This window comes from Ambystoma mexicanum, chromosome 10 (genome assembly GCF_040938575.1).
Source record: "Ambystoma mexicanum isolate Mex_15411 chromosome 10, UKY_AmexF1_1, whole genome shotgun sequence".
NCBI lineage: Eukaryota > Metazoa > Chordata > Amphibia > Caudata > Ambystomatidae > Ambystoma > Ambystoma mexicanum.
In genome coordinates this window covers 1,406,845,495-1,406,917,583 of record NC_090932.1, presented here as the reverse complement: position 1 = coordinate 1,406,917,583, position 72,089 = coordinate 1,406,845,495, and positions in this window count along the sequence as shown.

Below are 72,089 nucleotides of genomic sequence, written 5' to 3'. Positions count from 1 at the left end.
ATCCTACCTAAATATACATCGAGAGAGTTGGGCCTAATTTCCTTGAAGGGAGCGATGGAGTGGAAAGCTCAGACTTTTTTCAGAAAGTGCTCTGAAGTCTGCCCTCCAACGATCTTTAAAATCATAAAAGCTGAAGTAGATTCTGGATCAAGTGTGATGGGGACCTCGTGGAACCCGTGCATGTACATCTTTGTTGGAAGAACTGGGGCAGAGCACACAGAGATACTCCAGTCTATATAAAGAAATTCCCAGACCCTTACTACAGAACCCAGTTCATGAGGATCAGATTCAACCTCTACCCGACAATGGAGATTATTTCGTCAAGAGAGGACCCGTGCTCAGCAACACTATCTTGTAGATTCTGTAAGGGCCTGGGAGGCCAGGAAAATCTCCCACACCCCTTTACTTGATGTCCAGCACTAACAGAACAAAGAACACTTCGCTTTGCAAAATGTGTGGAAAGTGCCCCCTCTTTCTCTCAGCTGAGGACTGGTGGGCAATATTATGTAGAGGAGAAACAACTGTGCTGACCATCACAGCAGTAAAATGTATAAAAGACTGCCTGGGTCCTTTGGTTTTTGAGGAATCGGCTTCAAATAATAAGGATTAGATGATTAGACGTACGAATTGTTGAGGACGGTTCTCTTTTAGGTTTTGTTAAAGGTTTTGTATGAAACTAATTAAGCAATAAAAAGAAATCTCAAATCACACTGGCGTTGCAGGTTTCCCAAGGGTTGCTTTTTCAGACTTCCTTCTCGGGTGCAAAAAGTATTTCAGCCATCTGGATTGTCTCTTAGAACAGTTGTTGGTATAGTAGCAGTTTCTGCATTGGGATGAGGAGGGACCAGGGATCAACACTGAGACCTCACCTTTACTGAGCTCTGGTGCTCTCCCCCCCGTTATGTCCTGCTCCTGGGGCACCAGAGCAGGACATTTGGTTGCTGGGATCACCTGGAGTACAAGGCATGCTGCGATCACGCAGCGGACCATAGGGGCACCCTATGGTATCCGGATCACTGGATAGAAGACAACGCTCCGGGGCACCCTGTCAGTCCATGGCCACACGGACTCCTTCATGGCTTGGGGGCACCCAGGCCGACACGGGACAGGGCCAGTGTTGCCCTGCAGGGGCACCAGCCTCTTCCAGCAGAGTTGCCCAGCAGGGGCGCCGTCTTGAGATAGGGCCTGACATGGTAGGCCATCTGCCTGCCACGCAGCGCACCGCGCTGCAAATGATGACACGGCAGGCAGGAGTCTGTTACTTCGCAAGACTAATGAGCGGAAGGACACCCATTCTTTTTATTCCCTCCAGTCATGTGGTCACAGCCACGAGACAGGAGCACAAGCCTGGGAGATACCATACTCCCATGAGGGGTAACTGTTAGGCAGAAACCTGTGCAGTTCCCTTAGGGACCACTGCAAAAGATTTAAGACTACAGGTGTTGGCAGTAAACCCACTTGGTAGCAGTCTGTACCACCCAGATTTACCTGGTACCTGTGGCTGAGCAGTCAGACTACCCTCAAGAAGAGTTAGGCAGTATGCAAAGTATACTCAATAGGCACTCAGATACAATAGTACAAGCAAACACTGACCAGAGCTTTGGTATCAAGGTATATAATTATTTATTTAAAAAACACACTTATTGAAACACTCCAGCACTATTATTGTAATTCACTCTAAAACACAGTTACTATTATTATATATACACTCCTTATTCCTTATCAGACAAGTCTTAGTTAACACCACTTATTTCCAGACAGAGGTGAGCTTTTAACTATAGATGGCACTCCAATAAGTTAACGAACAAGGGAGGGAAAAAGGCAGAATGTAGGAAAATACACCACACTAATACTTTGGAACTCTTAAGCAAGGCAGGAAAGTCAAAAGTTACTTGTGAGCCAAAGTCCATAGGCCGGGCCCACTCTTGGAGAGAGCAGGGCACCAATGCACCCAAGATCACACAATGACAACAGGCTTAAAAAGTCTTGCAGGGAGTTCAGAAAGGTTTTAGTTAGGCTCAGAAAAGTTTAGCCAGGGTGTCCCAGGCTAACCCAGGGTCGAAAGCCGGGGGGCTAAATCTACCCCATACAGTCGGTTGCAAGGGAAGCCAGGCGGAACACTGTACCTTATGTGGAAAGGATCCTCCAGCAGGGGCAGTTGTTCCTGGCAGCGAGTGCAAGTCGCGGCGTCGTCCAGAGGAAGAGAAGATCTCGACGTGGAGGAAAGATGAAGGTCGGTGCACTGCCAGGGAAGAAACCAGCCGCGGAGTTTTCCGGTTAAAGGTACTACCCTTTGATTCGTGGTAGTGGTAAAACGTGGTATCCCGGTTGCCGGGGTGCTTGGCACAGGCAAGGCGGCCACGAGATGCTCCAGGAAGCGAAAAAGGAAGCAGACTGGTTATCCCCACCAGTCGAAGGAAGAAGACTCTCCGGGCTGGAGATCTCCTCTGTCGTTGGGAAAAGTGGTGAGACGGTTCAGCAGGGCTCCACCGGTGGTGTCGTCGTAGCAGGTCGGCTCAGCTTCTCCCTCGTTGGATTCTTAGGTCCTGTGGTGACTTCTGAAGTTCCAGTCCCCAAAGCCCTGCTTTTATGCAGAAAACCCCCGTTCACTCAGCCTAGCTGTCACTCAAACATGCTAAGTGGTGAGCCGGCCGGCTCACCACTTGGGCCAATCAGGACGGAGTGCGACTTGAGTTGCCTAGGCAACTCAGTCCAGGGTGCCCAAATCCCCCTCCACCACTCCTAAGTACCCCAGACAGAGTGGCACCACTCTGGAGGGCTTCTGTGGAGAAGCCCACCAAAATAGTGGAACAAAGGGCTCAACTTGGGTTGGAGTCACAGAAGCAAACACAAATGCCATTTTAGAACCGAGTTCTGGCAAAAAATACCAACCGGAGAATTAATATTAAATAAATAAACCGGCGGTATGTTCGAGGCTATAGGAATTGAATAATTAAAGTTGGTAGCCTCGAACAATAGGAAATCCCATAGGGATATATTCGCGGTCGAATATAAACAGTAGTATCCACTGCCACCAGCCAAAACTCGATCAGGGGGGACGGAGACGTGCCCCCTCGACTAACAGACCCCAGGGCAATCGAATTGCCCCGGCCAGTACGTCCACAATATGATGGTTTGTACTGGTTCTGGTCAGAATTTGAGACTAGTAAAGTCAATGGTGACTTTACATGCCCTGGGAGACAGTAGTCAGTCCCAGGGTATGGAGTCTATACTGGGGGTCACTATGACACCCCTGTGTTACTGCACCGTGGGTGCTGTGGAACACACATCACAAAAACACATGAAGCCCTATGGAGTAAAAGACCCCATAGCCCATTAAAAACATCTAGAATCAAAGAGACACACTCAAATCATGTCCAAGAGTGAGGGTAAAAGAGTCTCACTCTTGGCAGGAGAAAAAAATAAACCCCAAAAATCCAGCAAAGCTGCTGGGGGACTCACTAGGTTAGGAAATTCAGCCTAAACAGAGAATTCTCCCTAACATGCCCCATCCCTCCCCCAGACCCACACCAATGTGCACCATCCCTCCCACCAAACCCACACCAATGTGCCCCCAGCCCCTCCGTCTAGACCCACACCAAGATGTCCCGTCCCACCCTCCAACCCACACCTAGATGTCCCATGCCACCCTCCAGACCCACTGTGCCCCATCTCTCCTCCCAGAAACACACCCAGGTGCCCCTTCACCCCCTAGACCCACACCAATGTGCCCCCACCACCTTCCTCCAGAGCCACACCAGGAGGCCCCATCCCACCCTCCCAACCCACACCTAGATGACCCATGCCACCCTCCAAACCCACACCAATGTACCCCAACCCTCCCCCAAAACCCACACCTGTCCCTATCCCTCCCCCAGACCCACACCACTATGTTCCTATCCCTCCCTCCAGACCCACACCAATGTGCCTCATCCCACCAGACCCACACCAGCATGCACCTATCCAACCATTCAGACCCCACCAAGGTGCCCCACCCCTCCCTCTAGACCAATACCATAATGCCCCATCCTCCCTCCACATAGCAAGATGCCCCTTCCCTTTGCAAAAGATGCCCATGTGCCGCTCCCGAATCACATGCAGATAGCCCCAGCCGACCCCCTCTAAAACAACCCATCTTTATATGTCCCCATGCCCCCACCAATGTACCCCATCCCCTCCTTCCAGACCCACACCAATATGCTGCCATCCCTCCCCAGACCAATGTCCCCGTCCATCCCATAAAACCCATGCCAATGTGCCCCTATCCACTGCAGACCCCACCAAGATGCCACCATCCCTCCATCCACACAGCAAGATGCCCCATCCCACCCTTCCGACCCACACCTAGAAAAATCCCTCCCCCAGACACACCAATGTGCCCCCACCCCCTCCAGAGCCACACCAAGATGCCCCATGCCACCCTCCAGACCCACTGTGCCCCATCTCTCCCTCCGGAAACACACCCATGTGCCCCATCCCTCCCATCAAACCCACACCAATGTGCCCCCACCACCTCCCTCCAGAGCCACACCCGGAGGCCCCATCCCACACCTAGATGACCCATGCCACCCTCCAGACCCACTGTGCCCCATCTCTCTCCCCAGACCCATGTTCCATCACTCCCCCAGACCCACACCACTGTCCCGATCCCTCCCCCCAGACCCACACAACTGTTCCTATCCCTCCCTCCAGACCCAAACCAAAGTACCCCAGCCCTCCCCCCAAAGCCACACCATTGTCCCTATCCCCCATACCGACACCACTGTTCCTATCCCTCCCTCCAGACCCAAACCAATGTACCCCAACCCTCCCCCCAAACCACACCATTGTCCCTATGCCCCAGACCCACACCACTGTTCCTATCCCTCCCGACCCAAACCAATGTACCCCAACCCTCCCCCCAAACCCACACCATTGTCCCTATCCCCCAGACCCCATCAAGATGCCCCATCCCTTCCTCTATAGTCTAGACCAATAGCACAATGCCCCATCCTCCCTTCACATAGCAAGATGCCTCTTCCCTCTTGCAACAGGTGCCTGTGTGCCGATCCCGAATCACACACAGATAGTCCCAGCCGACTCCCTCGAAAACCACCCATTCCTAAGCACACCCTCATGAAACATTAAATTACTTGATTAGCCCCCTTTGATCAGTTAAACACCACCATACACTGTCTCCCTGTCCCTTAGCCCTCCATACCTTTCATATTGAATAGCTGAACATGATTTTAAGGTAAATGTAATTTCCCGCACCCCTGTCTAAATCGGGTGTCTTGCAGGAACTTCACGGTATCACGAAGAAAATGCTAATTGTATTGCTGCTGTCCCTGCAGCCTGGCAGTCAGAGCCTTGCCGCTCAGATAAGACGAAGTTGGACGCTCCAGGGTCTGTAGAAACGTTCCAGGTATTCCAAAGAAAATGCCCGCCCCAACCGCTGCAAGCCAAAGGCAGTCAGAGTTCGGTTGCACTTGCACCTGCAGCCACAGCCTTCCCGCAGTCCCGATTCACCCTCTCTGAAATTGATCCGGAACCGCTTCATTGCTCCGGAATGAACACTGATGACATAAAGGTCACGTGAAGAAGAATGGGCGGGCCGTTGCTATGGCCCGTTTCTCGGATGGGAACTAGTCGGTATCGTGCCCTCTGAGGGCTTGGGCGGAGCTGAGCTATGGGGCATGTCCGCAGGTTAGAATTCCAGGGGCTAGTCGAGCGCCCCCAGAGGCAGTAGAGTGGGTGGTGGTTATCTCAAGACGAACATTTGCAGGTAAGGAACGTGTACTCATTACGCATAGCTTCTACAACTAGAAGACTCGGCTATGAGTTCGGCTAATTATACAAGCTTTTGGAGACTTTTTCAGTTATACATAGCAACTTTTGTGAAAGGGCTTTGTGGCAGGTTGTTGTTAGAAATGTCTGCCAACTGACTTGCGTAGAAGTTAGAGATATTTTGAAGGAACACATCAAATCTTAAAAAACGAAGATGAAAAGGAGTCGCCTTCTGCAGTGGAAAATAGCAACCTGTTCGTTTTTACTCATCAATTGGAAGCAGTGGTGCCCAGTGCTTTAAGTGGGGTAAGAAATTGAGTGGGGAAGGGGCTCATTTGGGGGTGTGGCTTGCCTGATGGGCGTGGCCTAAAGAAGAACAGGTAACAATTAAAAGGGGTGGTCCACTTTTTTTCAGACTCCAAATATGTTAAATGTTACAGAAGATGTGCTATTTGGAACCAGGCGACCAATCCGGCTTCCCTGCACCAACAACACTGTGTGATCTTGGGAACATCATCTTATCTCTCTCTGTGCCACAGTTCACTTATCTGACAACACTTGGAACCCGCACAGCGCTGACCACTGTCATGCTTTATTACCTTGCGCATTCTGGGATTCGTTTGTTTGCAGATGTATTTATAGGCAGTAGGATTTGCGTTCAGAGCGCGGAGCTACTGGATGTGCGAGAGGTCTGGCTCTGAGCAGAAGGAAGGGCGGTGTCCTTCTGCCCACACTGAGAGCCCATGTGTATACCTGGAATTGTCCCCATTCCTGTTGTCACTTCCCTGGACTTGAGGCTGCTGGAGGAAGCGTGCCGCCTCACAGGCACGCATACATATAACTCCAGCTCCCTTTTCACATTGCTTACTCTATCAATTGCATTTAAGTGGTGAATGCGTTTCCTCTAAAATTAGGGCCAGACCTATTATGATCGGCTTCTCGAATAGACAACATGTTGTGGTTCTGGCACCACTCATCTTTTCCCTGCGTTGCCGAAAACTGGGAACGCTTTGAAACAAGCAAACACATGTTAAATGATATATACAAATTGGACATTGTCATTGGTATTCTTTCTCTTTTTTCTTCATTCATACTTGCAATATACTGCTGAAGTTGGTGGCAAAGCCAGAGAATTGGTGAGAATGCGGCAGCAGGGGGTGGTAATTCTTTTGCTTGGACGACAGGTTGAGTTTCTGTACAGCTCTTATGAAGTTAGTGGATCAAACATTAACACCCTTTTGTCTTCACTCCTGTTGTGTACTTTACTCCCAGCCCTAGTCTGTAAAAGGCACAGTAGGGAGTGGAGACAAAAGGGTGTTAATGGTGGGAAGCTGTGCGTTTCATGAGCTGTGACTAACACAAGTGCCAGCCAGCCACAGCCCATCCCTCACTTTTTGGCCCCGGCTCAGCCTCACTTTCTGGCCCGGCCCACTTAAAGCACTGGTGGTGCCTCTAGAAATCACTACCGGGAAACGGTACGGGGGCACAGCAAGGAGCAGTGCTGGAAATGGAAAAAAATTGGTGGGTATCCCACAAGGGCTGGGGTGGGGGCGGACTTTGGTTTGGAGGGCAGTGCCTGAGGAGGCGGGGTTTAGGGTGGGGCACTGGCAGTTGACCTCCGATCAAAGGAAATGTCCAAAATAATAGTTTAAAATGGTGCAATTTCTTTCATGGTGCATCTTTTCCAAACTATATAATCAATTCCACTTTAAACCACTTCCATGACACTGGTGATGAGTTACTTCACTATGCGGATAATAGTTTTGACCAGTGTTGCTGAGTAAATATTCTTAAAAATGCACAATTTACATCCCATTTTATTAAACAAAACTCCCCCTTGAGTACTATACAAACAGGGTCAGAAAAGGAATGAATTGCCATTTACAACTATGGGCCACTTTTTCATTGGTGCCTGAGACAATTTTATGGCCCAGCCCGACCCTGCTCAGTACATGCATACACAGGATGATATGCACATGTACACGGGAGCAAACCGTACCAGCCATCTGCACCTAAACTACAAACAGCAATGTTAGTGTGCACTGTGATCTGAGCTCATGCAGAGGAGTAGTTTATGCAGACTGTGAAAGAATCATTAAGAAAAGCAAATGACTGTAGCTAATGGTGAAAGAGCAGATAATATGTGGCCAAATCCTGGTTTAAACTGAGGGATTGTCCTGCAACCTCATTCTTAAAACCTGCTGATTTTTGTTCGCCATAAGCAATGTTTTTTTCTTTTACTTGAACCACATCCGGCAAAGCTCCTGCAGCTCCCCTCTGAAAGCAGTTGGATGGTTGCTCGTGTGGGATAGTTTCAATGTTAATAGCGGTATTTATTTTTTAATGTAATTTTTGTCGGATACCCCTATATTTATTCATTCATGCAATGTTTGTCAAATACAAGTATCCGACAAACATTGCGTAAATAGATAAATGATCCGGGTCCATGTATCCGACAAACATTGCATAAATAATTAAATAAACCGGGTCATAGAAATGGAGAAGGAACTCATGCATGTCCTCAAAAAGTCCTCGAGAGGCACGTAAGAGGAAGAAGAGAATGCCTGCATCCTCTAAAAGAAGAAAGAGACAAGCATTTTAACAAGGAGGCTACTGCCAGAGCCATCACACAGATTGACAATTATATTGGATTCTAGGAAGACAAAGAACCTGCGCCTGAGGGAGGATGTATCCCCTGAAAGGAGACAATAAGGTCCTCCTGCAGTAATAGCAATTTGATAACATTTTCCCAAGCATGGTGGGCCATGCCTCTATGAGCCTGGAAGAAACAGTCAAAGACTGGGTTAAGAAGAAAGACGACTCTATGATGAAAAAGGCTTACTTGGGAGCTCAACTCATCATGTGGACATGCAAGTATGCATCCAATGTGTCAGGGACAGGACTTGGAGGTGTTGCACTGCTGTCCAGGGCAATGGATAAATGTCTGGACTATGCATCTATCCTGGAGACCCTGCAGTCCTAACTTGCCCTTTTTTCAGATTTGACATATGGTGCAAAGGTGTCTACACTCACCATGGTGGCAGTAGTAGCCGATAGGTGTCATCTGCATCTTGGTGATTGGTGTACAGACACAAATCTGAAGTCAGCAGCCCTGAGGATTCTTTTTGAGGCCTTCTGCAGTTTGGTAATCCACTGGAGTATAAGGTACACTGAATATTTAAGACAGAGAAGCTGCAGAGGATACTAGAATCCAGGAGATCAGGCAGGCATGCTGAAAACATGTGGGCTATAGATTTGGGGAAACCCCCGGTTTTTGCCGTTAATCCTGGCAAAACGGTTCTTATCAGTTAGTGCTTGACCAGAACAGGCTGAATGTCTTCACCACCTACAAGAGCTTCAAAATGATATTGTTCGACAAATAATTAATTTGATTGAAGAGCATGGTCTCGATCAGTCTTCAGGATTTTCATATACTATGCCACAGAAGGCACAGATCCCATTCCTAGTCATAGAACAGTTCAAGGGTCTTAATTGATTGATTTTCTTTTGGGTTCTAGGGCCGCACTCTCTCTCCCCTCGGGTTCCCGCCATAACCCAGGCATCTGTAAACCCTATTGCCTACATCCTTTCTCTAATACAATGAAGGTCAGCTCCCTCTGGGACGTCCAAACTGTCCCTGCTCTTACCCACAACTTTCTGTATCTGATCCACTCTTAAATATCCCTCCCTTCTTAGGGATTGGTTCTCCCTCCCTAACCACCCTGGTTCGCTTTCCCCACCAGGACGTGTACGTGCAGAGGGAATCTTTCAAAAGAGACTTAAGACCTGCCCACTGGCTCTGTGTCCTTTGCCACGTAATAATTGTGTATCACGTTTTTGGCATTTGTTTGTATCGTGGGGGAACAGGTTCCCACTATTGCAGGTAAGTGGTGTCCATGGTGGTTTCGTGGATGTGCATGGGAACTGGTGGCTGTGTCTCCAAAAGAGACTCTGCTGTTGCTAGGACTGCCGCATATGCTCCTGCGTTCTTGTTGCTGCTCTCTCTCCGTCTGTTTCACTGGGCTGCTCTGCTCTAATGCAAATGGGCTTAAAGGTTGCTCTGTAGGACTCTGGCATTTTTCCTGGTGTGGATGATGTTATGGCTGCACCTTGCTCAGTTCGGTTCGCCTGATAGCATTGTGCTGCGTTGGATCTGAAACAAGAAGAGAAACACTGGAAAGCATCTTTGGTAAGATGCATGGCAGCTGACATGGTTCTGCACAGATGCACATGTGGGGATGCTCATTGGCACAAGGGGGAGTGGGACAGGAATTGAGGCCCTCTCTGCTGTCATGGTCCACCTTAGGGGCAGGACGGGCCCTGTATGGCTCCCTGGTAGGTCTCCCACCCTTGGCTGAGAGGGGTTCCCGTTCCTTCTGAAAAGGTCAGGGTACTGGCCTTGTCACAACTGAAGGCCCTTCCTATCTGCCTGAAAACTTCACCTCGGATATTTGCGTGGTGGTGGCTAATCTACAGAAGGAACGATTGTTTGTATTTGTTTGTATTTCCAAACCTGCCTGTTTGCTGCTCAGGGCCCATTAACTAAGCTGGTGACGGAACCTCTCAGGAACGTGTGCAACTCATTGGAGAAGTTGGGGCTATTGGTTAATTGGAACAAGTCAAACACTACACCATCTCAAGATCTTCAGTTCATTGAAGCAATTTTGGACTGCCATGGGGCAGGCAGTTGATGTTGCCGGAGGATCGAGCAGCCAGACTCCTGTAATTATCTATATTGAAAGAAGACTGTACAACAGCAAGACAGCTTCTGTGATTACAGGGCCTTATGACCTTCAGTGTTTGTTATTTTTTGGGCGAGGTTTCATATGAAGCCTTTAGTGGATTATCTTCAAAGGAACTCCAGAGTCCAAATACTTTTGAAGCCAGATTACCGATATCCCAGAACCGGAGAATCAATCTCCAGTGTTGGCAGCACATGGGTAAGCTATTAAATGGTTTCCTTTGTCATGGCCCTCAGAGATCATAATGACAAAATATGCCAGCAGTCTAGGGTCCAGGGTCAAGCCTAGGGGATCTTCAGACATAGGACAGACATCCCAAGAGCCCCCTGTGGTCATCCAATTGTTAAATTGCTGTTCATAAAATGATCTCTCCCGGTGTTTACGCAACACATCCAGGTAAAGCAGGTCCATGAAGATGGACAACAGTACAGCCATGGCATATGTGAATAACCATGGGCGGCACACATCCAGTTACCAGATTCATTTAGCACAGGATATAGGGACATGGGTAGAGCACAACCTGTTAACTCTGAGGGCTGCCGAAATCAGTAGAGTGGACAACAGCAGTACAGACTGGCTGCGCCGAGTATTTCCATCCTCACCCTGCGAATGAGGTGCGTGGACATTTAGTCAGATACGCCAAAGATTTGATTGTCTAATAGTGGACCTGTTTGCCTCTCCTCTGAAACCTTGCAGTTTATTCTCCAGGTTTCCAACCAAAGAGACACGGGGAGTGGATGCAATGACAATTCAGTGGCCGACAGGCCTCTTATATGCGTTCGACCTCTGGCTCTCCTTTCCAAAGAATTCATATCATTTAGGGACTTGGTAGCCTAATGGCACCAGTTTGTCCAAGGAGGTCTTGGTTAACACTATTGCTGGATCTTGCCATAGGAGCCTATATTCCTGTTACCAATGGGTGCGATTCCCATTCTCTTAGGGCTGGGGTATTGAGTTAGGATTGTCTGTATCATTTAGAGCCCAGTGGGCAACTATCAATGTGATTAGAGAACCCTTGGCTGTGCGTCTAGGGACTCTGCAACAAGTTCCAGAAGATCTGCGCTCATTCAAAACCATCTTCTCCATTGAGGGTTCCAGCCTGATCCTGTCTTTGGGGCCCTTGGACTTGAGTGACTTGAAGTATTTAACTATGAAAGTAGTGTTTCTGGTTTACATAACCTTGGCTCGTAGGTTGGGGAAGATTGGAGCCTTCCTGTGTAGGTCCCCATTTCTTCCAGTTCTCTCAGAGCCCCTAGTCTTGGACTATGAATGAAAATGTGTTCCCAAAATATTATCCAAACTTCATTGGTCTCAAGAGGTGTGGTCATGCTGGGCTTCTTTCCAAGTCCATCCTCCTCGGAGGAGCGTGGGTGGCATTTACCTTATGTAAAAAGAGCTGTGTTCATATATTTGGAAAGGACCCTGGAGTTTTGAAATTGACAGTCTCTCCATCACCTTCAGAGGGTGGTTTCATGCAGGAAAGCATTGATCACTTCTATAAGCAGATGGATAAGGGGAGCCATTGCAGAAGCATATGGGCTAACAGTAACTCCTTCCGAAGTCCATATAAGGACGGCCTACTGGAGGAATGGCAGCCATTTGGGCAGAAGCACAAGGGTTTCCCGTCCTAAACATTTGTCAGACGGCCACATGTGCTGACCCGAATACATGTATATTTCATTATTGCCTGAAATTAATAGGTAATAGGTCTCCCGCATTTGGCATGGTGGTGTGCTATGTCCGAACAGTGAGATGTTCTGCCTTCCAAGTTGTGACTGAGTTTACCAGTATCCAGGGGTCTCAGCTGTTCTTGACCCAACCATTTTACGCTTTGGCATTCCTCATAGAGTAAGTACTGGGGCGAGTAGGATAGATGTGGAGGTAATTCTCAGATTACCTACAGGTAAACTTTATTACGCCTAGTCCTACTCGTCATCGTCACAGTACTTGAAACCTGCTTCTTCCACCCAAATGGGATGTCTGGGTCCAGAACGGAGGGTGATGTTGAACTGGGGAAGGGGGAATGATGGGGAGTGTTGGGGCTTTATGTCGTACACAGTAAGGGGCGGAGCCCAAGGAAAGTAGAAAGAAATGACTTGGAAGTGTTCCTGTGGTAGAGGTCGGAGGCCTCATACAGTAATTACTGTAACGAGGAAAAGTAGGATTAGAAGTAGTGCCATAGTTTCGAAGGCTACCATTTTGGGTGTGGTTGCTATGTCACCGTGACCGTCCACCAATTATTCTGTACTGCTGTTCTCTCTGATCGAGCAGGACAAATCTGGGTCAGGCAAATGTGAAAGCTCAGTGCATAGGGATTTACACGTGTTTGTTTATTCGAATGGAGTCTATTTCTGTTTCTTTGGAGAAAGTCGGCATTACGACCATTCTGCACTTTAGAGGTGATATTTGGTAAACACACAGACGGTCGTTTTGTGCCACACACAACGTGTAAATCACGTTCGGAAAGAAGTGACCTTTGTCCCACATTTGGTTCAGCCGTTCTGCCATGCTGCCGCCTCCTGTGTCACAGCAACACATGTTTGTATTGAAATACATACCCTTTTCAGCGAGCCTTCTGGACTTCTTCCCAGAGAGAAAATCATTTCCAAAACAAGTCAGGATGTTGACTGTGGCTTCCTTGCCTAAACCTACCTGTAAGCAGGAGATATTGAGCAAGACACGAATTCAAAACTTGGTATTGCCTCCAGTTGTACGAAGTGGTGCCGGGTTACGTGAACTGAGGGTGGTGCAGTATCATCATCTTATTTTAATGTTTACGTTTGGACTTTTCTGCTACAATTGTACTTCATTTCACGGGTTCTGCTACAATTGTATGACATTTCACGGGGAAATACTGCACATGGAGGTAGCCACGGTCTACTGGTGATGACTCAGGTGCGTTTTCCGTGTTAGACATTTTGTAGCGTTTTTATTTCAGAGCTTCCGATAACATTTTGAGAGCGAAAGTCAGGCTAGTCCATGTCTAAAAAAAACAGGAAGTTTATTATTTTTGTGTGAAGTAAGAATATTACTTAAACTTTTGTCAATAAAAGACTTCCATGACAACATCCATGTGAATTTGTAAGGAGCCGATCTGAGATAAAAAGTAAGGCAGAACAGCCAATTGGATTTATGAAAGTTCTAATCTAAGCACAGTGACTCAGATGGACGAACGTTCAAGCGTAAACAACAGTCAACTTTTATTGGAATACGTCTAAGGCTCAACAACTAGAATGTATGCATTTGTTGTGAGGTGGAGCTGGTCATGGACATCGCACCAGCCCCCACTCCCCCCAGGTACTTCAGGACAGCAGCACCTCAGGGGCCCAGCGCCTCACAGGAGTGCTGGGGGAACATCCAGGCTTGGAGGGGCAGGGGCAAGCCCCACCCCCGTTTGTGAACCATGGCAGCCGCTCTGACAGGAGGGCCCCATGGCAATCCGCCTGTAGGCCCTGCTATGCAGGTGGGCCTGCAGGCCAAAGTAAGTGAGGCTCAGTCAGTCATTGTGTTTCGGAGCTTGCAGCCGTTAATCCCTAACATGCCTGCGGACTCCTTTTTGTTAACGTGGGCCATGGCCCACTTTAAAAGGGCAATGCAGTTAGGAGTGACACACTCCCTTAAAGGGGCAACACATACAGGAGGTCCACTCTGTAACAGCATTGACTACAATGCAATCTGTGGAAGCCTTTCACTTCCTGGTCCTGATTTTAAAACTCCCCAAAAGGCATTAACTTTTACTTTTTCAAAGGTCACATCGACTACACAGTTTAAAAAACAAAATCCACATGACAAGTGGAACGTGTTAGTCAGCCAGCATGAGTTGCCATCATTATGTATGACACAGTCCTAGTATCCTCTACCATGAAATACAGGTCATGGTCTATGGTGGCTCCTTTTATTGCGTTAATTACTTTTTATATCAGTAAGATGGACCAGAAACCACCAGTTAAGCTAGCCACATCTGACACCCTTCATACCTTAGGAATGCCAGGACTCCAGTGTGACATCACACTCGCACATAAAGCACCACCTCAAGCAGACGGGCAGGAAGCGCAAGCCAGATGCCACACACAACCCTCCTTTCATATATACACTCCTGCCATTCCCCCACAACCCCATCAACAATACAGTGGGTGGTACAGATACCTTCACACAGAGCGACAGTCCATCACCGTTACACGATCAGATGTTACATTGACCCATTCGCACACACAAACGCGCCAACACACATGGAGGGGGAGGGAGGGGCCACAGTCTTATTCACATTCAAAAACACAGTGGCAACCAAGCACTCATCCTGCACGCCAACAAACAGTGATGGCGTGAAGGAGAAAGGAAATCCACCAACTCGTGCAAGGACAAATGTTAGGACCCAAGCGACCTGAGCATGGGTGGCTTGAAAGACAAACGGAACCCTACGGGAAACTGAGCAGCAGAACTGTCCCATAAAGGAGCTGATGACAACCAATCACTAACTAACTATGCCATAATGAAAGGCACAGAGAAAGTTAAACAACCTGTAACAATGCACATAGCCCAGGCAGATGATGCCACCAACAATGTACTCTCATTCTCTCTGGACAGATTACACCTTGTTTTACAAACTTGTGATCTGCGCCACACAGGATACAGATTAGGCTTCACCAGGCATCTTAAACTGGCATATTAATGGACTGTCAGTTTATTGCTCCAAATTAGATAGTGAAGCTGCTTAACTTTTTTGACAATAACTTTGCCCCCACCGAAAAGTCCATCTTTGGAAGACTAAGGTCTTTGACTGTCGACTGCACTTGACCTTCTGCACTATCCATATTGTATTAAGGCACTCTCTTTTCAACTGAATAGTGCGGCTATTTGCCACCAGACTCCCACTTAATCATTTAGCCCTCAGCTGGCACTTTTGCCCTCAATCACACTATGTTAGGATTCACTGAAGTCTCTATTTTTGAATCCAGACACTGCCCAAATGCAGCAGAACTTCCATACCAATGCTATGGCTAGAAGTTTCCGAAGAGATATTGCGAAGGAGCAGGCAAGCACAGTAGAGCAGATAACCACATTTATGTGCACCAGCAACATCTCCCTGGGTTGTGGTTACTCCTGGGGTGCAGTGGTCCTGCTGATGACTACCCAACCCATCGCAGCACTCCTTTGGGCCCGTTTAGAGGAGCAACTTGTCACCATATTGTAGAATCCTCTACATGAAGTGCACCAGTCACAGGTCATGTTCTCAAGCAGTAGGTCCTTTTTATTAGGTTAAATACTTGGTATGTAAGTAAGAGGGACCAGGACCTACTGGCTCCTACCACCCTGTTAAGTGAACTCCAACTGGTAAACGTGGAATGGTAAAACTACACAGTTTTTATTTATTTATTTTAATTCTTAGAAAGCGCTACATTCCTGTGGGCCTTAGAGCGCATCAAGAAAGACGAGATGAGAGATAGGAAAAGACGAGATCAGAACTGGGAGAAGTTAGGACAGGCAATTATTCAGCTAAGTTAAAGAGTAAGGCATTTACCTTTTTCTTAAACAGTGTCAGTGATTGGGATGTGTTGATAGCACAAGACCGGGCATTCCATTCACGTAGAGCATTGAATTCAAAGCTGCAATCACCAAATTTATTTAAACGGGATTGCAGCTGTTTAAGCTGAAGATTGTCAGAGGAGCGCAACATTCTGCCAGATTGTTTCCGTGATAGCATCTTAATAAGATAATGGGGAGCAGTCAGATTCTGGCATTTATATGTAAAATAGAGGATTTTGTGTCTGATTCTCTGCTTCACTGGAAGCCAGTGCAATTCCCTCCTGAAAGCGGTCACTTGATCACATCTGTATAAACCAAACACAGTCCTAACGGCCCCATTCTGGGTGGTTTGAAGACGATGCAAGTTACCTTGTGAAGTACCAATCAATAGACTATTACAATAGTCTAAACGTGAGTTTATGAGTGATGATGCAATGAGAGACCTATTTTTTTTTAGAGATACGGCCTGATCTGGCAGAGCAGTTTAATTAGATGTCCACATGACGAGCGAATCTGAGATACCTGTTTCTTCATTGAAAGGTCAGCATCTAGAATGACTCCTAATGTTTTAACTGATTTACTCACAGTGATTGTGTTGCCCGCAACCTCAAAATGAACATATTGAGGATCGAGTTTCTTCAGTCGAGGACCGGAGGCCATGATGAGCAACTCAATTTTCGTATCATTAAGTGCCAGTGAATTGTGTGACATCCAGGCTTGGTTTTCGTAATAAACATAGTTCACAGTTGCAGCCTCCTCCTTATAGTTGCCAGACAATTCAAATAGGATCTGGGTGTCGTCCACATAGTTTGCAAACTGAACACCCAGGCCATCAAGACGATGAAGAAATGGTCTAATATAAATGTTGAAAAGCAAGGGAGACAAATGTGACCCCTGCAGAACCCCGCATGTAAGACATGTGGGATTAGCTAGAGACCTCTCAGCCGCCACTGTAAAAGTTCTGGGACCGAGAAAGGATGTGATCCGTTTGCGGCACTTTCTGAGCAGTTAGATATAGTTAGCAGTCTATTATATAATAGATTGTGATCAATAATATCAAAAGCTGCATAGAGATCTAATAACATGATATGATTAGTGCTGTGTGACCTCTTTCTATAATTCCCACGATGTTTGACTTAATCTCCAAGAGAGCCGTCTCTGTTCCATGCTGGGATCGAAAGCCGGACTGGTGGGGATTAAGAGATTTATTTTCCTCAATACATTTCTGAAACTGTAAATAAGCAACTCTGTCCCAAATCTTCAACAGGAATGGGACATTGTGGATTGGCCTATAATTCTCTAGATCTGCAGGATCAAGTGTGTCCTTTTTCAGTAGGGGAGTGACCCAGACATCCTTCAAAGCGACCGATACCACGCTTGTAGAAAAGGAGGAGTTAATCATTTTGGTAATCCATGGTACCAAGACATCCAGGGAGCCCTCCAAGATGTCAGGGGGGCAAGAGTCCCCTAAGCATGATGTGGACTTCATATTAGTGACCATCTCATGGACCTTTGTTTCAGTGCAACCACAAAATTTAAATTACGGGAGGGTTGCTAGGTTGGACATGTGTTTACTATCAGCATTGATGTAATCTTTATTAGTGTCGAGGCTAGCCAATTGATTGGATATGGCTAAACAGTGTCCAGCAATTATTTTCTCATAAATTCATCCTGGATCGATTGACACCATGCTGAATCTTGAGAGATAAGGGGGAAAGTAGATGTATGACTTTCAAAGTCTTTAAGAATTTTTTATTTTTTTTATTTTATTAAGTGTATTTGGTTTATTACAAACCTTTCACCATCAGTAAAACATTTCATTTTACAAAGAGATCTGTCACAACCAGTCAACATCAAGCAGATATAAGGCCATATTCAGCTTACAATAACTAGAATATCCTAGATAGGCTAAACTAAATCTAAGAAGCCATTCTCTTTCAAATTGGTTACTTAGGATAAGTTTTGGCTCTCCAAAAATCATAAAGATAAAAATTGAATTATTGATTCACAATAAAATATTCAATAAAATATTTACAACAACACTGCACGGTGAGTCCTTTTAGCCATTCAGTTCAGTTTTTATAATGCATTTCCTTCATCAATATGGTCTAGCCTTTTTAGGGTGTTTTCTAGAAATTTGACCGTTGCGAAATTTATTTTTGGAGATTGGCAGTCGTAGATTTTGCTCCACCATTTTTCTGCATCTAGGCCGCATAAGTCGGTGATATTACTAGTTAAGTACAAATTTCGCAGGTCTCTCAGTTCTGTGCAAAATAACACTAAGTGGTATAATGATTCTTCACTTCTGTTGCACAATCTGCACTTTGTACATATTTTTTCTCTAGTATATCTTGCCTTTGTTGTTTTGTTTTGCAAAGTATTTAACCTGAAGCGTAATAACAGATCTCTTTGTTTGGGGTTCGGAAACTTTCTCAGATAATCTGGTATGATAGACATCACCCCACAATTGGATTTCAGGAGTGTATGGGTTTTTGACCGAGCTCTTTCCATTTCAGTTTTCGACCAGTCCTCAGCCCAAAGTGCTCTCTTTATAGCTATCGGATTTTCTGCTAATGTTTGGGATTTGAGGGTAAATTCTGTCAGAGTTTGTTCGTTTTCTCGTTTCCAATCTTCTACCACTTTTTCTTCGTAGTTGTTGAATTTTATAAATAATTCAAATTGGGGCGGCATTAGATTATTCATTATCTTTCTATACAACATTAGTTTATTATAGCGGATGTGTATATATAACGATGTTAGGCCCAGTTCGTGTCTAATTAGCGTCATTGGAGTTGCTTTTGGTATCGGTAAGATTTTTTTCCAGAACAAACCTTCTAGCGTGGTCCAAAACTTCTCTGGGATATTCATGCAGGTTTCTGCTCCGTATATCAATGTCGGAATTACTTTGAGTCTGTAAAATGTGATCACTGGTCGAAGGGAGAATTTACCATATCTTTTATTGATAATGATAGCTTGGGCTGTTAGCTGTTTTGTTTTTACCTTTAGCATCCTTTTCCAGGGCTCTTCATTTTTTATTCCACTTATTTGTAATCCCAGATATCTCATTTCGTCATATGGTTTTATCCAGGTTTCGTTGACTTTCCATTCTTCATTTTTGGTCTTTTTCCATCTTTTATCACCGAATATTAATATTTCGGTTTTATCTGCATTAATTTCTAGGTCATTGTTTTCTATATATTTTTCAACCTGATTTAAAGCCCTTTGCAGACCAATTTGTGTGTGATCTAAAATTATCAGGTCGTCTGCATAGAGCAGATGGTTGACCGGTCTGCAGTTCAATTTCGGTGGGAAAGTCCTGCTTTGTCCAAAGCAGTGTTGTAAGTCTTCGATGTAAAAGCAGAACAAAGTAGCTGCTAGCGGGCATCCTTGTTTAAGGCCTTTTGTTGTTTTTATCTCCTTGGATAGGTTACCGTCTTGATCTAATTTGACTCTCATTGAGGTTTTAGCATACAGTTCTTTGATGGCTTTCAAGAGATCTGTCGGGCAGCCTTTAGAGGCCAGTTTTTCCCAGAGGCGGCTTCTTTTCACGCTGTCAAATGCTTGCCGTAAGTCAATGCTGGCTATATACAGTTTTTGTTTATTTGTATAGGCTCTTCTTTTCATCAGTCCTAGAATAAGGAGATTTAAGTTACATCCCACGTTCTCAACAAAACCTGATTGTCTTTTATCATATATATTTGAATCCTTGATCCACGTTTTCAATTGTTTTAACAGGAGGGTGGCAAAGATTTTCCCAACACAATCTAATAGGGCAATTGGCCGATAGTTTTTCGGGTCCATCCTATTGCCTTTTTTGAAGATCGGGACAATAATGGCCGACTTCCATGATTTTGGTATTTGGCCCTGTTTCACAATCCTCTTAAAGAGTCTTTCGCAGAAAGTTGCCCATTTTTCTGGGTCTTCTTTTAACACTGCATTCGATAAACCATCAGGCCCTGGTGCTCTTGAGGAGCTTGCTCTTAAGATTAGGGTCTTTATCGCCTCCTTATCGAAATGGATTTCCCAGGGGCATGGTTTTTCTTCTTTAGCATTATTTCCCATATCCAGAGTTTCTGGCTCATTAAACAATTTTGCAAAATGCTCAGTCCATACGGTTTCTGATATTGGATTCGTGAGCGCCGCTAATGATTGTTTATCATTTAGTAGGTCCCATAATGTCCTGCTATTTGCATTAGATATTGCTTTCTGCATGACTTCAGCATCTTGTTGTAGCAATTGTGATTTATGGGCTTTCTGCCAGTTTTTGTATTTTTGTTTTCTTTTTTGCAACATTTCTTTCATGCCTTTGTTCTTTCCATTTTTTAATGCACGTAGATCTTTTGTTAGTAGTCTCTTTTCTATCGCTACTACTGGATCATATACATGTAATTTTTTAGTTCTTAGTTTTGAGTATTTTCCAGAGCATTGTTTAAATATCTGTAGCGATGTATCATATTCTACAGACTTTTTTTCTTTGGATTGCCACTTTTCTAGATTTTCTAATACAGTGTCAAAGTCACTTTTTTTCAACCTTAAACGATTTAGGCCATGTTCTAACTCTATTTTTACGTCCCATATTTGCTTTATTCGGGTTTCCCAGTGTAGAAATTCAGCGATAATTGATTCATGATCGCTGTAGTTTGAAGGTGTTATTCTAAAACTTTGAATTTTCGCTAGTAATCGTTCACACACAAACATATAATCTAGTGTGTTACTTGCAATGCCATTTGACCAGGTCTTTGCTGGCGGTATATCTCCATTCGTGTTCCCATTCAGTCTATGTAATCTCCTTGCATCCATTTCTTCATTCCATTTTTTCCCACGTTTGCATTTTTGGTCATTTTTTTGAATTGTGTCACTTTGAGTCGCTTTATTTTCTTCGAAGCAATCTGCGTTAAGGTCACCGCAGATGATGATATTTAGTTCTTTGTATGCTTCTATTTTTTCGTCTAAGCATTCCGTTATTTGGTCTATGAAGCATTCACTTTCAATGTTTAGGGGATTCCAGTAGACATTCAATATTAGCATTATTTGCTTGACTTTTGGAGCTTCCAGCTGGAAGTTTATGACTGTTGCCTGTATATACGGGTTAATATTCATAGATTCGATTACTTTTATTTCTGACCCGTTTTTAATTAATGTTAAAAGACCTGCAGATGGTCTTCCAAACGCACTTCCTTTGGCGGGGTTACATAGCACAGTGAATCCTTCCTTAAATGGGGCAATTTTTAGCCAAGATTCTTGTATACATATTATATCTAGCTCGTTTAAGGATGGATTGAAATCATTAAAGAGATGGCTGTGACCTCTGGTGTTCCAGCTTCCTATTTTCCATCGGTCAGTGTAGACTTTTTTGGATGGCTACAATTTTGGTTTAGTAGCAAGAGAGCCAGCTAGCCAAGTCCAATATTTCGGGTCCTCTTTTGTTATTTGTTGGGGGTTTGTTGATTCACCTATTTTTTGGGTTCTTCTTATGGTTATTTTTATTTTATCTAAATGCTCTTTTTCGTGCCTTTGAATCTGTTCTTCATTTCCATTTCTCTTTGGTATTCTGTTTGGGGGTTCTGTGGTTGAATCTATTGTGTTTTTACTTCCACCTGAATCACTCTGATCATACTGGTAGTTCTCTCTCTGATTTGACTTTCTATTTTCAATTTTCGATTTAATGTGATGTGATTCTTCGTCTTCCGAGAATTTTCTCTCAAAAAGCACAGTTTTGCTTTTTTCGCTGGTTCCTGGTTTATCATTGATGTTTTGGTAATCTACTGGTTCTGAGATTTTAAAGCCCAGTACTCTAAAGTTCTCATATGCCTCTAGCATAATGGTGGCAAGTATCACCGAGTTCGTCGTAATTTCTACCAGGTCGACACGCGCTTCTTCAGGGAAGCTTACTGTCAGTATTTCTTCTGATTTTATTGTTTTCAGTTGTGGAATGTATTGTAGAAGTTTCATTATTGCTGATCTGTTGAGTATCAGACCATCCGAATTTCTTGCTATTTTTTCGAGTGTTACAACCGTATTTTTCGGTGGTTTAGGTTTTTGCTTCATCCATTTATGCTTTGCGTCGGTGGTTCTAGAGTTTCCTTGTTTGTCGCTCAAAAGCCAATTCTCCTTTCTTGTTTCGTTTTGTTGTACGTTGTTCGGGTTGATCAATTGTACTTTTTTTTGTGAAGAGCATTCATTAATTTCTTTTGATTTGGAGTATTTTGCTGTGCATTTTTTTAATTTTTCACTTAGGGTTAGAAAATCTTCTTTATTCACCACCCTAGGATCAATGCATACTTCTTCGGCTTCATAAATATTAAAATCCATTATTACTCTTTCCTGTGTTTCGTTTGTGCGTCCAATTCCATCGTCGTAAACAGAGCAATCTAGGAGTTCTTGAATAGTTCCATCCTGCGAACTGTCGTCTTCTGAGGATACAGAGACCGTTTGGCTCTTTTCTAAGGTCAACTGAGAGTGATTCTCTACTAGTTTGCTGCATGGTATGGTATTGTGCGGCTCATCTTCTGCTGTGTCTTTTATGTTTCGCAAGAAACTCCTTGACCCGCCTATCTTCTTCTTTTCTTTGAAGATCGCATTTTTTGTTTTACATGTACTTTTTTGGCCTTTCTTTTGTGTATTGTTTGTTTTTGCTACTTCTGACTTCTTGCTTGTATTAGGATCAAATATTGGAAAAGCACTTGTTGCCACTTTTTCTGCATTTTCCAATAATTTTCCAGCAGTCTCGGATGTAATATTTTGGCTCCTTTCATTTTCGATCTGTGTTTGTTTCGGGGTTAATCTCGCGCTCAGGGTCATAGAATCATGGACTTCTTGATCTCCATGTTCTTCGGACTGTGTTAGTTCAAGTCCGAACACAGATGGAGCATGGTGAACTTCTCTTTGCTCTTCATGTGTGTACGCTCGCACGGCTCCCGATTTTGAGTCAGTCCTTATCGGATGGAAAGCTAAAGTTGTGATGATTTCTCGAATCCCTTCTAAAAAATGATGTTTATCGGTTTTCGCGTCTTGCAATAAATCAATCAATGTTTTTAGGACCACTCCATCCATTTCTTTCTCTCGGCTTCGCTTTTCTTTAATATGGTCCATAACTGATTCCACATAGATCAGTTTACTGTTCATTAGGGCAATCATTGTCGATTGATCTCGTTGGTTTTCAGTTAAAGTTTCATATAGTTTTAGAAAAGGAGCCATAGTTATCGATACAGATGCTATGATTGCTTCCTGTGCCTCTTTTAGCCACCTATTCTCATTTGTTGTTCCATAAGTGATGGCATTTTTTCGTCTTTGTAAGGTTTTTCCTTTCTTCATGTTTCTCTCATTTGAACTGTATTCTGATGAGGATGAAGAGTTTTCCTCTGATGACATCATTTCTTATGTGCCTTTTTTTGTGTGTGGTGAAAAATTTTTGATTTGATCTTGTAGTACTTTTATTTCTGAGGCATGTTGTTTATTTATCTCTCTCTCTTTAAAAGGCTTTTGTCTGTGATTATCTGGTTCAGACGTGACTATAGTTATGTTGTCGCTATTCATGGGTACTTGAATTGTTGTACTTGATGGATCGCTCAGAATGTTTTTAGGCAAGTTTTTGTGGGTATTTTTCTCTGGTCAGTGAATTCGTGGGCGTTTGGAGGCCCAGGACTCGGTTTGTACATTTCCGCCACCTTGTTTTGCTGTATTTTCTTTTCGACTTGTTTCGTATAGACTTTCCTCTGCATTAATGCTCATAGCATCAGATTTACCTACAGGTGAATTTACTTTCTGTGTGTCTATGATCTCCGCTGTATTTGATAATAGGTCATCATCTGTTGTTTCAGAAGTCACATTTCTTATAAGTGAGGTGTCTTTTTCCTTTAGCACAGGTTTTGAAATGGAGCCGTCATGAGCATTTTTGTTCAGTTTGATTTTGCCACTATTTAAGGTTTTGCTCATTTCCAGAGGGGCAGGTTTCCCATTGAAATGCCATGTTAGCGTGCCAATCTCGGATGTAGAGTAACATCTTTTTTTTGTCTGTTTCTTCAAGTTTTGTAAACTATAGGATTCCAAACCTTTCTCTTGGTCATCATCTGCGCCAGTATTCATCCTTTTTATACTGGTGCTTTTTTTTGGAACTTCGACATGTATTTTGGGCACTTTGTTTTTGTTCATTTCATTTGCAAGTGTGGGGCTGAAGGTGACTGCCTGGTTTCTCTCAGGGGCCAGTTGTTTAGCCATGGCATGCTGGTCGCAGGGGCCCGACTGCCTTGGCCCTCCCGTGGAAGCATGCCCTTCGGCTTGGCCTTCAACATCTCCAGACAACAGAGGGTTAACTCTGTTCTCTGTGCGTGCTACACACGGAGTCGACTCAGACTCCCGGCAGTCTCCGCCCACAGTCGGGAGCAGCTCTCCCAGCTCCTCGCCTCCGCGAGGCCCAGCACTCACTCCCTTCGAGCCTCCCGCCCCCGCCCACCACGAGGCCGCGGCGGAGCTCGGAGCCCCAGCACCCGCACCCGCCTCACAACTCGACTCCCCCCGCCTGCGGCACGCCGCATCGAGGCCGCCGCCGCCAGCGCTTGCCATCGACTCGGCGCGCGCAGGCGGCTCTTGCACCTCACCCATCCCGCCTCTCTCGCACCACCCATCGCGCTGGTCGCTCCGGACACCAGCCACGTCCACAGCGACCGCGCGCATCACGTCGCGGGGGGGGCTAGAATCACGGCGGCAGCCGCACATCTCCACAGGGCCCAGCGGCGACCCCCCAGACGCCGCACAAGCGCCCAACAGCGGCGAGGAACAGTCACCTGACAAGATGGGTGAAAACATCTCATTTGTAAGTGTCTTACTTGTCGACTTACATATTTTATTGGAACGTAGGTCTACTGGCAATTTTTTACATTGCTTTCCAATGTTTTTTGCAGCTATCTTTGAATTAGCTGAAATGGATGTGGTGACTAATGATGAGTTAAAGGGCTGCTTCTCAACCAGGTCGTCTAGTGCACGTACCTTGCTCCGTGTTCTTGGATGCAATTCTCCTGATGTTTCGTGGTCCATTTGTTCACACATCGGCGAACACTCGGCAAACACTCCGCTACGCTCCGCGTCTGTGTGTGGTTCTTATGGGTTCCAGTTGTAGAAACAAAGAACAGACTCCAGAACAGACTCCAGCAGAGAGTATGGGTAACAGGGTTTCTCCTTCTCCTTCTTCACTGCCAAACACTCGGCAAACACTCCGCTACGCTCCGCGTCTGTGGGTGGTTCTTATGGGTTCCAGTTGTAGAAACAAAGAACAGACTCCAGAACAGACTCCAGCAGAGAGTATGGGTAACAGGGTTTCTCCTTCTCCTTCTTCACTGCCAAACACTCGGCAAACACTCCGCTACGCTCCGCGTCTGTGGGTGGTTCTTATGGGTTCCAGTTGTAGAAACAAAGAACAGACTCCAGAACAGACTCCAGCAGAGAGTATGGGTAACAGGGTTTCTCCTTCTCCTTCTTCACTGCCAAACACTCGGCAAACACTCCGCTACGCTCCGCGTCTGTGGGTGGTTCTTATGGGTTCCAGTTGTAGAAACAAAGAACAGACTCCAGAACAGACTCCAGCAGAGAGTATGGGTAACAGGGTTTCTCCTTCTCCTTCTTCACTGCCAAACACTCGGCAAACACTCCGTTCCCTTGAGTTTGACTTAGCATTATCATGCAGCCATTATGTTTTCTTTTTATTTTCAATGATGGTGTGTTTATACTTTTGAACCGATTAAAAAAATATATATATTTTTCCAGGGTGAACGAGCAAGGATCCTTCCTCTATTCTCGTTCATGTGTTCTTTTTATTTTTCTTGCCTCCACAATCGCATCATTAAACCAGGTTTTAGTAATTGTCTCGGCTTTCACCAACTTTGTTTTTTTTGGAGCCAAGATATTGATGGTGTCATTAATAGCAGAGGATAAGTGAAGAATTTGCTCAGAAGTATCCACAAATGCTTCAATCTGACCTAATTTCGTAGACAGAAGGGAGGAGGCAATGGATGTGTCATTTTTAATGTTTATACAGGTAATCCTGAACCTAGCGTTTTATCAAGCCTTAATGGGGGGTAGAAAATGTGACCCTAGTATTTACAAAAAAGTGATCCGACCAAGGGCATTGTTGAGTGCTAATGGCAGAGCTATGGATATTATGCGATAATATCAAGTCCAAGGTATGTCCCCCTTGATGTGTTGGGACCTTTACCAATTGGGCATAGCCTATTGCTTCCAAAGAGGTTAAACGAGATGTGGCAGATATATCTAATGGGTCATCGGCCCAAATGTTAAAATCACCAATAACAAGAACTGGTGAGTTGGCTTTAGTAAGGTCATTCAACAATCCTAAGAGCTGTTCTTCAAATGAGGGAACAGTCTGAGGAGGTTTATATAGAATGAGTAGATTGAGGGAGGTTTTGGGATTGGTTTTCATTTTTATCATAAGGTGTTTGGAGTCATGACAGTTAAAGTAGCCCTTAACAATAAGCACCACACCCCAACCCTGTTGAACTTTATGATCAGCCCTAAATATTTTATAACCTGGGGGCAGAGAATTATTAACAGCAATCTGAGCTGTGTCAGTCAGCCACGTTTCAGAAAGGGCCAAAACATCAGGTTCTTGCATGCAAATATAATCAGCAATTTCAAAGCATGTTTGACCAGAGAGCGTGTATTCAATAGAGATATGGTTAGCTGATTAACAGCAAAAGTATTATTGTCACCAGGTGAGGTTTCAGGGATGCGATTATTATCACAAGGAAGCTGCACCTGATTTATTGTAGTCGGCTCCTTAGCAGGAGGAGGTAAACAATCTGTCATGGTAGAGTCTGTCTCTGTTATAGGTGGCAGCTCACATTCGGAGTGCAAGACCACGGTTTTAGCCCATTTTGTTTGGTAAAGGGTTCTTTAGTCCATTAATGCAATGGAGAATATATAGCTAGAGGTGCAAGCGCAACTAAATACGCATACGTTTATTTGTGGGAGTTTAAATCGGAACCGAATGCTACAAAGCAGCCTGGGGGTCCACCTTCCACTTGCCTTGCATGAACCGGCATTAACCGGCTTAGTCGCGCCAGGCGCAGTCGCGCCTGCAGGCAGAAGAAAAGGGGATTAGAACTACAAAAACGCCGGAAGTTGTAATTTAATTGGTGCGTGCAGAGCGTTCTCAATGACTGCTCTGTTTAAATCGCCCGATACAAATAGTAAGTAAACGGTGGTGCCGAGGAGCACTTAGACAGCCAAAATCACAAGATATAAGGATACAAGATTTAAAATTTTATTTAAAATTAATTAAATGAGCAAGTATAAAACAAACAAGCACACAATAAAAGCACAAGAGGCAGTACAAAATACTATCAGTAAGGCATACTAGTTTATAAAACTGGTCTACTGACGGTTTCAAAATGTCCCATGGCAGTTTCAAATTGCCCCTTTGCACATGTGAGCCTGGGATGAGGCTCGATGAGTTCCTAAAATGCAAATCAGAAGATATAAGGATACAAGATTTAAAATTTTCTTTAAAATTAATTATCAAGTATAAAACAAGCACACAATAAAAGCAGAGGAGGCAGTACAAAATACTATCAGTAAGGAATCAATGAGGAGGGATGAATGAGGGACCCTCATACACCGGCACTAACTGGCTTAGTCGCGGCAGGCGCATTCGTGCCTGCAGGCAGAAGAAAAGGGGAATAGAACTACAACACCGCTGAAAGTTGTAGTTCAATCGCTGCGTGCATAGCATTCTCAGTGACTGCTCTGTTTAAATCGCCCGATACAAATAGTAAGTAAACGGTGGTGCCGAGGAGCACTTAGACAGCCAAAATCAGAAGATATAAGGATACAAGATTTAAAATTTTATTTAAAATTAATTAAATGAGCAAGTATAAAACAAACAAGCACACAATAAAAGCACAGGAGGCAGTACAAAATACTACCAGTAAGGCATACTAGTTTATAAAACTGGTCTACTGACGGTTTCAAAATGTCCCATGGCAGTTTCAAATTGCCCCTTTGCACATGTGAGCCTGGGAAGAGGCTCGAAGAGTTCCTAAAATGCAACATTGAAATGGTAACTATTCAATGGTTCAAGGCTCCTCCATTGTCATGATCAGTTGTATTCACGTCAGAAATGGATGGAGATGACCGACGGCAGATGAATAAAGATCTGCTGGTCATCTCAGATTTCTCAATATTTTGGCACTGTGATGTGGGAATTGGGTGTTGGACTGTGATATCACAGAGGTGGCCGAGGGTGGTGTGGCAAGGTTTGCAGGACCCAATCTTTTCAGGCTAATGTATGTCCCACTATAGGGGAATGACGTAGCTCTACCAGTTAGCCTCACATGGAGGACTAACCTAATCTTGCAATAAGGTTTGATGCTAATTAACTTGTATGATTATAAAAGCTCTTTCATGCAGTTCTGTTCCGCAGTCTGTAGGAATTTTGCTTCCCCAGTTGCGCCTGGGCTCAGAATAAATTGTGTTACTCCTTGCCTGGTGTACTCTCCTATTTTGGATTACTTTTGTAATTTTTATTAATGAGTTCTGAGGCAACCCGCAGTAAATTTTTGGTGGCCCGTACGGGGGAAGTCAGCTTTCCTGACCAGAGGTGGGAATTCCAGCCGTGCCCGCGGAGGAGTGCGGGACAGCGTTTGCAGACCAGTCCTAAGAGCTCAACACCGAGGAGGCCGTACAGACGCCGAGTTCGCGATAGTCTGCCTGGTCGAAACGCCCCCTGCACTCGGAAGGGAGTGCTGGCCTTTAAAGGAAGACTCAGCGGTCGAGAAGACTCAGGAATCTCCAAAGAAGTAAATGTGAGTGTTCCCGTGCATGAATATGCAGGGGGGATGGATTATTTTACAGTGTATAGGATGCACCCCCAACGGATGGAGGGCACTTGGCCGTAGTAATCGTAGATTTTAGGTCCACTTACCCGATAAGGAGTGAGTGGGCAGTCACACATCTGCGTTAGAGCAGAGGGTTGGTAGTAAGTGGCGGACCTTGTTAGACGAGAGTTGCGCGTAGTGCAGGCAATTGGTATAGTTGCGTCATTTTTTATTTAAGGGATAAGAAGTATTAAAGATGTGAAGAAACAGTAGTGTTTGGTGAAACAGTAGTAGTTTGTTGTGATAAAGTAAAGTTATTGTGATTTACTTTTATTGTGGCTGTGGAAATTGCGCAAGGGCCAGAGCCAAACTTATATGTTAATATTGGAGGAGTTGTGTAGCACGTGCAGGGGACATCATTGAACAGAGGGAGGAGCAACCAAACCCTAGGCACACTAACATAGGGCATAATTGTGGTGGGCCTGTGGAGAGGGACATTTGTGTGTTTGTGGTGTGAAATGGCTGGGCCTGAGGAGAAGGCCAGTGTGAATGAAATAGAGTGAACAGGTTAAACGGTATAAGAGTGTGTGTGTGTGAGTAAGGGGGTTGTATGGGAGTGAGGGGTCCCCAGGCCCCCTCGCGCCGTGCACTCCTCAGTACAGGGCTTGGACCATGTGCCTCCGGTAGTGGGATTGCCCCTTGCCCTTATGTAAAGTTAACCACGGTTCACCGCTACATAGATGGGACTACTGAGTAGGACACGGGGCATCCATCTTTTGTGCCCCCTTTCTACTCCATCTTGGGTAAACAGGCCTCACTGCGATAGTACAGCAATGCTCAGCTCTCCTTCCACCGCAGCAGCCAAGGACAGAGAGACACACACAAGGCGCACAGGCAGCTGGCTGGCCCCCACCCTTGCAATCCCCCTGCGAAGGAAAGCTCTGCGGTCCCATTCTCACGCAGAAGCCGGAGAAAGTTGCAACAACCAATATGATACAGTTTTCTTCCTCTGAGATCACTGCTAGCATGTGAACCAGCATGTGAGCCAGGATGAGCTAAGCACTTTCTGCTCGTTCGCCCCCATAAACGTGCAAGCCACCCACCCCCATTTATAACAATTTATTGCCATCTTGACCCTGCGCTCCCTATAAGATATTTCTTTCAAGTGCCAGACCCTCGCATGTGCTGTGAAACCCACCCAACACACCCACTACTAACCTTAAGCATTTTACTACAATATATGTTTTTTCTCATACTAATAGGTTTGAAGTTTAGGAGATATGTGAAACACAGCTTGATTCTTTTTACATGCACAATAAAGGTCAAGGCCTCTAATTAAAGCCACGAATGACCCAATTGTACTGACAATAATTATTATGTGTAACTTGTGTAGAAATATGAAAAGTAGCATAAAATGTTTTAGATAATTTGTTATTTAGTGTTTTTCGAATGCAACATATTAGCTTAGGTAGCGACCACAGTGACCGGACCCTGACCTGCGTGGAGCACAAGATATTTGACGTCCGTCATCTCGTCAGCCACTCAGCCAACCAGAAGGAAGAGATGCCACCCACACCTACAGCACCACACCGCCTGGCCAATTGGGTCCATTTAGCATTTCTTGTTGGAGTTACTTTACTTGATATATATACGAGTATGATGTAAATGTTTGGGAGGGGTTTTTTGGGTTATTTCCTAGCTGGAGAAATAAACCATCCTTTGAACTCTTGCAGCCGGGTCTCAGTGCCTCCTTCCCCGACAGGGGTGGTTATTTTATTTTCTCTCACACGTAGTAAGCCGAGGAAAGGCACCTACAGGGTTAACGTTTTTTTTTTTTAGATATAAGTAAGAGGGGCCAAGAAAAGAAGGAGGGGTGAAAGCGTGTTCTACAAATTGGGAAAAGGGCGCAATAATGTCATCCTATTATACAGAATCACCCCTTGATCATTTATGCAAAGAATTGCCCCAATATCACGATAAAATATTGAAATATCACTTTCAGTGGATGAATGACACAGTGGGAAAGTGTTATCAGGCATGACCCAGAAAGGGAACATTTCAAAAGGATATACTCAACAGTATCTATTCATATTTGTCAACAACATATAAAGGTGCAAAGCTTAAAAAGAGACAGGACATTTTAGGTCTCTGGAAACTTTACAAAGAAACTAAAGTAGAGAAAAAGAAGTGGATGAGGAGAAGGCTAGTGCTCTGCCCCCCCCCCTTTATGGATCATTTCCATTATTAAAACATGCTACAGGATATACAAATCCTAGGCGGGCCTCTCCAGACAGGGAGAAGGCAAAGAAAAATAAGGCAGAGCCAGAACCCCAGTCAAAGGATAAGAAAGATAAAGGGAATAAGAAATATTTAGCAGACATTAAGGAAAGCACACAACAGTAATTGGGCTCAATGTTTAGAGAAGCGGAAATGGTAATGGAGAGAGAGAAAAAAAGGAAGGAACAAGGAAATGGATAGGACCAGCAGGGATGAACAGCAGGACGTATAAAGTTTAGAATTGATAACTGGTGACAGGACATGGAAGAGGACGAGCCAGACACAACAGAAGGTGATAATACTGTATCAGACTGGGAGGACAGTAATGGCAGTGGGGATGACGAATTCGACCCTTGTGATGTAACAAGTGTGGGTGCAAGGAGGATAAAAGAAGGGGAAGAAGAGAAGGGAGAGGAACTAACAGGGAATTGGGCTTTGAAGTAGGAGAGCAAGGATGGTCATAGCAAAAAGGCTGCAATGAGAGACTAAGCCCAGAGCACAAACTCAGTTGCTTCTTCTACAGAAGGCAAAAGGGGAAGTACACACCATCCCTTGGCATACAATGGATATGGATAATTTGGTCTACCGTTTACCTTCACTAATGGCAGGGGCCAGCAAGTGGATATATCTATTAAGAGAAGGAGACAGCGGGGATCCACTGGCCATAGGGGACATCAAGAGTTTACTGGCAGTTTTGGTAGGGGAACGAAGTGACAAGATTTGGCAGCAAGCAGGGTGTGCAGTAGCAACATTAAGCACTAACGTACATGACGGAGCACCTTTAACAATTATCGAGAACACGTGTGGAAAGCTCTGAGAGAGCTGTATCCAGATACGTCAGATATGGGATCAATATTAGCACGTAAAATGAACCCAGATGATGACCTGCAGAATGCATTCAATCAATACACAAAAAGGTGACAATATTGTTATAAAATGAGGTGCCCCATTACAATGAGGTAAAAGTGGTGGGTGGAAATCCATTTGCATCTTCGATCAACACATTTTCCCAATGCGGTGCCCACGGGAAGTACAAGTGTGTCCTGTCCTAGCAGTAACTGAAGACCCTGAAGAGGAGCCCGAGGTAGCAGTTCAAATAGGATGGAGGGACCTTCCCATTATCCAACAAGAAATTGGACACGCAGGGCTTTTCAGGGACGATCCAAGCGGTTTCTCTAACAAAAGATTGACCACTGACGATAGGGATGCAACATATTGTAGCACCGTTATTGTATACAAAAGGCACACCTATTGACATATTATTAAGAGATTTGTTGATCAAATTGAATGCCACAATTTCATTTTCAGAGAAAGGGATGGTGTGCACCACACCTGGTATGTACCCAGCCAGGGTGGCAGTGTTGATACAAGCGTACTATGCGCACAGTACATTGAGAGGGATACCCACGCACACAGAAATGTGTTCTTGTATGGAGTGTAAGTACTGCTGGGATGGGTCCCAGGAATACAGGAAAAGGTTGGTGATCAATACTATGTATCGATCCCACACTAACACTGACAGGAGTAACAGACACAGACAGGGTAATTCATAGAATTTCGCAGAAAAGTGTCGCAAGCGGCTGGCGCAGAGTGTCCGCGTGCGATTGTCTGCGCCAGGCACGTGCGCTAAAACCGATTTCAGCGCACAGCGTATTCATGGATTTTAGGCTCCCAAACCAGGCGTGGCGCAGAGAATCGCAGCGACCCTGCAGCAGCGCCAGTAACGCCCCCAAGAACGCCCTCGCGCAAGGAAAAGCCATCAAAATCGCTAAATCATCGCAAAGTGCTGCGCTAACCCTGGACCAGTTCACCGGGCTGGCAAACAGCAAACGCCAAGCGGGGAACGTGTATTTCAGGGGTGCGCGGGAAGTTCCACACGCGATTTCAGCAGGGTACGTGTATTCCAGGGGTGCGCGGGAAGTTCCACACGCGATTTCAGCAGGGTACGTGTATTCCAGGGGTGCGCGGGAAGTTCCACACGCAATTGGCCCAGTGCGAGCAGGGTACGTGTATTCCATGGGTGCGCGGGAAGTTCCACATGCGATTCCAGCAGGGTATGTGTATTTCAGGGGTGCGCGGGAGTTCCACACGCGATTGTCCTGTGTACGTGTGCATCAGGGGTGCGCGGGAAGTTCCACACCAAAATCAGCAGGGTACGTGTATTTCAGGGGTGCGCGGGAAGTTCCACACGCGATTTCAGCAGGGTACTTGTATTCCAGGGGTGCGCGGGAAGTTCCACACGCGATTTCAGCAGGGTACGTGTATTTCAGGGGTGCGCGGGAAGTTCCACACGCGATTGGGCCAGTGCGAGCAGGGTACGTGTATTTCAGGGGTGCGCGGGAAGTTCCACACGCGATTGGCCCCGTGCGAGCAGGGTACGTGTATTCCAGGGGTGCGCGGGAAGTTCCACACGCGATTTCATCAGGGTACGTGTATTTCAGGGGTGCGCGGGAAGTTCCACACGCGATTGGCCCAGTGCGAGCAGGGTACGTGTATTCCAGGGGTGCGCGGGAAGTTCCACACGCGATTGGCCACGTGCGAGCAGGGTACGTGTATTCCAGGGATGCGCGGGAAGTTCCACACCCGATTTCAGCAGGGTATGTGAATTCCAGGGGTTCTGGGGAGTACTACACGTGAATTGGCCGTGTGGGTCCTCCCAGGTGTACGCTCGACAACCTCCATGGCCCCTGCAGGCAGCCCACACCACGGGGGACTACCCTGCACCCCTGCTCATGTCCCGCAGGCAGCCCATCCACCATGGGCATGCCCCGCAGCCAACCCACATGTCACCTTGCACTACTGATCAACAATGCATGTCTCCCACCACCCCCACCCCCCAGCAGTGCAGGGGCAGCCTCCACCAGGCCCCCACTCATGTCTCCCACCACCCCCACCCCCCAGCCACCATGGGCATCCCCCACCAGGCCCCCACTCATGTCTCCCACCACCCCCACCCCCCACCCCCCAGCCACCATGGGCATCCCCCACCAGGCCCCCACTCATGTCTACCACCACCCCCACCCTCCAGCCACCAGGGGCACCCTCCACCAGGCCCCCACTCATGTCTCCCACCCCCCAGCCACCAGGGGCACCCTCCACCAGGCCCCCACTCATGTCTACCACCACCCCCACCCCCCAGCCACCATGGGCAGCCCCCACCAGGCCCCCACTCATGTCTCCCACCACCCCCACCCCCCAGCAGTGCAGGGGCACCCTCCACCAGGCCCCCACTCATGTCTCCCACCAACCCCACCCCCCAGCAGTGCAGGGGCACCCTCCACCAGGCCCCCACTCATGTCTCCCACCACCCCCACCCCCCAGCCACCAGGGGCACCCTCCACCAGGCCCCCACTCATGTCTCCCACCACCCCCACCCCCACCCCCCAGCAGTGCAGGGGCACCCTCCACCAGGCCCCCACTCATGTCTCCCACCAACCCCACCCCCCAGCAGTGCAGGGGCACCCTCCACCAGGCCCCCACTCATGACTCCCACCACCCCCACCCCCCAGCCACCAGGGGCACCCTCCACCAGGCCCCCACTCATGTCTCCCACCAACCCCACCCCCCAGCAGTGCAGGGGCACCCTCCACCAGGCCCCCACTCATGACTCCCACCACCCCCACCCCCACCCCCCAGCAGTGCAGGGGCACTCTCCACCAGGCCCCCACTCATGTCTCCCACCACCCCCACCCCCCATCATCCAGGGGCACCCTCCACCAGGCCCCCACTCATGTCTCCCACCACCCCCACCCCCCAGCAGTGCAGGGGCAGCCTCCACCAGGCCCCCACCCATGTCTCCCACCACCCCCACCCCCCAGCTACCATGGCCAGCCCCCACCAGGCCCCCACTCATGTCCCCTATCACCCTATCACCCCCACCCCCCAGCAGTGCAGGGGCAGCCTCCACCAGGCCCCCACTCATGTCTACCACCACCCCCACCCCCCAGCCACCATGGGCAGCCCCCACCAGGCCCCCACTCATGTCTCCCACCACCCCCACCCCCCAGCCACCAGGGGCACCCTCCACCAGGCCCCCACTCATGTCTCCCACCACCCCCACCCCCCAGCAGTGCAGGGGCACCCTCCACCAGGCCCCCACTCATGTCTCCCACCACCCCCACCCCCCAGCAGTGCAGGGGCACCCTCCACCAGGCCCCCACTCATGTCTCACACCACCCCCACCCCCCACCATCCAGGGGCACCCTCCACCAGGCCCCCACTCATGTCTCCCACCACCCCCACCCCCCACCATCCAGGGGCACCCTCCACCAGGCCCCCACTCATGGCCCCTATCACCCCCACCCCCCAGCAGTGCAGGGGCAGCCTCCACCAGGCCCCCACTCATGTCTACCACTACCCCCACCCCCCAGCCACCAGGGGCACCCTCCACCAGGCCCCCACTCATGTCTCCCACCACCCCCACCCCCCAGCAGTGCAGGGGCACCCTCCACCAGGCCCCCACTCATGTCTCCCACCACCCCCACCCCCCAGCCACCAGGGGCACCCTCCACCAGGCCCCCACTCATGTCTCCCACCACCCCCACCCCCCAGCAGTGCAGGGGCACCCTCCACCAGGCCCCCACTCATGTCTCCCACCACCCCCACCCCCCAGCCACCAGGGGCACCCTCCACCAGGCCCCCACTCATGTCTCCCACCACCCCCACCCCCCAGCAGTGCAGGGGCACCCTCCACCATGCCCCCACTCATGTCTCCCACCACCCCCACCCCCCAGCCACCAGGGGCACCCTCTACCAGGCCCCCACTCATGTCTCCCACCACCCCCACCCCCTAGCAGTGCAGGGGCACCCTCCACCAGGCCCCCACTCATGTCTCCCACCACCCCCACCCCCCACCATCCAGGGGCACCCTCCACCAGGCCCCCACTCATGTCTCCCACCACCCCCACCCCCCAGCAGTGCAGGGGCAGCCTCCACCAGGCCCCCACCCATGTCTCCCACCACCCCCACCCCCCAGCCACCATGGCCAGCCCCCACCAGGCCCCCACTCATGTCCCCTATCACCCCCACCCCCCAGCAGTGCAGGGGCAGCCTCCACCAGGACCCCACTCATGTCTCCCACCACCCCCACCCCCCAGCAGTGCAGGGGCACCCTCCACCAGGCCCCCACTCATGTCTCCCACCACCCCCACCGCCCAGCAGTGCAGGGGCACCCTCCACCAGGCCCCCACTCATGTCTCCCACCACCCCCACCCCCCACCATCCAGGGGCACCCTCCACCAGGCCCCCACTCATGTCTCCCACCACCCCCACCCCCCTGCCACCATGGGCAGCCTCCACCAGGTCCTCACAATCCCCAATCATGTGCGTTATGGTCAGCCTCCACAGCCAAAAAGCCCTACCAAGTAACCCATTCACCCACATGGAAATGGAAATTACATGTTACACCCCCAATGTTCATGAAGCTAATGAACCCATGTCCGTCACACACAATGGTTGCAATTGAATGGGAAAACACCCAACATGACATGCATGAAACCAATGAGATGATACCACACAGTGAAGTTTGAAAACAAAATTGTATTGAAAAAAAGAAAGAATGCTAAAGAAATGAAACAAACTACAATGGGAATGAAAAAAAATAAGCTGCATGTCCGTATAAAAAAAAAAACACCAAATCCTAATCCAAAAAAATGTCGTCCAAAGTCAAATGTAAAAAAATATCTATCCAATTAAGAACTATGTAAAAAACTTCCAAGGGTCCATGAGCCCAACTGAACAAAGGAAACCTACAAAAACCTAACTAAAATGCAACTATATACAAAAAGTGGAGCAGTGTCCGTCGACTCGAAATCATAAGAACAAACAAAGGAAACCTAAAACTAAAGAACTATATACAAAGGCGGCGGGCAAGTCCAGCGGCTCACTCCGTGGTGTTCCGGGCCAGGGCATCATCGAACTCCTGTTCGATGTCCCGGAGGCGGTCCAGTTCCATGGCCCCGAGGGTCCGCAGGGACGACGCCGTGTCCTCCTCCAACCCCCTGCGGATTGCCTCGAGGCACTCGGCCCGCCTCAGGGCCCTCCGCATGGAGTTCTCCGCCCTGACCATTGTGAGCCGCGCCTCTTCCGCCCGCCGCCGCTCCGCACCTATGGCGTGGCCCAACCGCTGCCACACGGAAGACACTCTCTGTCCTGGGTCCTCCTGCCCTCCGGCCGATGCCTGCCCCTCCGATGTCGAAGGCCCCGAGCCTTCATGGCTCCCACCATGTTGCTGCTGCTGCACTGCCTCTGCCCGTGCACTGCCTCCTGCTGCCTGCACATCCTCCGCCGGCTGGGGTGCAGTTGTTGATGTGGCCACCCCTGCTGGACATCCGACTCCCGACTGTGGCAGGGATGCCTCCTCCACCAGCCTTGCCGCACTGTCAGAGGCAGCTCCACAGGGCACCCAGGTGACTGATGGGTGGGAAGACGGCACAGAGGACGACTGGCGCCTAGGGGGTCCAGTTGAGGAGGGGGTCGGAGCAAGCCCCATCAGACGGAGGAATCCGGTCTGGGTGACCTGTCCCAGCAGGCTGACGTGGTCAACGAGCCATTCGAGATGACGTGCAGTCTCTCCATGAAAAGACTGCAGGTCACCACGCATGGCCCGTTGACGCAACGCCACACCAGCCAGGACAGGCTCAACCCGGACCTGGATAGCCACGTCCGTAGGCAGAGGAAGGCCAGTTGACGTCAGCTCATCCCCTGCCTGAAAACGGGTCTGGACGTAGGCATCCCTGCTGGTGCAAGATGATGCAGGGACAGGATCGGGGACAGGATTGCACACAGGCACCTCCGCGGTGGCCTGTGCTGCCTCCTGTCCCTGGTCCTGCACTGCACCACTAGCACCAGTGGGATCCCCACCCCCAGACCCCGTCTCTGGTGCTTGCACGGCCTCCTCCTCCACCAAACCCCCCACCAACCTGGATGACTCCGTGCCATCTTCCCCTGTTGGGCCCTGTGGGGTCCCAGCTGCCCCTTCTGCTGCCGAGGAGTCCAACTCCAACCTCCGCCTCTTGGACCTCCCCCCGGCAGCTGCGGCCTGGGACGCGGCACCGGACTCCTCACTCCCCGACGAGATGACAACACGGGAGGGGAGCCGGGCCTTGCGTCTCCGGCTGGCGGTGGGATCCCCGCCGCTGTGCTCCACAGCACCTTCTCCGCCCTCTTCATCAGTTGACGCTGCAGACAGGGAGAAACAAAACACAGGCATCAGGGCACTGTACAATGGACACATACACACATGACAGTTGCACATGAGTGGCATTGGCAAACCTCAGACATGTCATCACAATCCCCAACACACATGTCATTGCAACTCGCACACATGAGCCATACCACAGCCATATCGCAACTGCCACCACCATCCCTACACATACAACAGCATGAGCAGCCAAAGGTGAGCCAGACATCACATGCAACACAGGAAGTGCACCACACATGTACACACACCACCACACTTGCATGCATGTGTACACCTCTGACAAGTGTCGCACTGTTCAGACGGGCATCCATGTCACATCTGCCAATCAGGCTTCCACATACCGCTGTCACATGCATCCATGTTGCATCACTGTTGCACCCTTGTCAAATACACACACATGCACATGTACACAGTGCTCATACATGCAGCCGAAAACAACATACATGCGTGACATCACGGACATGTCTACTTACATACACATTCATCCAAACATGTGTGCACACACAACTGCATTTGGCATGCAAGCCTACACACACAAGCACCATCCATGTCTCACACATTACAGCCCTCGCATGTGTCAGCCCCACGGCCCTGTACACCCCCACCCATACTCGACCCCATACAAACAGATGTGCAACCTGCACACTACCGAATAATCACCACACGCACTGCTCACAATCAGGATGCATGTACACTCACCGCTCGACTCCAGACGGGTCTGCTTCTCTAGGACCTGGACGTGGAGCGCAGGGGATATGCGTTCCAGGACCCTCATCTGTTCTTCGGACAAGTGGCCCCGGCGCCCCTTGGCATCCGCTGCCTTCAAGAGGCGCCGGGCCTTGTTCAGGGTCCTGGACCTGAAGTCCTCCCAGCGCTTCCTGACATGTTGTAAGTCGCGGACTGCCACCCCCTCCGCGTTGATGGCAGTCACGATGTCAGTCCAGATCCGAGTCCGTCCTTCCTTGTCGGCGCGGGAACTTCCGAAGAGGGCATCATACTGCCCCAGGGCTTGCTCCACCAGGACACCAACTTCGGTGGCACTGAAGCTGGTGCCCCTCTGCCTCTCTGGCCGGGGGTTGTCAGTGGTCCCAGATGGTGTTTGCCCCGACATGACAACCCCAGAGGCAGGAGTGGGTGGGCAACTGGGTCCTGGGGCTGGGCTGTGGAGCGATGGAATCCCAGTCGGGAGTCTTCGGTTCCAGCAGGGGTGGTCACAGCAACAGCACCCCTGGCTGATGTGCAGGCAGCAAATGGCAGTGCACTTGGGCAGCAGGCAGTCAGGCAGCAGCAGATGGCAGGTGGGAGCATGCTCGGGGCTCTGGGGGGCAGTAGTTCGGCCTTCTGGGCAGGAGCCTGGTCTTCCGTGTGCATACGCGTGGCCAGCTTGATACGGAGTGATTTGGCACGTGAAAAATCCAACACGTCTGCGTGTAATTCGAGGAAAGGCCCTTAGCGCGTAAACGCGTCGCCAGCGTATGCGCGTCTATGAAGTCACGTGCACGTTGAATTGGGAACACGTATGAAAATGTTGCGTGTGAAAAAAATGAAAGACACGTCCGAGTGTCAAAGTGTGAAATTGGTGGGAATGGGCCTAGCGCGTACACGCGGCAGTGACAAAGCGTGTAATTGGTGGAAATGGCCCTACACGCGGCAGTGACAAAGCGTGTAATTGGTGGAAATGGCCCTACACGCGGCAGTGACAAAGCGTGTAATTGGTGCAAATGGCCCTACACGCGGCAGTGACAAAGCGTGTAATTGGTGGAAATGGCCCTAGCGCGTACACGCCGCGTAAGTGACGCTGGACGTGTGGGCCTGTATAAAAGGTACGTGTAGAACACCATTTCCTTGTACGGGCTTTTCGTGGAGAGCGAGTGGGTGAATTCTGTACTTCTTGTCGTTTCACGCGCGATTTACTTCACGGCGTTTCAAGTTCGTATTCCCTGTTACCTCTGACAGCTTTTTCTCTTTTTTTCTCTTTTACTGGTTTACCTGGGCCTGTTCCCTCAAACAGTGTTCCCTTCTACTGTTGTCCTGTCTCCTCAGACAGCGTAAATAATTAAATCAGGTAATCTCCCTTAGTTTTTGTTAATGGGGGTCATAGTCTCGGCACGGGAGAACAAGGCACACAGCACTTATACTAAGAAAGACTAATGACTACCCCTCTCATCGTCCAGGCAGGTTGGGTAAAGTGATATATCTGTTAGTCACATTTGTTTATAATGCAAATCTCCTATTGCTAAACCAGCGTACATAACCGTCTTACTTATACACTTTCACAAAATACAAAACATTACAAATCAATAGTCATAAATGTGTCTACATCAATTTATTGTCAAAGGCACATTTAGAAAATTAAAAAGAGAAAAGAACGATATATAGATATCAATCAATAAGTGCATAATCAGCTGAGTCTAATCTTAAAAACATGATAGGGGTTAGAAAATACAATGAGAACTGGCTGGTATTGATGCAGCCGTATTCTAGATATTAGACTTTAGAAATCAATAAGTCTTGTCTTGTGTCGACATGTTTCGGCCTTGTTGGAGATTGAGACACTATCTCTAGTGTCTTAACACCTGTGGTTTTTCGGCCTTCTTCAGGACAGACAATTTCTTTTATTCAAAATGGAAATCTCTTTCATATACCCCGGTCAATTTGAATAGTCTAAAAAAATACATATAAGAATATTGTAAGCAACAATAGTCTCAAATACCAATATAACATATGTTGTCCAATGTAAGAGATTATTTGTGCAAATGTTAACAGGTTTGTACGCTATCTATCTCCTCTAATTCAAAAGTTCATGCAAAATGGAGAGAAACACATATTTAAAACACATCGTAACTAGCATTAAAGTCCCACTTTTGGGACATCAAGCACACAGTATATATCACACTAGACCACAACTTACATCCTGAATGGACGTGAGAAAAACGGCTACAAATAGCTGTGATAGTGTAGAACTTCTTATCACCGGGGGTGCATAGATCGCCTGTTCGTTTATTCACCCGACCCGACAATTAATGGGACCTACATTTGAGTGGAAAACAAATTTTATGTCACTTATTGTCTCCACAAGTCTGTATTATTTCAGACAAGCTGTATATTTTTCATATTTGACTGCTTACTGATCTTGTTTTTAATTATTACCTCAATTTTTCATATATCTTATCACGGGATAACTACAGATAGACAACACAGAGAAATTGGAAAAAATGCCTCGCTTCAGTCGACTTAGTTAGTTCGGTTAACTCACCTCACTGGGGGAACATAGTTCTGCGAGCATTAAAATCTACTATGCGTTGGGACATTCAGGCGGTTCTGCCTATTTTCTTATCCAGTGTCAAAGTTTACAAAGAATCTTCAAAGCAACTCGAACAGTTGTTTGTCTGAAAAATGAAACATCCATTTCCCCATTTTTAAAGAATTAACACATATTATCGCATTCTAAATGTGTGGACCAAGAGCTAACAGACTCATTATACAACCCTTACCTGGAGCAGCTTACTACGTGGGTCAAACCGAAAGTATCCTCCCGTGAATGGTGTACTCGCGCCTTGAAGCCAAAAGGACTATTTTATCTTGTACCGCTGAAATCAGGTGATCAATCACATGATCGCCTGGACAGGTAATCAGTCACATGATCACCTGATGCTCAGGCTGTGAGTGTGTCTTAAAGGGACCGCTTACTTGTATGAAGTACAGTAATTAACCAGCGTCAAAGTAAACCTCAGAAAAGGCCAATCAAGAGCGCATTGATGTAAATTTACGAAGGCGCCAATCAAGAGCGCATTGATGTTAATTTACGGAGGCGCCTAAGTGGAGGGTACATGTTTATAAATGCTCCAAATCTCCAATGGGTACAAGTGAAAAAGTTTTAAAAAATTGGAATACAAGATGTATCCACTATCTGGTAAGCTCTTATCTCAGAGAGATCAGTGTATTCCATTCTACCGCACTATTTAACCCTTTTGTGGCAGTGTTAAGGGAATAAATCCAACGTTGTTCATTTAGACTTAAGAGTATTTCTCTATTACCCCCTCTTTCTGTTGCTGGAATACTTTGCAGTACAAACCAAAAAAGGTCTGTATGTTTGTGTTTCTGCTGTTCATAATGCGCAACTAGCGGTTTGTTGGCGACTTTGTTTTTTAAACAGGATTTGTGTTCACTTATGCGTTGTTTAATGCATCTTTTTGTTTTCCCTATATAGATCAGGTTACAAGGGCATTTGATACCATAGATTACCCAAGCTGAATTGCAGTTAGAAAAATTGCGGAAGACCCAGTCTTTTCCATATAGGTCAATGGATTTTATATTGCCTGTAAAGGGACATGCACTGCATCTACCGCATTTAAAATGTCCGATGACTGGTGGTAGATGCCACAGGTTCGTTTGATTAGATCTCGTCTCTTTTTTCGGATAAGTATGTACCACTAAATCTCTTATGTTTTTTTGTCTTTTAAAGGCAAACCTCGGGACAGTTGGTTCAAAATCTGGGGTTATTAAAATATGCCAGTTTTTTTTAATACTTTTCCTAAGTTTGTTACTGATAGGGCTAAATGTCGTCACACATGTAAGTTTGTCTTCCTTTACTTTAGGTTCTGGATGTAGACATCTGTCTCTATTTGAGTGCCTAGCGCGTTTGAAAGCAGAGTGCACTATTTTATTTGGATAACCTCTAGCTTTAAGTCTAGTCTTAAGGTCCTTTCGAAATCCCGTTCCTCGACCTACTCATCCGGAAATCTAACAGTGGTAGATTATCCACCAGTTTGTTTCGCAAATCTACCGATAGAAACACCCTCCTTCAATTCAACAGTTTCCACCCTTTGGCTCTGCGAGAAAATCTCCCAATAGGACAGTTTCTCCGCATTCGAAGAAACTGTTCAGACATTGTAGATTATGTAAAAGAAGGAAAGGACCTTAAGACTAGACTTAAAGCTAGAGGTTATCCAAATAAAATAGTGCACTCTGCTTTCAAACGCGCTAGGCACTCAAATAGAGACAGATGTCTACATCCAGAACCTAAAGTAAAGGAAGACAAACTTACATGTGTGACGACATTTAGCCCTATCAGTAACAAACTTAGGAAAAGTATTAAAAAAAAAACTGGCATATTTTAATAACCCCAGATTTTGAACCAACTGTCCCGCGGTTTGCCTTTAAAAGACAAAAAAACATAAGAGATTTAGTGGTACATACTTATCCGAAAAAAGAGACGAGATCTAATCAAACGAACCTGTGGCATCTACCACCAGTCATCGGACATTTTAAATGCGGTAGATGCAGTGCATGTCCCTTTACAGGCAATATAAAATCCATTGACCTATATGGAAAAGACTGGGTCTTCCGCAATTTTTCTAACTGCAATTCAGCTTGGGTAATCTATGGTATCAAATGCCCTTGTAACCTGATCTATATAGGGAAAACAAAAAGATGCATTAAACAACGCATAAGTGAACACAAATCCTGTTTAAAAAACAAAGTCGCCAACAAACCGCTAGTTGCGCATTATGAACAGCAGAAACACAAACATACAGACCTTTTTTGGTTTGTACTGCAAAGTATTCCAGCAACAGAAAGAGGGGGTAATAGAGAAATACTCTTAAGTCTAAATGAACAACGTTGGATTTATTCCCTTAACACTGCCACAAAAGGGTTAAATAGTGTGGTAGAATGGAATACACTGATCTCTCTGAGATAAGAGCTTACCAGATAGTGGATACATCTTGTATTCCAATTTTTTAAAACTTTTTCACTTGTACCCATTGGAGATTTGGAGCATTTATAAACATGTACCCTCCACTTAGGCGCCTCCGTAAATTAACATCAATGCGCTCTTGATTGGCCTTTTCTGAGGTTTACTTTGACGCTGGTTAATTACTGTACTTCATACAAGTAAGCGGTCCCTTTAAGACACACTCACAGCCTGAGCATCAGGTGATCATGTGACTGATTACCTGTCCAGGCGATCATGTGATTGATCACCTGATTTCAGCGGTACAAGATAAAATAGTCCTTTTGGCTTCAAGGCGCGAGTACACCATTCACGGGAGGATACTTTCGGTTTGACCCACGTAGTAAGCTGCTCCAGGTAAGGGTTGTATAATGAGTCTGTTAGCTCTTGGTCCACACATTTAGAATGCGATAATATGTGTTAATTCTTTAAAAATGGGGAAATGGATGTTTCATTTTTCAGACAAACAACTGTTCGAGTTGCTTTGAAGATTCTTTGTAAACTTTGACACTGGATAAGAAAATAGGCAGAACCGCCTGAATGTCCCAACGCATAGTAGATTTTAATGCTCGCAGAACTATGTTCCCCCAGTGAGGTGAGTTAACCGAACTAACTAAGTCGACTGAAGCGAGGCATTTTTTCCAATTTCTCTGTGTTGTCTATCTGTAGTTATCCCTTGATAAGATATATGAAAAATTGAGGTAATAATTAAAAACAAGATCAGTAAGCAGTCAAATATGAAAAATATACAGCTTGTCTGAAATAATACAGACTTGTGGAGACAATAAGTGACATAAAATTTGTTTTCCACTCAAATGTAGGTCCCATTAATTGTCGGGTCGGGTGAATAAACGAACAGGCGATCTATGCACCCCCGGTGATAAGAAGTTCTACACTATCACAGCTATTTGTAGCCGTTTTTCTCACGTCCATTCAGGATGTAAGTTGTGGTCTAGTGTGATATATACTGTGTGCTTGATGTCCCAAAAGTGGGACTTTAATGCTAGTTACGATGTGTTTTAAATATGTGTTTCTCTCCATTTTGCATGAACTTTTGAATTAGAGGAGATAGATAGCGTACAAACCTGTTAACATTTGCACAAATAATCTCTTACATTGGACAACATATGTTATATTGGTATTTGAGACTATTGTTGCTTACAATATTCTTATATGTATTTTTTTAGACTATTCAAATTGACCGGGGTATATGAAAGAGATTTCCATTTTGAATAAAAGAAATTGTCTGTCCTGAAGAAGGCCGAAAAACCACAGGTGTTAAGACACTAGAGATAGTGTCTCAATCTCCAACAAGGCCGAAACATGTCGACACAAGACAAGACTTATTGATTCCTAAAGTCTAATATCTAGAATACGGCTGCATCAATACCAGCCAGTTCTCATTGTATTTTCTAACCCCTATCATGTTTTTAAGATTAGACTCAGCTGATTATGCACTTATTGATTGATATCTATATATCGTTCTTTTCTCTTTTTAATTTTCTAAATGTGCCTTTGACAATAAATTGATGTAGACACATTTATGACTATTGATTTGTAATGTTTTGTATTTTGTGAAAGTGTATAAGTAAGACGGTTATGTACGCTGGTTTAGCAATAGGAGATTTGCATTATAAACAAATGTGACTAACAGATATATCACTTTACCCAACCTGCCTGGACGATGAGAGGGGTAGTCATTAGTCTTTCTTAGTATAAGTCCTCAGATAGCGTACAAATCTTCTTTTGGCGGGGGTGTTGCCAACCAAACGCGCTCCTTTTTCACGCTCTTTTACCTGGCAGACGGTGAGTCACGCACGTATCTAACATCTGTGCTTGCCCCGTGTGTAGCCTACCCCTTCAGAGGTCATTCTAGGCTGCGTGTGACACGCATACGTTCATTCTTGTGTTACTGGGTGCCACAGCGTAGTGCAGGTTTTTCTTTCTGCACACGTGGTCTAGGAGGGGTTGCGTGCACGTCATCTCCCTTTTTTGGGGCTCCTGTGCGTAGCGTGACCCGTCATCTTTCCCCAGGGGTTACATTCAGCCTTGCAAGAGCACTAGGGTACAATTACCATCTGGTACCCAACCCCTTTGACCCCCAATTGCCCAGGACAATAGTTTACAGCCACTCCCATACGCACATTAACATCAGTGCCATGGCTGGGAGGCGAGGATTCCGTAAGGGTGGCAAAGGTGGAAGAGCCACAAGTGGTGGCCGTGGTGGATCCGGTAGGGGACGTGGTCGTTACTTGCAGGGTGAGCCTGTCCCCCCATGTGTGGAGGACCAGTCAAGGGCACCCATAATCCCCCCCCCTCCCGTTGAGGCTGATGTGGCTGACACCATCCATGCTCAGCCCTTGTTGGACCAGCCCATTGTGGCACCAGACCTGGCTGACTCCATGGCTGACTTCCAGGTCAGCAGGCCTATGACACGTGCGCTGGTGCACGTTGATGTCATCATGCCACGTGCATCTGGGGCAGCAAGGTCATCTGCTGCCCCAAGTAGGCAGGGCGGAGAGGCTGCAGGGGCAACTGCCGCTCCATCCACCCCAGCTCTCACACACCCAGCCAGGACAGTGTCGGTCCTAGTCCATCCTGCTGACATTCCCCCTGACACCATTACACTTGAGCCAATGCCTGCACCAACTCCCATGCTGAGTGTGCAATCCCACACTCCTGATACAGAGTCCACCAGGGCTCCTGCCCCTAGTGTCCAGAGCGGCGCAGGACACTCGGGATCACCACCACCTTCCAAGCGGAAGAGGAAGAGTGCTCGTCCGGCACAGGCTGATGCCCCAGACACGGCTACACAGTCCGGCCCGTCGAGGAAGCCCAGCTTCACGGATGACGAACTGAATGCACTTGTCGAGTATGTGTCCGCACATGATAACGAGATGGTCATTGTTGCAGGATCCAAGACCACACCTGCACAACGCCAGGCACACTGGCAGACCGTTGCGGACATCGTAAGTGCCCTTGGAATCGTGAGGCGCACAGCCAATGATTGCTATAAGCGCTGGAATGACCTAAAGCGCAGGGCAAAGAGTAAGCTGGCCTCAAGTCATGCCGCAACTCTAGTGACTGGAGGTGGGTCTCCAGTAGTAGACATGGAACTCACTCCACATGAGTCAGTCGCTGGGACCTACGTCACGGAGGAACAGATCCAAGGCGTGGGAGATCTGCCTGATTACGAGGCATTGTCCGGTGAGTGCACATGCATGTGTGTGTCATCCATGTGCATGGTGTGTGTGAGGGCTTCTGTTTGTGTGCCAGGTGAGAGTGTGTGCGCCTGAGTCGTATGGGTCAGCCATGTGCTTCATGCAAAACATCCTGCGCAGCTGCATTTGGCCATAGCAGTATCCCTTCTGCCAACAGTAGACATCTAGCCCAACTGCACGCCAGTTGCCCTTGAAGTGTCACCTTCGCACAACATTGTTGCTCATTTTTCACTGTTCATTCAGTCAGATTGTTTGCATTCCACCACTTTTACTAGGCATTTCGCAGTCCTCTAGTCACATGTCTGACATGGCTATGGTAAAGTGGAGTGACTTTGTTACCTGGATATCATTTGTTCACACATGTCCCTGTGCAATTGGACCATTTTGGACTGGCAGCTCCAGGTGAAAAATCTGACCTGTTTTGAATTAGAAAAGCTATTACATGCAGGAACTGGACTGAATGAATAGGTGCTGCCCTCCTCTCCATCTTCACTCAATAGCAATGGTACATGCCATCTGTGTGATGGCATGTGTGTTTCACCTGGCAATCACAGGCCAATGTGTGATGCCATTGCCAGGCAGCATGCAGAAAATGTGTTCATCTTCCATCTTGGTGTCATCAGTGTGTGCCATTTGCCTGCCCTTCATATGCAGTGAGGGTGCATGCATGGGAGGGTTTTAGTAATGTGGGACATGTGTCAATCAAGTACTGGTTCTGTTGCTTCACAGCCCTCATTGTGTGCCATGGTGCTAATGCCTGTTTCCATTTCTTTGTTTTTATGTCTTTGCAGGGGAAGACGCACCTGATACTGCTGGGGTTGTGGAGATGGTGCAGACCCAGGAGGGGTCCGAGGGCCGACCAACCACCAGTGAGGGATGTGGTGTGGTGGTGGGTGAGAACCCACAAGTGCTGCAGGTCGTGCTCTCAAGGGGTGTCTCTGGCTGCACCTCCCCCGAGCTGTACTCAGGTGTTGATTCGGATGATGAGACCTACGTGCCGTCGCAGGTGAGTGTTTCAGGGAGGGATACTGTTCTGTCCCACCCACCTGCACCAGGGTCAGAACCCTCAATGGGGATGTCAGTGTTGGCAGCTACGCCTTTGGTGGTTACGGATGCAGGGTCACACTCCGCGACATCTGATCCTGTTCCTGGGCCAGCAGATCAGAGGGGGAATGCAGTCCTGCAGCCTCAGGCAGTGCCGGCACAGCAAGGCGCAGTTCGCCTTGCCCCAGACAGGTGTGGTGCCCGCCGACGTGGTGGCCGTACGCCACCTGGCAATACCGCATGGGAGCAATCCATTTACGGTATGGCAACCCAACAGGCAGCATCATCCGAGATGATGGCTCAGGCCATGGATAGGGTGGCCACTTCCATTGTCCCCCCTGAAAGGCTGATGGAGCGACTACAGCAGGCAACCGACTCCATCTGCCAGTCACACAGGGAGGACATGTTGGCGTCCAACAGGGACAGGCGGGCGGCACTGGCGACTCTGCAGGAGGCCATCTCCATAGAGTCCCAGGGCCACAGGGAAGCCCTGAGGCAGGAGCTCCTTCACCTCAGGACGACTCTTGTTGAGCTTGAGGCTTCAACACACCAAAGGACAGAACAGCAGCTGGAGCGTCTCACCCGTACGCTCTCAGCTGAGATGCAGGCAACGAGGGCAGAGGTCCGGGCATCCCGTGAGTTGTTGCATGGGGACCTCCGCACACTCATCCTCCAGAACCAGACCTACCACACCCGCATGCTTGCAGCCATGGAGGAGCAGACTAGGGCCTTGCGTGGGCTGCCTCCCATAGTGCAACCACCTCCGGATGCAGCTGCACAGGGTGATATAGCGACAGCAGTGATACTCCCACAATAGGGTAGCCGTGTGGGCCATGAGCCCATGGAGGTGTTTTTTTTTCCCAGGATCCACACAGGTGGGTTTTGGTGTGCACCCTGTCCTCGGACCTCCTGGGTGGCCTCCCAAACCCCCCCGGGCCCATCAATGGCCATTTTTTATTTTTTTTTATTTTTATTTTTATTTTTTTTAAATGATTTGTTTCCCAATTTTTTTGGGACAATTTGTTGCCTTCCGTGGTTCCTGTGGGCATACGCTGCATTGTGGCTGGGCACATGCAGGCTTGTCATGTATTTGGTTCAGATGCTTGGGTTTGAGTCACACACACCCCTCCTGCTTCCCGTTTCCATGGGCTTGCAAAGGGTGTGCCCAAGTGACATTGACGTACATGGTGACATTGGACTCCCACTACATGTGTGGGTAGTCTAGTCAATACTGTGTATACATTCCTAGTGCATATTGCTGTTGTGTTGTACACTGCATGTTGCATTGATGTGTAACTCATCATCTGTGTCTACCTCCCAATTTGCAGGTCCCTTCCTCATGTCTACACAAGGCCCTCTAGTTTGGAGATGGGGTCCATGTTGGCAGCAGTGCACCTACAACTCTATATGGCGCCAACACTGCACAGTTGGTAGTGGTGGGAGTGCAGGCATTTCCAGGTGGTGAGACTACTAATTCATAACATTTGTGATGTCATGTTAATGGTAGTACCTGCTCAAGTTTGTTGTTGGTCCTGCATTACTGTGAGCATTTCAGGTGTGCAAGTTTCAATTAGGGACACTGTACATTGTGACACTAGTGTCATGTTGTGGGGATTAGTTTGTTTACCTGCAAATAGCATGACATGGCACGGTGTGTCCTGTGGCGGTGCTGGGGATGGGTTGGCTGACATGGCACTGTCCTCTTGTTGCATTTTGCAAGTGGGTATTCATTTTAGCTGCTTGAATGTGTTTCTTCGCAAAACTGCATTGGTGGTGTCTGTGTGGGTAGGGATGCACACATTGTAACACTTCCAGGTGAACAATCTCAGGCTGATATGGTTTTCACGGTTGATTCTCCAGACATTCAGGATCAGTGTCAGGTTGAGTCATCATTGATTGTCAAATGGAATGTGCCAGGGCAGTGTGCACTCCACAGGGGTGTGATTTCTATGTGAAGTAATTAGCCACTAGCTGTGTACGGGCTGCCTCCCCAAGTGCCCTTTCCCCTCCCATGCGCAGCGGCTGTGCATGTGGTTGGGGATGTGGGGCCATCACCATGTCCACGGCCAGGCCCCGGCGTGTTGCAACGTTGTGCAGGACACATGCTGCCACTATGATCCTGCACACTACTGGTGGAGCGTATAACAGCTGCCCGCCAGAACGGTCAAGGGAGCGAAAGCGTGACTTTAGCACTCCGAATGTGCGCTCCACTATGCCCCTGGTTGTAATGTGGGCTGTGTTATATCTTACCTGGGGTGGCGTGGTGGGGTTCCGAATTGGCGTCATCATGTGGGGGCTGAGAGGGTAGGCACTGTCCCCTGTGGAGGTGGTGATTGGTATCATTGGTGGGGTTGTGACCTTGCTCAGTATCTGACATGCACGCATGTGCAGTGGCATTCATACTCACCAAGCAGCCATGTATCGCCATGCCGCCCAGCTTCTAGGTCCCGGCTTAGGGTGGACATTCGGTAAATGAAGCTGTCGTGGGTGGACCCGGGATAGTTGGCATATACTGAGGTGATGATTCCCTTGGCATTACATACTACCTGCACGTTGATGGAATGCCAGTGATTGCGGTTCCTATAGATGTGCTCTGATGCCCTGGGGGGACGTAGAGCCACATGGGTGCAGTCGATGGCACCTAGCACTTTGGGGAATCGTGCCACACCGTAAAAATCCAGGGCGGCAGCATGCCTTTCTGCAGGTGTTCTGGGCAGGTATATGTGCCTGCGGACTGATGGGCGTGCAGTGATGATGTTCAAGACCTGGTGTAGGCAGCGTGACTGGGTGGCCTGTGATACCCCACCCACAATGGCACTTGTCCGCTGAAATGATCCAGTGGCTAAGAAGTGCAGTACATTGAGGACCTTCTCCAGGGGGCTGAGTGCTTGGGAGCACAGGGTGGGTGATGTGAGGTCATCCTCCCACTCACTGACCAGGTCCAGTATAATGTGTGGTGGGAACCTGTACCTCCCATGCACCTGGTCATCATGCATCCCGAAAAGGCTGGTTCTGGGTGTGAATATTCTGGCCCTGACTATCCTCCTCCTCCTCCTTTGGTAGCCCACGCCCACTGCTGCTAGGAACGGTATGTTCATCCTGGGTCTGAGCTTGTTATTTTGTTAGCGCGCAAATTTATGCGTTGCGCGTGTTGTAGGCGAGCGTGTGACCCGCGCACCCCTGAAATCCAGTACCCAGTCCAATAGCGTGTGGAAATTCCCACGCACCCCGGGATACAGGTGCGCTGAGGTACTTGCGTGTGTAAGTGCCCGCGCACCCCTGATATACACGTACATAGGCCAATCGCGTGTACGCGCACTTTTGTCCAATTACACGCGATGACACTCTGACGTGCAGTCTTTCCACGTGTGCTCTGTCATCACGTGCTGTGTGGGAAACACCCGTGCGGGTCACGTCGCAGACGCGCTTACGCGCTGAGGGCCTTTGGTCCAATAGAATCGCGTATGCGTGCTGACGCGCTTACGCGCTAAGGGCCTTTCCTCGAATTTCACGCTGACGTGCAGACTTTTCACGTGCCAAATCACTCCGTATCAAGCTGGCCACGCGTATGCACACGGAAGACCAGGCTCCTGCCCAGAAGGCCGAACTACTGCCCCCCAGAGCCCCGAGCACGCTCCCACCTGCCATCTGCTGCTGCCTGACTGCCTGCTGCCCACGTGCACTGCCATTTGCTGCCTGCACATCAGCCAGGGGTGCTGTTGCTGTGACCACCCCTGCTGGAACCGAAGACTCCCGACTGGGATTCCATCGCTCCACAGCCCAGCCCCAGGACCCAGTTGCCCACCCACTCCTGCCTCTGGGGTTGTCATGTCGGGGCAAACACCATCTGGGACCACTGACAACCCCCGGCCAGAGAGGCAGAGGGGCACCAGCTTCAGTGCCACCGAAGTTGGTGTCCTGGTGGAGCAAGTCCTGGGGCAGTATGATGCCCTCTTCGGAAGTTCCCGCGCCGACAAGGAAGAACGGACTCGGATCTGGACTGACATCGTGACTGCCATCAACGCGGAGGGGGTGGCAGTCCGCGACTTACAACATGTCAGGAAGCGCTGGGAGGACTTCAGGTCCAGGACCCTGAACAAGGCCCGGCGCCTCTTGAAGGCAGCGGATGCCAAGGGGCGCCGGGGCCACTTGTCCGAAGAACAGATGAGGGTCCTGGAACGCATATCCCCAGCGCTCCACGTCCAGATCCTATAGAAGCAGACCCGTCTGGAGTCGAGCGGTGAGTGTACATGCATCCTGATTGTGAGCAGTGCGTGTGGTGATTATTCGGTAGTGTGCAGGTTGCACATCTGTTTGTATGGGGTCGAGTATGGGTGGGGGTGTACAGGGCCGTGGGGCTGACACATGCGAGGGCTGTAATGTGTGAGACATGGATGGTGCTTGTGTGTGTAGGCTTGCATGCCAAATGCAGTTGTGTGTGCACACATGTTTGGATGAATGTGTATGTAAGTAGACATGTCCGTGATGTCACGCATGTATGTTGTTTTCGGCTGCATGTATGAGCACTGTGTACATGTGATTGTGTGTGTATTTGACAAGGGTGCAACAATGATGCAACATGGATGCATGTGACAGCGGTGTGTGGAAGCCTGATTGGCAGATGTGACATGGATGCCCGTCTGAACAGTGCAACACTTGTCAGAGGTGTACACATGCATGCAAGTGTGGTGGTGTGTGTACATGTGTGGTGCACTTCCTGTGTTGCATGTGATGTCTGGCTCACCTTTGGCTGCTCATGCTGTTGTATGTGTAGGGATAGTGGTGGCAGTTGCGATATGGCTGTGGTATGGCTCATGTGTGCGAGTTGCAATGACATGTGTGTTGGGGATTGTGATGACATGTCTGAGGTTTGCCAATGCCACTCATGTGCAACTGTCATGTGTGTATGTGTCCATTGTACAGTGCCCTGATGCCTGTGTTTTGTTTCTCCCTGTCTGCAGCGTCAACTGATGAAGAGGGCGGAGAAGGTGCTGTGGATGACAGCGGCGGGGATCCCACCGCCAGCCGGAGACGCAAGGCCCGGCTCCCCTCCCGTGTTGTCATCTCGTCGGGGAGTGAGGAGTCCGGTGCCGCGTCCCAGGCCGCAGCTGCCGGGGGGAGGTCCAAGAGGCGGAGGTTGGAGTTGGACTCCTCGGCAGCAGAAGGGACAGCTGGGACCCCACAGGGCCCAACAGGGGAAGATGGCACGGAGTCATCCAGGTTGGTGGGGGGTTTGGTGGAGGAGGAGGCCGTGCAAGCACCAGAGACGGGGTCTGGAGGTGGGGATCCCACTGGTGCTAGTGGTGCAGTGCAGGACCAGGGACAGGAGGCAGCACAGGCCGCCGCGGAGGTGCCTGTGTGCAATCCTGTCCCCGATCCTGTCCCTGCATCATCTTGCACCAGCAGGGATGCCTACGTCCAGACCCGTTTTCAGGCAGGGGATGAGCTGACGTCAACTGGCCTTCCTCTGCCTGCTGACGTGGCTATCCAGGTCCGGGTTGAGCCTGTCCTGGCTGGTGTGGCGTTGCGTCAACGGGCCATGCGAGGTGACCTGCAGTCTTTTCATGGAGAGACTGCACGTCATCTCGAATGGCTCGTTGACCACGTCAGCCTGCTGGGACAGGTCACCCAGACCGGATTCCTCCGTCTGATGGGGCTTGCTCCGACCCCCTCCTCAACTGGACCCCCTACGCGCCAGTCGTCCTCTGTGCCATCTTCCCACCCATCAGTCACCTGGGTGCCCTGTGGAGCTGCCTCTGACAGTGCGGCCAGGCTGGTGGAGGAGGCATCCCTGCCACAGTCGGGAGTCGGACGTCCAGCAGGGGTGGCCACATCAACAACTGCACCCCAGCCGGCGGAGGATGTGCAGGCAGCAGGAGGCAGTGCACGGGCAGAGGCAGAGCAGCAGCAGCAACATGGTGGGAGCCATGAAGGCTCGGGGCCTTCGACATCGGAGGGGCAGGCATCGGCCGGAGGGCAGGAGGACCCAGGACAGAGAGTGTCTTCCGTGTGGCAGCGGTTGGGCCACGCCATAGGTGCGGAGCGGCGGCGGGCGTAAGAGGCGCGGCTCACAATGGTCAGGGCGGAGAACTCCATGCGGAGGGCCCTGAGGCGGGCCGAGTGCCTCGAGGCAATCCGCAGGGGGTTGGAGGAGGACACGGCGTCGTCCCTGCAGACCCTCGGGGCCATGGAACTGGACCGCCTCCGGGACATCGAACAGGAGTTTGATGATGCCCTGGCCCGGAACACCACGGAGTGAGCCGCTGGACTTGCCCGCCGCCTTTGTATATAGTTCTTTAGTTTTAGGTTTCCTTTGTTTGTTCTTATGATTTGGAGTCGACGGACACTGCTCCACTTTTTGTATATAGTTGCATTTTATTTAGGTTTTTTTGTAGGTTTCCTTTGTTCAGTTGGGCTCATGGACCCTTGGAAGTTTTTTACATAGTTCTTAATTGGATAGATATTTTTTTACATTTGACTTTGGACGACATTTTTTTGGATTAGGATTTGGTATTTTTTTTTTGATACGGACATGCAGCTTATTTTTTTCATTCCCATTGTAGTTTGTTTCATTTCTTTAGCATTCTTTCTTTTTTTCAATACAATTTTGTTTTCATACTTCACTGTGTGGTATCATCTCATTGGTTTCATGCATGTCATGTTGGGTGTTTTCCCATTCAATTGCAACCATTGTGTGTGACGGACATGGGTTCATTAGCTTCATGAACATTGGGGGTCTAACATGTAATTTCCATTTCCATGTGGGTGAATGGGTTACTTGGTAGGGCTTTTTGGCTGTGGAGGCTGACCATAACGCACATGATTGGGGATTGTGAGGACCTGGTGGAGGCTGCCCATGGTGGCAGGGGGGTGGGGGTGGTGGGAGACATGAGTGGGGGCCTGGTGGAGGGTGCCCCTGGATGGTGGGGGGTGGGGGTGGTGGGAGACATGAGTGGGGGCCTGGTGGAGGGTGCCCCTGCACTGCTGGGCGGTGGGGGTGGTGGGAGACATGAGTGGGGGCATGGTGGAGGGTGCCCCTGCACTGCTGGGGGGTGGGGGTGGTGGGAGACATGAGTGGGGGCCTGGTGGAGGGTGCCCCTGGTGGCTGGGGGCTGGGGGTGGGTGGGAGACATGAGTGGGGTCCTGGTGGAGGGTGCCCCTGCACTGCTGGGGGGTGGGGGTAGTGGGAGACATGGGTGGGGGCCTGGTGGAGGCTGTCCCTGCACTGCTGGGGGGTGGGGGTGGTGGGAGACATGAGTGGGGGCCTGGTGGAGGGTGCCCCTGGTTCCTGGGGGGTGGGGGTGGTGGGAGACATGAGTGGGGGCCTGGTGGAGGGTGCCCCTGCACTGCTGGGGGGGTGGGGGTGGTGCGAGACATGAGTGGGGGCCTGGTGGAGGGTGCCCCTGGTGGCTGGGGGGTGGGGGTGGTGGGAGACATGGGTGGGGGCCTGGTGGAGGCTGCCCCTGCACTGCTGGGGGGTGGGGGTGGTGGGAGACATGAGTGGGGGCCTGGTGGAGGGTGCCCCTGGATGGTGCGGTGTGGGGGTGGTGGGAGACATGAGTGGGGGCCTGGTGGAGGGTGCCCCTGGATGGTGGGGGGTGGGGGTGGTGGGAGACATGAGTGGGGGCCTGGTAGAGGGTGCCCCTGCACTGCTGGGGGGTGGGGGTGGTGGGAGACATGAGTGGGGGCCTGGTGGAGGGTGCCCCTGCACTGCTGGGGGGTGGGGGTGGTGGGAGACATGAGTGGGGGCCTGGTGGAGGGTGCCCCTGCACTGCTGGGGGGTGGGGGTGGTGGGAGACATGAGTGGGGGCCTGGTGGAGGGTGCCCCTGCACTGCTGGGGTGTGGGGGTGGTGGGAGACATGAGTGGGGGCCTGGTGGGGGATGCCCATGGTGGCTGGGGGGTGGGGGTGGTGGTAGACATGAGTGGGGGCCTGGTGGAGGCTGCCCCTGCACTGCTGGGGGAGGGGAGTGATAGGGGACATAAGTGGGGGCCTGGTGGGGGCTGGCCATGGTGGCTGGGGGGTGGGGGTGGTGGGAGACATGGGTGGGGGCCTGGTGGAGGCTGCCCCTGCACTGCTGGGGGGTGGGGGTGGTGGGAGACATGAGTGGGGGCCTTGTGGAGGGTGCCCCTGGATGGTGGGGGGTGGGGGTGGTGGGAGACATGAGTGGGGGCCTGGTGGAGGGTGCCCCTGCACTGCTGGGGGGTGGGGGGGGTGGGAGACATGAGTGGGGGCCTGGTGGAGGCTGCCCCTGCACTGCTGGGGGGTGGGGGTGATAGGGGACATGAGTGGGGGCCTGGTGGGGGCTGGCCATGGTGGCTGGGGGGTGGGGGTGGTGGGAGACATGGGTGGGGGCCTGGTGGAGGCTGCCCCTGCACTGCTGGGGGGTGGGGGTGGTGGGAGACATGAGTGGGGGCCTGGTGGAGGGTGCCCCTGAATGGTGGGGGTGGGGGTGGTGGGAGACATGAGTGGGGGCCTGGTGGAGGCTGCCCCTGCACTGCTGGGGGTGGGGGTGGTGGGAGACATGGGTGGGGGCCTGGTGGAGGGTGCCCCTGGATGCTGGGGGGTGGGGGTGCAGGGGGACATGAGTGGGGGCCTGGTGGTGCTGCCCCTGCACTGCTGGGGGGTGGGGGTGGTGGGAGACATGGGTGGGGGCCTGGTGGAGGGTGCCCCTGCACTGCTGGGGGGTGGGGGTGGTGGGAGACATGAGTGGGGGCCTGGTGGGGGATGCCCATGGTGGCTGGGGGGTGGGGGTGGTGGGAGACATGGGTGGGGGCCTGGTGGAGGCTGCCCCTGGTGGCGGGGGGGGGTGGGGGTGATAGGGGCCATGAGTGGGGGCCTGGTGGAGGGTGCCCCTGGATGGTGGGGGGTGGGGGTGGTGGGAGACATGAGTGGGGGCCTGGTGGAGGGTGCCCCTGGATGGTGGGGGGTGGGGGTGGTGGGAGACATGAGTGGGGGCCTGGTGGAGGGTGCCCCTGCACTGCTGGGAGGTGGGGGTGGTGGTAGACATGAGTGGGGGCCTGGTGGAGGGTGCCCCTGGATGCTGGGGGGTGGGGGTGCAGGGGGACATAAGTGGGGGCCTGGTGGTGCTGCCCCTGCACTGCTGGGGGGTGGGGGTGGTGGGAGACATGGGTGGGGGCCTGGTGGAGGGTGCCCCTGCACTGCTGGGGAGTGGGGGCCTGGTGGGGGCTCCCCATGGTGGCTGGGGGGTGGGGGTGGTGGGAGACATGGGTGGGGGCCTGGTGGAGGCTGCCCCTGGTGGCGGGGGGGTGGGGGTGATAGGGGCCATGAGTGGGGGCCTGGTGGAGGGTGCCCCTGGATGGTGGGGGGTGGGGGTGGTGGGAGACATGAGTGGGGGCCTGGTGGAGGGTGCGCCTGGATGGTGGGGGGTGGGGGTGGTGGGAGACATGGGTGGGGGCCTGGTGGAGGCTGCCCCTGCACTGCTGGGGGGTGGGGGTGGTGGGAGACATGAGTGAGGGCCTGGTGGAGGGTGCCCCTGGATGGTGGGGGGTGGGGGTGGTGGGAGACATGAGTGGGGGCCTGGTAGAGGGTGCCCCTCCACTGCTGGGGGGTGGGGGTTGTGGGAGACATGAGTGGGGGCCTGGTGGAGGGTGCCCCTGCACTGCTGGGGGGTGGGGGTGGTGGGAGACATGAGTGGGGGCCTGGTGGAGGGTGCCCCTGCACTGCTGGGGGGTGGGGGTGGTGGGAGACATGAGTGGGGGCCTGGTGGAGGGTGCCCCTGCACTGCTGGGGTGTGGGGGTGGTGGGAGACATGAGTGGGGGCCTGGTGGGGGATGCCCATGGTGGCTGGGGGGTGGGGGTGGTGGTAGACATGAGTGGGGGCCTGGTGGAGGCTGCCCCTGCACTGCTGGGGGAGGGGAGTGATAGGGGACATAAGTGGGGGCCTGGTGGGGGCTGGCCATGGTGGCTGGGGGGTGGGGGTGGTGGGAGACATGGGTGGGGGCCTGGTGGAGGCTGCCCCTGCACTGCTGGGGGGTGGGGTGGTGGGAGACATGAGTGGGGGCCTTGTGGAGGGTGCCCCTGGATGTTGGGGGGTGGGGGTGGTGGGAGACATGAGTGGGGGCCTGGTGGAGGGTGCCCCTGCACTGCTGGGGGGTGGGGGTGGTGGGAGACATGAGTGGGGGCCTGGTGGAGGCTGCCCCTGCACTGCTGGGGGGTGGGGGTGATAGGGGACATGAGTGGGGGCCTGGTGGGCGCTGGCCATGGTGGCTGGGGGGTGGGGGTGGTGGGAGACATGGGTGGGGGCCTGGTGGAGGCTGCCCCTGCACTGCTGGGGGGTGGGGGTGGTGGGAGACTTGAGTGGGGGCCTGGTGGAGGGTGCCCCTGGATGGTGGGGGTGGGGGTGGTGGGAGACATGAGTGGGGGCCTGGTGGAGGCTGCCCCTGCACTGCTGGGGGTGGGGGTGGTGGGAGACATGGGTGGGGGCCTGGTGGAGGGTGCCCCTGGATGCTGGGGGGTGGGGGTGCGGGTGCAGGGGGACATGAGTGGGGGCCTGGTGGGGGATGCCCATGGTGGCTGGGGGGTGGGGGTGGTGGTAGACATGAGTGGGGGCCTGGTGGAGGCTGCCCCTGCACTGCTGGGGGAGGGGAGTGATAGGGGACATAAGTGGGGGCCTGGTGGGGGCTGGCCATGGTGGCTGGGGGGTGGGGGTGGTGGGAGACATGGGTGGGGGCCTGGTGGAGGCTGCCCCTGCACTGCTGGGGGGTGGGGGTGGTGGGAGACATGAGTGGGGGCCTTGTGGAGGGTGCCCCTGGATGGTGGGGGGTGGGGGTGGTGGGAGACATGAGTGGGGGCCTGGTGGAGGGTGCCCCTGCACTGCTGGGGGGTGGGGGTGGTGGGAGACATGAGTGGGGGCCTGGTGGAGGCTGCCCCTGCACTGCTGTGGGGTGGGGGTGATAGGGGACATGAGTGGGGGCCTGGTGGGGGCTGGCCATGGTGGCTGGGGGGTGGGGGTGGTGGGAGACATGGGTGGGGGCCTGGTGGAGGCTGCCCCTGCACTGCTGGGGGGTGGGGGTGGTGGGAGACATGAGTGGGGGCCTGGTGGAGGGTGCCCCTGGATGGTGGGGGTGGGGGTGGTGGGAGACATGAGTGGGGGCCTGGTGGAGGCTGCCCCTGCACTGCTGGGGGTGGGGGTGGTGGGAGACATGGGTGGGGGCCTGGTGGAGGGTGCCCCTGGATGCTGGGGGGTGGGGGTGCGGGTGCAGGGGGACATGAGTGGGGGCCTGGTGGTGCTGCCCCTGCACTGCTGGGGGGTGGGGGTGGTGGGAGACATGGGTGGGGGCCTGCTGGAGGGTGCCCCTGCACTGCTGGGGGGTGGGGGTGGTGGGAGACATGAGTGGGGGCCTGGTGGGGGATGCCCATGGTGGCTGGGGGGTGGGGGTGGTGGGAGACATGGGTGGGGGCCTGGTGGAGGCTGCCCCTGGTGGCGGGGGGGGTGGGGGTGATAGGGGCCATGAGTGGGGGCCTGGTGGAGGGTGCCCCTGGATGGTGGGGGGTAGGGGTGGTGGGAGACATGAGTGGGGGCCTGGTGGAGGGTGCCCCTGGATGGTGGGGGGTGGGGGTGGTGGGAGACATGAGTGGGGGCCTGGTGGAGGGTGCCCCTGCACTGCTGGGAGGTGGGGGTGGTGGTAGACATGAGTGGGGGCCTGGTGGAGGGTGCCCCTGGATGCTGGGGGGTGGGGGTGCAGGGGGACATGAGTGGGGGCCTGGTGGTGCTGCCCCTGCACTGCTGGGGGGTGGGGGTGGTGGGAGACATGGGTGGGGGCCTGGTGGAGGGTGCCCCTGCACTGCTGGGGGGTGGGGGTGGTGGGAGACATGAGTGGGGGCCTGGTGGGGGCTGCCCATGGTGGCTGGGGGGTGGGGGTGGTGGGAGACATGGGTGGGGGCCTGGTGGAGGCTGCCCCTGGTGGCGGGGGGGTGGGGGTGATAGGGGCCATGAGTGGGGGCCTGGTGGAGGGTGCCCCTGGATGGTGGGGGGTGGGGGTGGTGGGAGACATGAGTGGGGGCCTGGTGGAGGGTGCGCCTGGATGGTGGGGGGTGGGGGTGGTGGGAGACATGAGTGGGGGCCTGGTGGAGGGTGCCCCTGCACTGCTGGGGGGTGGGGGTGGTGGTAGACATAAGTGGGGGCCTGGTGGAGGGTGCCCCTGCACTGCTGGGGGGTGGGGGTGGTGGGTGACATGAGTGGGGGCCTGGTGGAAGGTGCCCCTGCACTGCTGGGGGGTGGGGGTGGTGGGAGACATGAGTGGGGGCCTGGTGGGGGCTACCCATGGTGGCTTGGGGGTGGTGGTGGTGGTAGACATGAGTGGGGGCCTGGTGGAGGCTGCCCCTGCACTGCTGGGGGGTGGGGGTGATAGGGGACATGAGTGGGGGCCTGGTGGGGCCCGGCCATGGTGGCTGGGGGGTGGGGGTGGGGGTGGTGGGAGACATGCATTGTTGATCAGTAGTGCAAGGTGACATGTGGGTTGGCTGGGGGGCATGCCCATGGTGGATGGGCTGCCTGCGGGACATGAGCAGGGGTGCAGGGTAGTCCCCCGTGGTGTGGGCTGCCTGCAGGGGCCGTGGAGGTTGTGGAGCGTACACCTGGGAGGACCCACACGGCCAATTCACATGTATTACTCCCCAGAACCCCTGAAATACACGTACCCTGCTGAAATCGCGTGTGGAACTTCCCGCGCACCCCTGGAATACACATACCCTGCTGAAATCGCGTGTGGAACTTCCCGCGCACCCCTGAAATACACGTACCCTGCTGAAATCGCGTGTGGAACTTCCCGCGCACCCCTGGAATACACATACCCTGCTGAAATCGCGTGTGGAACTTCCCGCGCACCCCTGAAATACAAGTACCCTGCTGAAATCGCGTGTGGAACTTCCCGCGCACCCATGGAATACACGTACCCTTCTCGCACTGGGCCAATCGCGTGTGGAACTTCCCACGCACCCCTGGAATACACGTACCCTGCTGAAATCGCGTGTGGAACTTCCCGCGCACCCCTGGAATACACATACCCTGCTGAAATCGCGTGTGGAACTTCCCGCGCACCCCAGAAATACACGTACCCTGCTGAAATCGTGTGTGGAACTTCCCGCGCACCCATGGAATACACGTACCCTGCTCGCACTGGGCCAATCGCGTGTAGAACTTTCCGCGCATCCCTGAAATACACGTACCCTGCCGAAATCGCGTGTGAGACTTCCCGCGCACCCCGGTATACACGCACACGTATTTTTTGTCAGCGGGTGTCCGTGTTTGTGGGTACCCCTTTGCACGTCATTTGTCCTGGAGGGCCACAGTATAGGACATTCATCATGGCTGTATATAGGTGCTATTTGTTGGCGCACCTTTTGGCGCACATTTCTTCCAGGCGCAGAGACGCAACCGCCTGCTTTCTTGTGGCGGTCGTGTTTGTGCCTGTGCGCTGGTTTGAGCGTGCGCTTTTTTGCCCTATTCTATTCCATGAATACGTGTTGTAGGCGAGCGTGTGGGCGTTCCGCGCACTTGTACCCTGTACTTCCCCCGTGACGCCCACATTTTGGCAAGTTGTTCCACATTCCGAGTGTTACGCCCCGTGTTCCGCCTACTTTTGTTGCGTGCGCCGCGCTATGTGCGATTTTCGCTGTGGCCTGTGCGATTTTTGCTGTGACCTGGCGCACGCAGTTAGATGGCCTGTGCGCCAACGTGCACCGCGCACTTTTTTATCGCACATCCGATGGTTTTCTCGCGCACGGCCTTCCATGAATCGATGTGCGCTGCTTTTCGTGCGATTTTCGCACTTGCACTGCGATTTACGCTATTCCACTGCGATTCGCACGTTTTTGCCCACTTGCGCCGCGCTAATTATTCCATGAATCGGCCTCAGAGTGTTCACTACTAAAGATGAAGAGTAGGGAAGATAGTGTTCCAGTTGAGCATACTCTGTCCAGTACAGATAAAGGAATGAGCAGTGTCCCAGATGCACAAGTGGTGAAATAAGAGACAATATACATGCAGGAGGATTTGGAAAAAGTTCCAAATAATTTATGGACCTATGGACCCCATGATGTGGGAATATTGAAAGGGGCGGGAACAGTGCACATTAAGATAAAGGAAGGAGCACTGCTGCCACGAGTAAAGCAATACCCCCTCTCACGAGAAGCAGATGAGGGTATATGAGACACTGCATACTCTATGGCAGCAAGGTATCATACAGGAATCTACATCACCATGCAATACAGCAATTTATCTGATTAATTCATTTATCTGTAATTCTTCAAGTGCCACACGCCCATAGGACGCAGAGCGCAAACAAAAGCAGAGGGTTAAATGGATCAGAGGGGCAGGTCAGGCATGAGACAGGGAGAAATATTAATTAGCAGAGTTAAAGAGAAGTGTTTTCATGGCCTTTTTGAAGGTCGAAAGTGAAGAAGAAAGTTTACAATCCTTAGGAAGAATATTCCATTCTTGGGGCACACAGACTTCAAAACAGATGCCTCTTAACTTTTTTAGGCGAAAACGAGGCTGAGCCCGAATTATTAGACCGCAGGGCTCTGATAGGTTGAGTACGCTAAATTCTTTTTTCCATGTAGAGCGGAGCAGCATCATTCTGGCATTTGTAGGTCACGAGTGCAATTTGTGTCCAATTCTCTGTCTGAAAGGGAGCCAATGTAGCTTTTTTCTAAAAGTTGATACATGGTCATTCTTGGCCAAACCATATATAGCCCTAACGGCTCCATTTTGTATAGTTTGCTGGCGGGCGAGATTAGATTGTGACGTGCCAATAAGCAAACTATTGCAGTAATCGAGCCTTGAGTTGATTAGGGCGGTGGCCAGGAGTGATATATTTTTGATGCAGAGATAAGGCTTAATTTGATGCAGTAATTTAATGATGTATCCACTGGATGAGCGCACACTTGAAACTTATTGTTTAATGGAAAGTTCAGAATTTAGAATTAAGCCAAGAGTTTTAACTGATTTGCTGACAGGGATATTGTTACCTAGAATAGAAAAATTAGAATAGGAATGATCAAGTTTCTTCAAATGGGGGCGTTTGTTAATAACAAGACGCTCCGTTTTATCATTTTTAAGTGCTAGAGAATTATAGGCCATCCAGGATTGAATTGCGTTGTAGACGCAGTTCATTTTATAGAGGTCAGTAGCATATATGCCTGATAACTCAAGGAGTGCCTGGGTGTCATCTGCATAATTAGCGTATTGGACAACCAGGTCATCGAGCAGATTGAGAAGTGGTCTAATGTATATATTGAATGAAGTAGGAGACCAGCTAGAACCATGAGGTACACCACATGTAGAGAGTATGGGAGTGGATTCAGCATCCTTGGAAGCTACTCTTGAGATTCTATGACTCAAAAAGGAGTTTGATAAAAAAAAGTCAAAGGGTGGGGCGTGGAGATTCATACAGAATCCCTGCCATCTTAACCACGTTATCGAAGCAGAATTTCTGCAAGTTCCAAATCCAGCAACAATTTTCTGCAGCATCCCAGAAGGGTCATGCTACTTCATAGTAGTGGATTTGAAGAATGATTTCTTCTCCATTGCCCTTCCTCCAGACTCCAGGTATCTCAACACATTCACGTTTTGCGGGACGAGATTCAAACACACGAGAATGCCCCAGGGGGTTACTGCGAGGGACCCAGCATATTCAACAGAGTATTACAAATGAATTTGAGCAATTTGCAAGTAGCAAGCACAGTGATACAATACGTGGATGACCTTTTAGTGTGTAGCACAACAGAAGATGAGTGCAAGGAGGACTCAGTAACACTACTAACATTGCTGGCTAAGACGGGGTACAAAGAGGACAAAGAAAAATGGCAGTATTGTCAAACAGAAGTGGTTTATTTGGGGCAGATTGTATCAGTAGATGGGAGACAAATAACACCAGAAAGGCTTGAAGCAATACGTAAAACACCCCGACCTAAGGCAGTGAAAGAAATGCAACAGTTCCTGTGTCCATGCAATTATTGCATAGCATGTGTCTTTGATTACTCCACATACACCAGGCCATTCCTCCAGGAACTTAAGGAACCTCAGAAAAACAAAACCAACATAAAATCAACAGCTGAGATGAATGAACATTTTGACGAGCTCAAAGATGAGCTGGCTCATGCACCAATATTGGCTACACCTTATTACAAAGAGAAGTTTCATTTGTTTTCTCACTCAGAGGGTAAAGTAATAACAGCTATACTGACACAAAAGAAGGCACAGGGACATAAGCCACTGGCATAGTACAGTGGGTCACTAGACCCAGTGATGCAGGCACACTTTCCTTGTGAGCAGGCACTGGCTGCCGCTGCATTCACAATTGAGAAGGCATCAACAATAATAATGGGATGCCCAGTAATTTTGTATGTGGAACATGCATTATTTGCAGTACTAGAAAGGTCCAAATCAATGTTAAAAACTCAGAGCGCCAGGTTATGAAATTGTACTTTCAAACCCTGCAATAGAAATTGTAAAATGCAGGATGGTAAACCCATGAGAATTCATTGCAGAACCAATAGAGAAAGGAGATTATATGCATGATTGTGTGTCATGCATGGAAAGGAACCCCCAGGTAAGAGAAAAAGTAATTGGGAGTGAGGAGGGGGGATCTGTATTGATGGGTATTCAAGTATTGATCCATATTCAGGATAGAGGCATTCTGGTTCAGCAGTAGTAGGACACAAACATGGAATGCAGAAGGGAGGGGAATTCACAGTTTTCTCCCAAACTCGACTACCAGCACACTAGTCCGCGCAAGCAGCAGAATCGGTGGCATTAATTTAGGCACTAAACACGTCAGAAGGACATGGAGTAAATAACTTTTCAGATTCTCCGTAGTTAACATCTACAGTACATTCAGGACTAGCAAGATGGGAAAGTAGAGGGTTCAGGAGAAGTGATGGCACACAGGTACAACATGCAGCATCTTTGAGTAAATTGGTGGACATGCTACCACTCCCAGTAGAATTGGCAATAATTAAGTGCAAAGCCCATACTGGTGGGCAAGATTTTATTTCATTGGGTAATGAAAGAGCAGACAGAGCAGCAAAAGAAGCTGAATATTTGCCAGAAGGGACACACGTGCTGTTCCTTGGTGAGATGGAGAAAATATCACTTAGCCCTGATGAAATCAACTAAAGAACAAAATGCACTGCCAGAGGGCTTCAATGCAACACTGATAGGGCAGATACTAGAATTACAGGGAGAAGCACCAAAGTATGAAAAAGAGCTTTGGAAGAAAAGTGGGTGCTCTCTGTCTGCAATAGATTTGATTTGGCGGCAAGACGGCACCGGCTAGGTGGCTATACCAACAAAGTTGTTGAATGTGGCCCCGGAACAGCTTCACTACCCTGCCCACGTATCTGAAGAGCATGTGGCTGCAGGGATAATTGACGATTGGTTTGTGGCAAATGTACATGAATGCGTGTGAAGAATTGTATCATTTGTATCATTTGTCAAAATGTTTTATCTCGTCACACTTTGAGAGTGATACAAGGAACATTAACTCGACCGAAAGGGCCCTTCCGGCACTTGCATATAGACCAGTGGTCTTCAAACTTTTTTGGCCAGGGCCCCCCTGAGCAAAATTTGGGCAGGTCGGGACCCCCCAGAAATGCCAAATGGACAGTATATATTGCGCGCCGTCACCTGCTCCCATCAAAGTCGCTGGGCTCCCTCATCCCACTCCTACCCAGTCGCTGGTCTCTCCCCACCCCATCACACACCCAGGGCTCTCCCCACTCTGCTCCCATCACTATCCCATGGTTCCCGCCCATTGTGCTCCCACCATAGTCCCTCGGTTCCCCCATCCCGTTCCCAACACAGTCTGAGGGCCGGCTGGTGAATCTTTTTTAAGTGGAGGGGCATTAAGGGGAGGTTCGGGGGGGTTTCCCCCTGTGAATTTTTTTTTAAATAATAGATTAAAATGTTGCATTGTAGAGCATACTTTTAACAAAAAATGGGTAAATAGCCAAACAGTTTGCAATTGTTGCTGGGAGTCCAGGGGGCAGGCATTGATATTTTATTTCTATCGCACTCGTACACAAGTGTTTCAGAGCGTGACAAGGCAAGGGAGGGGAACAGAGGAGAATAAAACAGCGATCTTACTAGGCCCAGTGACATTGAGAACGCGCAAGTGTGAGGGGAAAAGTGCATGGAAGGGGGGAGAAGTGGAAAGTGCGAAGCAGAGGAGAAACAGATAAATAACAATAAATAAATAATAAAGGCAACAAACAGTGGTAGTGCAGCCAGCAATTTGCAAGTGCTACGTTTAAGGCAGCAGACAGGGTAGGTCTGATAAGTGCAGGAAGAAAGATGGTTCTCCTCAAGTTTTAGAGTGGCAGGGCGCTGTTCCAGAGGGAGGCCCCAGACGAAGACGGAGATCTACCCCCAGCTCGTTTCTTTGATAAACGACTGACCCTGAGGGAGTTGGAGGTAGAGGAGTGAAGAGCTCGAGAGGGGAGGTATTTGCGGAGGAATAGCTGAAGGTATTTTGGACCGAGGCCCCAGAAAGCCTTGTGGACAAGGCAGAGGGTTTTGAATGATAGATGTCCGGTAAAAAGATACCATCCCTGTCCCCTGGGCCCCACTGGTCCTAACACAATGAACATGATTATGTGTATATGCAAGGCGCTGCACATTCATACAGCAATCACTCTATCATTCACATGAGCATCCATCACCATACACTCACTCATAACGCATCCATACACATGTTTAAATAAAAACAATGAACATAAACGTACCTTCTGCATTGGCCTGTGTGTGGGTGCTGCTCCAGCTGCTCTGTCCGTATGTGCGAGGAGGCGCAGGAGCTCCCCCTCGGACATACAGACATGCAGTGCCCCAGCCAGCATTTCCAATGAGCTATGCAATGCTGGCGAAGCAAAACGCCCCAGCACTTGCATGGCTCAGTGAGCATGTGCGGCTGGGGAACTAAACTGAACTGTCAAAGGGAAACAGTGTTTCCCTTTGACAGTTCAGCCAGCCCAGGAGCACTCCATTAGCTGGATAAAGCAGCTGAGGGAGTGCTCACTGTTTCACTGGGCTGGCTCCTTAGCTCCTCCATAATGGGTGAGGGGCCACTATGCAGTTAGTAATGTTGACCATTGTTGCTGAATATATCACAATTTACTTACATTTTAACACAAAGCACCCCTTTGGGTACTATTGAAACAGTGGGCTTCATAACTACTCTGGCGGTAGCTGTGCCGGTAAAACCGGCACGGCTGCCACTGGAGTTGCATCCGGGTCTGGCACCCGCGAATGGGCAATTACTAGGTCATGCCGAGTTAGGCGGACATGATAATTGCCCTTTCGAAGGTGCCGGTAGATCCCCATTCCCATTTGAACCCCATATGCTTCAAATGGAAAGGGGGAGCTCGGATGCACCGGCACCGTTAATAACGGTGCCGGTGCATCCGACGAGCTGAGGTCAGACCTGGCGGGGGCTGTCAAGCACCCACGAGCACAACTCTTACTATGGCGGAACGGTAGCAACGGTGCCGGTAGCTTACCAGCACCGTTGTTACTGGTCCGCCATAGTAGTAATGAGGCCCAGTCTGTGACTAAAGGAATGAATATCCATTTACAACTGTGGGCCACTTTTTCATTGTTGCCTGAGACAGTTTCATGCTTCCACCCCTGCCCATTTCTTCCAATCTAAAAAAAAAAAAAAAAAATCTTTTTTCATGCTGAGCTCTCAGGGCCCCCTTGGGATGCACCCGCGGACCCCTAGGGGGTCGCGACCCACAGTTTGAATACCACTGATATAGACTATGTTGATATGCAAGAAAGATGTACCTCCTATAGGTACATGCTTACTACGATATGTCTGTTTTCACGTTATGTAAAGGTAGATTCAACTTATCTTGCGCACGTACCTAAGAATGAGTTTGAGACTGGTTAGTTTTAACTCCTCAGCAAAGTTTATTTCATTTTTGCATTCTAAAATGTTACAGGTAATGTTGAATTACCTTCATTCAACTTTCACACTCTGATAAAGTTCTTGTTGATTCCACTTAAATCAGCTTCTTTGTCTCTTATCCTGTGTTGAATTAACTAGATTCAACATCTTCATTCATCCAGAACATTCATAGTCGTGTTGTATGACATTCCTCTATTTACGTATTATCCAGACACGTGTTTCTCCATCTGTCGTGTGACTGTTCTTCAGGGGATATATTGTAAAATGGTTTAATTGTTGGATAGGAAATCCATTTAATTTGTATTTAATGCATAGGGCTTTTGTATAGATTTCTGAAAAATAATAACATAATACAGCCAAATGAGGGTCAGATCATATATATATTGATTAAAATTCAGTTAGGGGTTTTGTATGTTATATACTTACTATTTGAGTACACTTGTCTTTAGCAAATTTATGGATTCAAGGTGTCCCTTGCCTGTGTACAAAGCTGTATTCCCCTTAATCCGTTTCAGATCCTTATGGGGTTGGATTTCTATTTGCTCCGTGAGGTGTTTAGATACGTATTCCTTAGGTAACTGAGACCAAATACTTCCTAAGAGTACAGACAATACTGCAGGTTAGATTGGCACTGCCACTGAATACGTCACATGTGATTAATACAATATTTGATTCAATACGCTGTTTACTGCTTATTATAATGGTACCTTACAGTTCGATTATTTACTATTTAGTCATTTGACTTGCATTTGTAAAAGCATAGAAACAGGGTTTCATTTAGGATAAGACTTTCTAGTAATACCAGTGTTTGTTGGGAATATTAGTTTGGGCAATATCTTATCTTGTTTTTAAGAGTTGCGTCCGGTTCGATTGCCGTGGATTGCAACAAGCCCAAGTGTCGTTTGTATATGGTGGGATGACGTTGTGCGTCATACACATGATGACGTCACCTGTGAATACAGTTATGTCGCCATATTGGATAGAATTGACTAATGGTTGATCGACCACAAAATACTGGCCCTATTTGGTTATTTTGTTCAAATTGCTTTATAATGTTAATTGTTTCAATTAGGTTTGCTGGGATTATTTCACGTGAATATATTTGATCTATTATGAAAACCAAACCCTGTGGTGTTAACAAAGTATGCTTACTAGCTGTATCACACATTATATGGTTAAAAGATAATATGATTAATTTTGCTTGTACTGTTAATGTTCACTAGCAACATGGATTGCGTGTACTTCATTCGTTCTAATGGAGAAATGGCATTCTCTATACTACTCATGAAATTAGTGTCAGTTACATCATCAACATGCAGGAACTATATCCAATAAACAATGTCAATTTTTTCAACTCATTCAGTTATTAAAGAAAATAATTCCTTAATTCGTTCTAAAGAAAAGATAACATTCTCTATACTAATCATGAGATTAGTATCAGTTTCACTGTCGATCTGCAGAAACAATGTGCATTAAAAGATATATGGCAGTTTTGGTCAACTCATTCAGTTGTTAAAGAAAATGATGCATCTCTTTGTCTACGTTTAGACCAGTGTAGCATGTATCCATAGTACAGATCCAAAAGGCCTCCCGTCTTCTTAATGTTTCCATATTCCCTCCTCTTGGTGGCAGTAGTATTTTTTCAATTCCATAGCATTTAAGTTTTGTGATGTCTTGTTGCTGTGCTTGGCACTGATGGTCTCACGTCTGACTTTTACAAGCACTGCAACACAACTCTCGCCCCTCAGCTGCTGCAGCTATGGCTCTTGGACACCATGTGAGAGGCTATTATTATAGTCCTCTTAAAATCAAATAAACCTGCAGAACTGTGTGGATCTTATAGACCTCTCTCCCTAATTAACACTGATGTCAAATTATTTGCAAAGATCATAGCCAGCTGACTCCTTCCGTTTGTGCCATACATTATTCACCTAGACCAATCCGAGTTTATCCCCGGGAGGTGTACCTCGTTAAACCTACGGCACCTCTTATTTTATTTATTTATCGGTCATTTATATAGCGCCTATACACTTAATAAGCATTTCAAAGCACTCCAACGCAGGGAGGGTGAGAACAAAGATTAACTTTCTTCATAGGCATTGGTAAATTCAGAATGGGCAAGTGCTATGCGTTTAGTGGTACAAAATAGGACAGGAAGAATACAAACTAGTACAACATGACAAAACATATTGCACGTGCCTGACGGTCGTAACAATAATGCAAGAGCTATATATGAAGAAAGAAGAAAGGAGAGAGGTGAGTGGGAGGTGTAAGGTAAGATGAACAAAGAGCAAATAAGTACAAGAGACACATAAAAAGGGAGGAAGGGGGTGAAACGGTCGAACGGGAGAGGCACACTAAGCACATCCAAATGAAAATAGCAGCAGGTGTAAAGCGCCTAAATGTGAATTTAGAGCAAGGAACAATAAACACAGAAAACCATAGCTTGCTGCAGATGGGATATGCCTAAATACGAATTTAGCGCAAGGCACACTAAACACAGAAAAACCATAGCTTGCTGTAGATTGAAAACACCTAAATATGAATTTAGAGCAAGGCACACTAAAACAGAAAACCATAGCTTGCTACAGATGGAATACGCCTAAATAAGAATTTAGAACAAGGCACACTAAACAGAGAAAAACCATAAGTGGCTTCAGATGTAGAGTCACGGGGTAATAATATTAAGTGAGCTGCCTACTGATAAGTAAGTCTGCATGTGTACCTTGAGTTCTGGTGGGCCAGGCGCGAGGCGTCAACCGTCGGCCCCCAAGTCCAGGTTACTTCAACAAGATTTATTGTGCAGTAGGATGAATAAGAGGGCGGGGGGCAATCCAGTCAAGCCAGGCCTGGACAGGAGCCTTAGGTGTGGGGCCAGCATCGCCTGCCGGCTACAGGCGTCTGGTCTTCTTTGTGGCTTGCCCAAGCCAATCACAGTGGCAGGAAGGCGGTCTTCGGGCCTCTAGAGTGCAGGCAACAGCACCCGATGTATCCCGGCAGCCATGATGGAAAGGCCATGCCGGAATGAAGGTGAAGGAGCCCCTCATAGGCTTGGATACTGTCTGCTTCCTCCAAAGGCAGAAAAAGGGGAAGGAAGGGCAAGGCGGAAACAGACCTTAAAAGGGGGGCCTGGGGAAAGGGGCCGGCATCGTCTGCCAGCTACAGGCCTCCTATCTTCTTTGTGGCTAGCCCCAGCCAATCACAGGGGCAGGGAGGCGGTCTTCGGGCCTCCAGGGTGCTGACAACAGCACCCGATGCATCCTGGTGGCCATGATGGAAAGGCTATACTGGGATAAAGGTGAAGGAGCCCCTCAAGGGCTCGGATGCTGGCTGTTTCCTCCAAAGGCAGAAAGAGGGAAAGCACAGATAGACCCGGTGCTCAGGTTGTGGCAGCTGCACTTGAGATTCAAAAAGTGTTTGATTCTGTTCCTGGCAATTCATGTATGCGGTATTAGTGAAATGTCGGTTTGGGCCAGGATTTCTTTCGTATCTGCACCTCTTATACACAGCACCGACAGCCAGGGTCAACACAAACGTAACGGTGTCCACAAATTCCCTATTGCCAGAGGCACGCGCCAGGGCTGCACCCTGTGACGCCTCATATATGCTATTGTCATTGAACCACTTGCAGATCTGATACACCATAATCGCAGGCACTGCGGGCTCCGTCTGACAGGCACGCTAGAAACTATTTCCCTTTATGTTGATGATGCACTGTTATATATCAGAGCTCCTCAGACACACCATTATGACAGATAGCCTACATTCTGGGGAGGTATCAGGCCTCCGTGTAAACTGTAGCAAGTCAGAGTTATTTCCCCTT